This window comes from Phalacrocorax carbo, chromosome 2 (assembly GCF_963921805.1).
Source record: "Phalacrocorax carbo chromosome 2, bPhaCar2.1, whole genome shotgun sequence".
Lineage (NCBI taxonomy): Eukaryota > Metazoa > Chordata > Aves > Suliformes > Phalacrocoracidae > Phalacrocorax > Phalacrocorax carbo.
Window position 1 is genome coordinate 163,638,214 of NC_087514.1, and position 72,089 is coordinate 163,710,302.

The following is a 72,089-nucleotide window of genomic DNA, read 5'->3' on the forward strand; positions in this document are numbered from 1 at the left end:
CATATCTTAAAATAACTGAATATATCATGGTGACATTTTTAGGATGGAATTACTTACTCACAGTTGTCACCTCTCTCTGTCCAGTGGGTACACAGAAAAAAGCTTTTAGAAAACTAAAATCAAACAAGGTGAATGACACCTTTGGTAAGAGCCTTCGTCTTCTTGGTGTGGATCAAATGCAACCTGGGAGTGACTGTTTTCAGAGAACTTAGAGAAATCACTGATTTCTGACTCCTGCTGAGCTTTGGCAGGAGTGAGGGTGTGGATCTGTTTGGAACTTGGACTTCAGGCTCTGAGCGACCTATGCTCTGCGTAGACATTTAAGTGATTTAGGCACTTCAGATTTACATGTTCGAGTTCTGTTTCAAGCACTTTGGCTTGTCATATGAAGACTTTTCGCATTACTTTTCTAGCACTTTGCACTTCTATTGCATCTGACCTTTTGTCAAAACTTTCAGAATGGTTAATTATTATGCTAGGGTTTTCACTGTATGAACAATAACCTCTTTCTTTCCTTAAAAGACTGTTTGTCCAATTAGTCAGTTTTCTCCAATATTGTTAAGAAGCCTTGACTTTGGCTTCTTGATAAATAATAGCTGTTTCCTGAGCCCATTCAAACATTGAAATAATTGTTAAATTTTAATAATGGCCTCAGAAAAACTGTAGGGTTTCACCATTACATATTTATTCCAAATATAAATCAGTGTAAATGGTTTAAATGGTGCCTAATCCTATAAGCTTATCTTAGTAAAATCATTTGAATGATTTGCATTCATAAAGAAAATGGAATAACAATGGAAGAGCTGCAAGGTCTGCAGATTTAATTAATTGGCAATGTATAGGGTTTAGTGATAGCTGAGATTTGGAAAACAGTGGGATCACACACTCTCTTGTGGTAGGCACACTGTGCCAATCTAGATTCTCAGACTAGTGTATGACTTTTATGTGACTCAGTAAAAAGTGTGTTATGTGTAGGTGTATCAACTTTTGTGCACGCAGTCTTACATATGGAAAAGCATGTATGTGGGCCAGAGTTATATAAAATTACTAATGAGTCTGTGTGGAACCACTTTTCCAACTCCTGTTATCCCAGTGAAGATGTAACACAGTTCTTGGGTGAGTTTTGATGAAGATTCAGACTGCAGCTGATATTATTGATATTATATTCATAGGCCTGATTTGCACAGATCTGTTTTACTTTTTTGCTTTGGTTTTGGGATTTTAATTCCTGTGCTTTTACGGGGGAGGAAAACATTATCTTGTCATGCTGTATCCTGCAAATGTTTTGAAACAGATTGTTATTTTTAATAATTTTGAGATGCAGTGAAATCCTGTTATTCCAGAGATGTGTTTTGACTCACAAGCCAAGCCATTTAAATTTAGGTGTTGGCCAGGTAGGAGTCCACGTGTGAGATAATCCCTCAGTGCCCGTTAAAGTCACTGCAGGTCTACTGAATTCAGTTAGTGAAACATTCAGATGACAAAATTAGGGTTCGATGAATAACTGGAATGTTCCCTGGCAATATTGATGAGGTCCTGATCTACTTTATTCACGTCCTGTCTTCTTTGAATATGCTTTTACATATGTATGTGCCCTGGTTTTAGCTGCGATAGAGTTAATATTCTTCCTGGTAGCTGGTACAGTGCTGTGTTTTGGATGTAGTATGAGAATAATGTCGGTAACACACTAATGTTTTAGTTGTTGCTAGGTGGTGCTTATACTAAAACAAGGACTTTTCAGCTTCTCATGCTCTGCCAGCTGCACAAGAAGCTGGGAGGGAGTATAGCCAGGACTGCAGACCCAAACTGGACAAAGAGATATTACATACCATATGATGTCATGCTCAGTATATAATTGGGGGGGGGGGGAGTTGGCCAGGGGGCCATGATCGCTGCGTGGGGACTGTCTCTGTGTCTGTCGGTGGGTGGTGAGCTGTTGCATCACCTGTTCTTCCTGGGTTTCAGGTTTCAATGTAGTCTTGCAAGAAAGTCTGGTGAAACGGAAGGATTTTATATTCAAATGTGTCAACTGCCTCCCAAACACACGTAGATTTAGATAGAAATTATTTGCCTATAGTGTAATTGAAATCCAGAAGAACACTAACATTTTAGTACGTAGTTGTCTGATTAATCTGTCCCTTAGGCTAGTGGAAGCAGTTTGACTGTTCTATAAAGATTTTCAAGATCTCAGTCTTTCATGAGTCATGGGACAGGACAGCCAAAGCAAACTTGGGGCATTCCCTGGGAATGCCTGGAGCCAAAACCTGTTCTAATGGAGCTATAAGTAGGAAGGGCAGCCTACGGGTTGCTAAGCTAGAGGAGAAACCTTAAACTTGTGTATATAAAGTAATCTCTCTAACAGAAGGGCAAGTGAACTTTCTGAATAAACAACTTTCTCTGCCCATGTTTATAGTCTTCAACACCCACCTAAAGCCAAGAAATCTTTCTCTGAAGGTGACAAGAACATTCCATTTTTCCACATGTTCCTTACCCAAATTCAGCTGGTAGTTCGCTCAGTTGGCCTAACTGCTGCCTGGTAACTACCTATTGAACGTGAAGCCTCCCAGCCCCTCTTGAGTTGAGATTTCATAGGAATGGATCTCCCATTAAACATCCGCATTTGTGCAAGATCAGTCTTGCCTTCTTTTCTGCTGCATTTCAATCCCTTAGGATCGCAGGATGCTAAGAGGGGTCCTTGCTGCTTGGTGCAGTTTTGTATAGGGCATTCCCCAGAGGAGCGGTACCTAAAGAAAACTGTCTGCAACCTGGCATTTTAAAAATAGAAGCAGAGGGCTGGAACACTGCAACCAGCTGGGCTGCAGTTAACAAAAGCTCATGAAAGACTTTAAGGTCAGCCCTGCACTGTGGGAACAAACAGACCGTGGTGTGTTTGAACGGGAGACTGAAAAAATGAGCCACAGCAGGAACTCCTCTCTGATTCTTTTCAGACACTTTTAGAAAGGTTGTTCTTCTTTGTTCTCTTCAGCCCAGAAGACTGGAGATGGGACTGGGTTTGCCCCACTACAGAGAACATCCCTTGCCAAAATGCTGGATCCCTTATGCATCTATTATTTTTTCCCCACACCTCATAATATTTCCATCCTTTGTTATTTCAGATCTTCTTCATTAATATTTACCCCAGTATGATTTACCTCTCCTCTTCTTCATACTGGAATATGTCATTGGACCAGTCCCATTTTTGCTTAGTACCTGGCACCTGATGATGATGTATTTCACACCTTTGTCACTGCCTTGACAGGAATTTGTTCTCCCAGCTCTGCAGCATTTTTTTCTCATTAACTTTCATAGCAGATGAACTTTACCCATCAGCACCCCATACAAAGAGGAACTGGGCTCTTGTCTAGTACACTAGAACTTACTAGCTGCCTCACAGCTGGCCAAAAATCTGGATATTCTGTTTCATTTCTTGCTTTTATACAGCCATCTCATTAAAAATTGAAAAGCTTATTAAAATTAGACCGATAAAAAAATGGGGACATAACATAAGCTTAATTACCTGAAGACAAAGCTCACATCTTGTCCAGTGAGTGACAAACATTCAGTGAAATTGCAGCGGTGAAGGATACGCAAGTGATCCTTTTGACGATGGAGGCCCGTAGAAAATTTGTATTGAATAAGGCCAAAGAGAAAACAACTGATCTGTCAGGGCAGGACTCGAGGCCTGTGGGCCTTTTGCAGATTGTTACCAGTGCAATCTGTGAGCAGAAGAAAGGCACACCCTACAGTGGAGACATTACTCAGTCTGTTGCTTGCTGGCATTACGTCACTGGGGAGCATACCTCCTTGCCTCAGCTAAAAGAGGGGCAGGAAATCTAAACCCAGTATTTAGTCCAGCAAATGTAATCTCCAGAAATGTTCTCCTTGGATTAAGTCATTGCAAGGCCTTGTGGACCTGGTACAGCTTTGTCAGATAGGTTAAAAACAGCCTTTGTCTGAAATGGGGCCAAAAGAAATGACGACTGCTAGGCCAGGTTGCAGTTGTGACTGAAAGGTTGACAATGGTTGAGGTGGGAGAGGGAGGCTGGAAGAATGAGATCAACAGGGAAGTATTGTTGCCCATGCAGATAAGTCATTCGATGGAAAAGCTTTGCCAAGCAAAGGTTTACTGTAGTGGAAAGCGCATTGTATTCAGACTTCACAGCTGCTGTGTGTCAGAGCCCTGTGAGACAATCGCTCTCCTGCCTCATGGGGATTTATGACGTTTAGTTCCTTTGGGTGCTTCTTGCAAAGCATCCTTTTTACTGTCTGGGAAAGAGGGATGAACAAAACGTACTGTGATTCAACAGAGGAGAAATGCCCTTTGAAGACAATCAAAAAGCAGCCTGAAGATGCTGGGAAGGGATAAGATCACTAGGGCTTGCCAACATAAATTGCCATGATGTTGGCCTGTGTTAGACAGTGAGGTTTCTCTACCCCTTCCTGACTTTTACTAAGGGCAAAAGCTAATTCTTAATCTCCTAGAGTGACAGGGACAGTCTTGGGATGGAGATTTCCCTCCTCCCTCTCCCAAGGCTGGCTCCAACTAGATGCAGAGACCCTTTGACGACTTGACAAACAGCTTTCAGCGCCATCCAAGTGCATTTCTCCGTTAGGCCCTTCTCCCTCTGAGCAGGGAGGACAGCCAATCTACTTCTCTACAAAGTGGCTCTGTGTTGTCCCTTTGGCATCCGGAGACACAGCTTGTTACTAACCAGATTGAAGGGCTCTGTTCTTAAAAAAAAAAATCCTGCAAACAAGCAGAATAAGGAGACAGTGAGACCCAAGTGGCTCGCCAGGATATTCAGATGGGTGGGATACCCAATGTGTTTTATTCACCCCTACCCGCAAAGAGTTGGAAAGTGGGGCTGCCTGCCTTTATAAATACAGACAGCAAAGAAAGGAGCTGGGGAAGGAAGGGGTACTACCAGGATTGTGGTCAAATAAAAGGAAAAATAATAATTTTTTAAAATTTTATTTAAAGATTTGGAGCAACTTTCTTATGTGGACTCACTTAATGCTGGTCTCTGAAAGGCTTCAGTTGCCTCACAGCTACCAAGAGCAGGGACTAGTGTTTCAAATTGGATCAAGGCCTGTTTTACATCTCAAATAAATTTGCAGCTTCCATATGTCTTCCGGAGATTTTCTAGCGTCCTCTGTCACTGTATATCTTAGTGCTTGCAATTGTGTGTGGATGTGCGTGCGTGCATGTGTATATAGGAGTGTTTGCATGTGTACACATCTACAGATATAATTTCCTAGCCAAGGTCTAGGGTGCAGAGTGCCAGCTTGGTGTTGCGCCAATATTGTTGTGTTCTGGGAAAACATACAACAAGAACTTGTATTTGGGTTATGATAAGAGTTCAATTTAATCACAGGAGAAGCCAAGTCATCCCAAATTAGAGCTTAATGCAGACTGTGATAGCAATGACGTTGCAGCAGTTTTCAAAGAATATGAGCTAACGTCTAGAAAATGAAAGCAGAGGAAGGGCCCTGGATTTTGCTTCTGGCCCAGCCACCAATTCCATTTCTGGTCCTGGACAAATCATTTTAGGCAATATTTGCTTTCCTGAAAAAAAAAAAAAGAAGCAATGACCAAGTAAGAGCTGGTTAAAAAAAAAAAAAAAGGTGATGTTTGCAGAACTTCAGAGTACTTCAGTGTCAAACTATACCACGCACCTAAATATATATATAGAAGACCCAATATCCAAGTCTGATTTTTTCTTCCGCTGAGGTGAGATTTTCAAAGACATTGGTCTGAACTAGGAACTAAAATATCAACATTATTTTCTGGGGACTTCTGCTTCTAATTCACTCATATTTCTGAAAACCTTGCCTGTGATGTGTCATTGCCTCAGTTTCCCTCCCTCTGACTTGGACTGAACTTCTATGTTGAAGCAGAGAGGTGTGTGGAAGTTATTGCCTGTATTTATACAGCAAATACAACACTAGCAGCAAGTCTTTCTGAATATTTTAATATTAAAACTGAAAAAGCTACTTTTTATTACCTCACAAAGGTGCTGTGAAGTTTAATTACTTACTGACTTGCAAAACTCTGAGGTATAGTTTTCAGATCACGTTTATTGCCATTATTTTATTGACATAATTACACAAGATTAAATTATAGCTAATATTTCTAACTTAATATCAGTCCTTCTTCTTCCAAGAGTTTAAACATGGTCCTTGTTTCACTGTAGTTCTGAGGGTGGTTTTAATATTATGAAAGGGTATAGCAAAGATCAGGGCAATGCCTTAGCAAGATCTACATCCTATAACATAATGGGTAACTGATTAAGAGGATACTCTGGTGTCCCACTTGATCTGATATTTCTTCTTCCCTCTCCACATTGTGCAGAACTCTTTTTGTTTTAATTTCAGATAACCTTTCTATAATTTTTCTTTTTCGTTACTCAAAAAGTGTCTGTGTAGTGGATGTAGACAAAAGACCACAACATGTTACTTGCTGAATGTTGTGTCAACTCTTCTTCTGAGAGCTATTATCAAGGAAGAAAAATAAGAAACAATAAAACATTGCTTTGAAGAAGTATGTAGCTGAGTTACTCTAATTTCCTTATCTGAGCTGGAAGGGTAGAAAATAAATAAACAACAATAAAGATCATATATATGAGTATTTAAGATGCCTGACTTTCTCTGATAGGACTGTGATCAGGTACTTCTACCCTCTTTAAGCCTTTTGAAAATTTTTTTCAATAACTCTCACTTTCATAATATTACAAGTGCTTTCAGAGCAGATTAAGATACTACTTATATTGTTTTGTTCTTTTTAAATACAGTTTTCAACTCACTTAAGCCCTTTTACAACTAAGCTGGCACTGCTCTGATCTCATGGATGGTTTACAATATACCATGTTGTATAAAGAGCTCTTTCTCTTCCTTCACAGCTGTTCCTCTTCACCCTTTGAGAATTATTGCTCAAACTCTTCTCTTTGGTCACACATCTGCTTTTGTGCCTGAGTCAAGTGTAATGAACTTCTGACCTTTTCAAACGCCTTGAAGATAGCTTCAGTAGTAAGGGACTTACGCACAGACAGACACGTTCTTGTGAAACTGGCAGGGCTCCAAATTTGTCGCCTAACAACTAGAAATTGCCCATGTATGTGCTGTCAGTGTGAATAAGATGAATACATCAAGGAGTGAGTTACCTCGCGCTCATAGCTGGTGAGAACACACCTACTGGAGTGGATCTTGCACAAAAGTCAATGAGGGCAAGAACCTTTTACCCCATGGACTAGAGCTTGGTGTGACAACTGATGTTTGAGAACATTTTCTACTAGAAGACCATTGGACTCCACTTGATTAGTGAAGAATGCACAAAACACTGTGACTGGCGTATTCGGAGATAGTCTTACTCATAGAGTAAGAAATGCTTTATTAAAGAGTTGAGGATCAGTGATATGGCCTAAGAGTAAATTTCCACACTTTTCTATCAATGAAGTGGTGTTAGAGGTGTAGTTTATCAGAGCAGCAGCTGGAAGGTCAACCTTTGCTTTCTTTTTGGGCAAATGAGATTCCAAAAGAGAGAATAATAATAAAAAAAGAAGCTGGTTGTCCTCTAGTAAGTGGAAAATAGACTTGAAAAAAATCAATATTAGTCACATAGCCTTTGGAAAAGGGTTTATAAAAGTTTATGACCAATGCATACAAAGGTAATACCCAAGGAATAAAGGTATTTCCTTAAAAAAAAGAATTCAAACCCAAAATACCAACCAACCTTCCCCCTCAAGATAAAACTGACTATATGTTCATCTAGAGGGCTTTCAAAATGTTTTTCAACCCCTTCATCTAGAGGGTTTTCAAAATTTGTATTGCACATTTTGCCACCTGTAGACAACTGCTTTCTCTGCTGATACTCAGAATTTCAGTAACACCATGTGAATGTGTGTGATCAGAGGCAAGCAGCGATCTAATAACAGCGGTGAGATGCCTTCCGTCAGCACCAACGTCTACAGTTCTGGAGGCACTTGTTCTAGCTGAGATATTCAAGTATCCTGTGTCACACAAATCAAGTTGCTCCTGACACTTTGCCCTCTTATCCTCATCCGAACTTCAGGTCATGTAGTCACTTCGGTGTGAACACATAATTCTTGTGTAGGGACAAGGTGTCAAGAATGATTTCATTACTTGGAACGTCCCCGGAAATGAGATACGCACAGCGTCATTAACAGAAATGGTGAATCAATCTGGAAGGCAGATTTCTGCTTTTTCCCTACTGTTCACATAAGGGGGAAATGTGTGCTTCCTGGCACTCATCAGGGCAAAGTAACACATCTCACTGTAACTGCCAGCCATTCAAACTGCTATTTGTTGTTATTATACAACAAATGCTGAATCTTAAATTACTAGGTGTTCATGCTGATTACCGCCCCTCCTTGCTATGTGTCATGCAAGACACAGCTAAATAAGGATTTTTTTTGCCCTCTTTGCTCATCCTCCAAGAATGTGCCAAAGGAGAATCGCTGTTGCCACAAGTTCTGCCATCCCTATATCCTACACCACCAACTTCCCAGAAGTGGTCTAGGTTTATAAATGGTTTCCTGCTTCTAAAGAGATTTCTTCGATAAGTTTACAACTCTGCTTTGTTTGCAGTTTTTTTCTTCCTGTACAAGTCTCTGCCCCCACCCTGGTGTGGAATTGGTGTTTTGCTAACATGTGGGTATCCTGACATAGCGGGAGGGGAATGAGAGAGGGAAATTACTACACTTCCCCCTTTCTGGTCAGAAAACAAATGGGAAGTTTGATGACTTTTGCTATTTCAGAGGTCAGCTGGTCATACTGTCCACTCCCAGTACTATGGTTCAGTCATTCTCTAACCTCTCCTTTTGTCTTTATGAGGAACAAAGCTCGGAAAACCACAAAATCAACATAATGCCCGCAGTTTAACTCCTGCAGGCTTTTGATCAGATAGGAGAAAAGAATTGTAAAGTCACTTTCTTTACAACAAAAATGTCAAATCTTTCCAGACAACTCATTAATGTGGAAATCCCGTAGTTCTACAAAACCTGATCATTTGAGTGAGCAGGAGAGACTGGGGACCTGCAGAAAAGCTGCAGGATCAAATCAGCTGATGGCCATTATGTTACAGGTATGGCCAGCTGATCTGCAGATCTGTTGCCTTCAAACCCCAGATGTGTTAGGGAATCAAATGAGATAAATTCTTGTAGGTGGATAGAAGCTGGTTGTTTCTTCCCAGGCAGGGTCTCTTAATCCAGCCTTGCCTGGAGGAGTTAAACTACATCCCAAGTCCCTGCTGGCATAGCTACTGCAGAGAACATGACATTAAAAGAAATTAAAAAACCGAGGCTGTCTCTCACTCCCTCTCTTTTTTGAGCATTTGTTTTTGAAACACCTCAGCTCCTGCAGATACAAGTTCAGTGACTTTGCATGAACGAAGGCATTAATGTGCAGTGCACCTTGAATCCTTGCATGCACTGCTCTGTGTATGCTGGGCAGAGCTGCAGCTGCAGTTTGCATTCTGAAATAATTTGTAAATTCTCCAAGTTGTTTCTTACTCTCTCTAGCCCATCTTTGGATGAAGTATCACGGCCCTTTTGGTCACATTTAGGTCTTAATGAAAGAGAAGCCTTTGACATGGCATTGACTTTGACAAGGCATTCCAAAGGATTTTGAAAATTCTGTTTGTTTGTTTTTTTTTTTCTTTTCACAATATGCTTATAAACTCTGCAAGTTTGCTATTAAATAAGACAAAGGGACCAGAGGGAGCTCAGAGAAAGCTGCTACAATGAAGAAGCTGAGCGAGTAAAGTCTCAGAGAGAAAACTTAAAGAACTGGGTGTGTGCTTCCAGAGAGAAAAGGAGGTTGGTGATTAACTGAGGGTGGCTGAAAAAGATATTACATAAGAGGCAAGCATCAGTTATTCCTTCTCATCATTATGGGCAGAAGAAATGGGTTTACAAGACAGCAGGGAGGAATTAGAGTAAATATTAGGAAAAACTTCATAACTACAATAAAAACTAGGCTGTGGAGTTGGTTGCCAAGGGAGGATGTGAATCACTGTCAGTGCAGATCTTTGTAGTTAAGCCATCTGTCATAGCATTAAATTCTCATTGCTGTAGTCTTAGATTAGGGTTAAAATACTTAGTTGCCTCAGTTATTGTAGCTAGAGTGAGTCTTGCATAACTGGTATTTGTAGGTACAGATAATCCAAGAAAAACCTACATTTTGTTTTGTTTTGTTTGGGATTTTGGGATTTGTTTGTTTTTTGGTTTTTGGTTTGGTGGTTTGGGGTTTGGTTTTTTTTTCCCCCTCCTATTTATCCATCACTGAAAGCCATCAAAATATGGCAAATATAATGGGATAGGAGGAGAATATATCTTGTGGTAATTTCAGTAAACCTCCAAAACCTGTTTGTACCCCAGTAAGCTAAGTAAGCTGATTACTCCCTTGTAAGGAAAAGAGGTGCGGATATGCTTTGCTAGTCTAAATGACAGTGGAAAGAAATGTCACGGTGACATGTCCGTTCTCTGTTTGTCAGTGGTTACCATTCCATGCTGTCCAAACGGTCACAGTTTGGCACCATCTTAGGAGAGGAGATATATGTGTGAGATGCTAAAATAGTGAATATCTGTAAGGCTGATATAACAACGTGCCGAGAGATAATTGAAAGAGATCCATCAAGTGTGGGACAGCTTCTTTTTAAGGAGTCACTTAGATGTAACAGTTCAATTCTGTGGGAAAGACATAAGGCTCAAAACTTGTCCATGGGTAAATTTCTTGATCTAGTTTCACAAGTATCACTATTCTGACTATTTGATGTCTCTTTCTTTTTTCTCTCTTGAAAGTACTTTCTTACTACCTCTCCTTACTCAGAGCTATAGTCCAGGAAGATACATACTTCTGGAAGGTACCAGAATTTTTGTGGAGTAAGCAAAAAGAACAATATTGACAATTCTGATTTTTAAAGATAGTGCTAAAGAGCAAGTAAATAGAGAAAAAAGGTAGGAAAAAAGAATTTCTCACAAAGAAAACCCCGAGTCTCTGTGAAGTCCTGATTAAATGATGGAGCTAGTCAGAGGGCAGACACAGTATAACAATTTTCTGAAGAGGCTGGAATGGCTAAAACCGAGGTTTTGTTTATTGTGTTAATCTCATCTTTGGTCTTTCTACGGAGCCCTGAAGGCGGTTTCAGGATGCTAAATTCGTAGTGTTCAAAATTAAAATAAAACCCTGGCCTTTCTAGAAAGGCAGTTCAAAACTGTACATGAAAAGGCATTGAATCTGATGGTTAGTTGAAAATGCATCATAATCATCATAGTTTAGCCCATTCAGAGACTCATGCATACTTTCATATGAATGTATTTCCTCTTGTTTTTCTTCAAAAGTTATGATGCCAATACTTCCCTAAGATGGACAAATTGTCTCAGCTGAGTACTATTTCTATAGTACTTAAGTTTGTAAGGAGAGATTACTTCCATGTTATTATGTCGTTTCCTCAAATAAGGGTCTACATTGCAAGACAGAGTAGTTAATTATGGTTCCCTTTTCTCTTTAGTCATTCCTGAATTACCATGTTGTGTAATTACTCAGTTACTACTGTGTAATCAAAATAATAATAAGTTTCTTACTTTTCTCATTACTGCTGTAACCAATGCTACCAGAACCCCAACCTTTTGGCCCAGCATTTCACCATCTTAAACCACCTGCAGAGTAACCACAGGCATAGGCTTAGCTGTGGTCCATGGGCCACCAAGAGTGAACACTTAACTCACATTGTGCTGCTGCTAACACTGCATAGTCAACACCATGTCAACACCACTACTTGGGTGTCACTGACTTAACTATTTGACCATGCTCAGGCCTAGCTTTTCTTCCAGTTCAAGCTCCCATTCTGCTAAGCATTGTATAAATATGACTAATAATTTCTAAGTCTCTAGAGGTTAAGATCTCGGAGCAAAGAGAATAAGTCATTGAACTCACGCAAGGTTTGATCCTTCTTCTTCTGCAGGTGAATAGCTTTTTATTTATTCTAGAAGTAGCATATCATAAGTAGACTTTTAAGTCAGTGTGGTGGATTGACCCTGGCTGGATGCCAGGTGCCCACCCAGGCACTCTATCGCTCCCCCTCTGCAATTAGACAGGGGAAAGAAAATATAACAAAAGGTTCATGGGTCAACATAAGGACAGGGAGATCACTTGCCAATTGCCATCGCAGGCAAAGCAGACTCAACTTGGGGAAATTAGTTTAATTTATTAGCACCAATCAAATCAGAATAGGATAATGAGAAATAAAACCAAATCTTAAAAACACCTTCCCTCCACCTCTCCTTTCTTCTCAGGCTTAACTTTACTCCTGATTTTCTCTATCATCTCCTCCCCCCAGTGGTGAAGAGGGATGGGGAATGGGGGTTGTGGTCAGTTCATCACAGGTTGTCTCTGCCACTCCTTCTTCCTCAGGGCGAGGACTCCTCACTCTCTTCCCCTGCTCCAGCGTGGGGTCCCTCGCATGGAGGAGAATCCTCCATTAATTTCTCCAACAGGAGTCCTTCCCACAGGTTACAGTTCTTCCTGAACTGCTCCAGCGTGGGTCCCTTCCATGGGGTGCAGTCCTTCAGGAACAGACTGCTCCACTGTGGATCCCCCACGGGGTCACAAGTCCTGCCAGCAAACCTGCTCCACCGTGGGCTCCTCTGTCCATGGGCCGCAGGGGGACAGCCTGCCTCACCATGGTCTTCACCATGGGCTGCAAGGGAATCTCTGCTTTGTCACTTGGAGCATCTTCTCACAGAAGCCACCCCTGTAGCTCCCCACTACCAACACCTTGCCATGCAAACCTGACACATTCCACCCCTCACTTCTGTGAATCACATATTTAAGAATTATCATTAAAATCCACACTCATCCCACAATCTTCACAAACTTCATTCACATCAGCAAAAAGGAATTCCCCACACCAACAACAAAATAACATAATCACAACACCTAATGAAGCGGGCAATTTACACACAATCCACCCTGCATCCCTTCACCACAATTACAATAGAAATTCACGATCATTCTACTTTTCACTCTCTAGCTGTGTTCAGCCAATGTTTTGCCCATTAATTCTCCCAGTTACCGTCCTTATCCTGAATTCCTCATGCCCCATGTTGGGCACCGAAAAGGACTGTGGTAGTTTGGATGGATGCCAGATATCCACCAAGCTGGTCTATCATTCTCCCTCTCAGCAGGACAGGAAGGGGAGAAAAGATGGAAAAAGATCATGGGTCAAGATAAAGCCAGTTTAATAAGTCCCCCTCTACTCTGCCCTAGTGAGACCACATCTGTAGTGCTGTGTCCAGTTTTGGGCCCTCCCATTCAGTTAGGATGTGGAACTGCTGGAGCAAGTCCAGCAGAGAGCTAAGAAGATAATCAGGGTCCTGAAGCATCTCCCTCATGAGGAAAAGCTGAGAAACTTGGGTTTATTCAGCCTGGAGAAGAGAAGACTGAGGGGGGATCTCATCAATGCCTATAAATATCTGAAGGGCGGGTGTCAGGAGGATGGGACTAGGCTCTTTTCAGCGGTGCCCAACGCCAGGCCAAGGGGCAACGGGCACAAGCTGGAACACGGGAAGTTCCACCTGAACATGAGGACAAACCCCTTCCCTGTGCGGGTGCCAGAGCAGGGGCACAGGCTGCCCAGAGAGGCTGTGGGGTCCCTTCCCTGGAGACATTCACCCCCCGCCTGGACGCGGCCCTGTGCCCCTGCTCTGGGGGTGCCTGCTCCAGCAGGGGGTGGGACGGGGTGAGCTCCAGAGGGCCCTTCCAACCCCTGCCAGTCTGTGATTTTGTGATTCTGTAATAAAACAAAAGCAAAGCCTGCATGCAGAAGCAATGGAAAACAAAATTTATTCTCTACTTCCCATCAGCAGGTGATGTCCCGTCACTTCCTGGGAAGTAGATCTTCAGTATGTGTAGCAGTTGCTCTGGAAGACAAATATCGTAATAAAAAATGCCCCCCCCCCCCGTTCTCTTAGCTTTTATTGCTGAGCAGACGTCATATGGTATAGAATAACCCTCTGATCAAAGCTGAACAAGAGGCAACAATGTGAACTCGCAGATCCATCAAAAGCAGCATGACAAGCAGGTCAAGGGAGGTGATTCTGCCTCTGTGCTCTGCTCAGACCCCACCTGGAGTACTGCAACCAGCTCTGGGCTCCTCAGCACAGGAAAGACATGGACTTGTTGGAGCAGGTCCAGAGGAGGCCACATAAATGACCATACTGCTGGAGCCCCTCTGCTATTAGGATAGGCTGAGAGAGTTGGGGTTGTTCAGCCTGGAGAAGAGAAGCCTTCAGGGATACCTTATTGCAGCCTTTCAGTATGTACAGGGGGCTTATGATAAAGATGGGGACAAACTTTTTAGTGGTTCTTGTAGCAATAGGACAAGGGGTAATGGTTTTAACCTAAAAAAGAGTAGATTTAGATTAGATGTAAGTAAAAAATGTTTTACGAGGGTGGTGAAGCACTGGCTCAGGTTCCCCAGAGAGGTGGTCGATGCCCCATCCCTGGAAACATTCAAGGTCAGTCTGGACAGGACTCTGAGCAACCTGATCTAGCTGAAGATGTCCCTGCTCACTGCAGGGAGGTTGGACTAGATGGCCTCTAAAGGTCCCTTCCAACCCAAACTATTCTGTGATTCTATGAATCTGCGTCTGAACTCACATCAAAGTCCACGGAGACCTTTTCAATGTGTCAGGAGGCAATCTTCCATTAGGAAGGAAAAAAAAAACAGTCACTGCCAAAAGAAAGATATTCAGCCATCCCTAATAGGCAGGAGTCCAATCACACTGCTGCTCGCTCCAAATCATGAGACAGCAGTGCTCTGTATGCTCACAATAAAAAGAATATTTCTTACCGGGCAGCATAGAGAGTAAAGCAGAACCACAGCGTCCTGCCTTTCTCATCAGCTATGGTTAACTAAATCCCTTTTGTGTGCATAGTACTCAGGTTCTGCCATTTGTCAGGGAAAAAAATAAAGAAGACAAAAAAATAGAGCCTCCCAGGTGTTGGTCATTGGTGCACTTTTACTCAACTTCTCCCATGATTAGAATGATCAGGGATTTATTTATTATCTTAACCTTTGGCCAACGATACAATCAAAAGAAGAGCCAGTGACCTTCCCATGGTAAAAATAGGCTGTGCAAAGGCTCGAAAGGAATAAATGTAATTTTGTAAAAGAATGGGTTATACTTTGGGTTACACTTTTCAATGTAGCTTTAATTGCCAAAACCTCTTCCTGAACAAGAGTAATAACAATCTTTAATAGTGATTAGAGCCTGGTAATGAAATAATTATCCACCTGCTTAATTCAATGCAAATGTTCTTTCACCAGTGATTTTTGCTTAGTGCCTGGTCAAGATAGCAGCAGTTTATTAGAGCATAGTGAGGAAAACAACACCTCACTAGTAGCCTATTCAATGAAAATAAAAAGGTAACTGATAACTGGGTCTGTGGGGCTTTTTACTTTATTATTAACATCCTAGCGCTATACCTGATGCTCTGTACTGTATATGACTGTACTAGTAATTGTGCTATTCTTTATTAGGCTAAAGCCTAGGACATCTTTTGTTGCATGCTCTTCTGCCATTATTTGGTATTAACATTAGTCCAAAAGCCTAATGTAATTACATTTTTCCTAAATCTCTCTTAAATCCATGGAAGATTGTCTTATTATTTTCCACATTTTCTATTAATAATGTATGCAATCAATAAGCCACTTACATTAACATTTCTTCATCATAATTTCTTCATCATAATCTAACATCATATTTCCTCTACACTTTTAATGTTCACTGATATTCTCACCGTTAAAAGGGACAACAGAGGCTATATTTGTGATAGCTGCCTGAGTCTACTCTGTAAGGGTTTAGAAGCAAGCTCAGTCAGTATGTGGATCTGAGCTTCCACGAGATCTCTTAGAATGCAGAAAGGTCACATTATCATGGCCAACAAGCAGAATTCCCCCAAGAGCAGCACTATCCTCTGTGTCCATCAGCAATATTATCCCATTGAACCTTTCCAGCCAAGGTCCCCTTATACACGTTCACTACACCAAAGAGATTGGATGAATCCATATGAGAGGAGAGCAACTCTGGCAGAGGGAACAGCTAAGAACAGGATGCTGCTCTTCAGATTATTGTGTATCGAGTACATGTGGGTTTGCTCCTTACTAAGAGCATAACTGGCATTCTTGTAACCCCTGACTAGCACTTTTTTTTTTTTTTGCCAGGAACTCTTCCATTAATTTAGAAGAGTGTTATCACGCTTATACCTTATCCTTATTCCTCTCTTCAGTGAAAGCATTTTCTGATTTTACAGGGTTTGTAACATTTGCACAATGGAGTTCATACTGAAGTTCATCTCAGAGTCATGGGAGGTAGTGGCAGCTTTTAATCTGTTTTCTAGGAAGAAAATGGAAGGCATTTTGTTCTTTTCTCCTATTAGCTTCTGATTTTTTTAAAAAAAGAAAAAAAAGAAAAAAGTAGAAGAATTCAATTCATTGTTCTTGCCAGTTTGACCAGGAAATGAATTGCTGGTATGGAACTGAAAATATTACACTTTTATAAACAGTCTGGTTTCTCCCCTCAAATTCTCATTTATTTCAAAAGCCTTTTACTTTGCCCACCCCTGAAGACAACCCTGTTGGCAGTGCACTTCAAGGATCAATCTCCTATGACTGCTGGAAGTCCTTCAAAGTACAGAGGAACAAGACTTGAAGTGACTTCGACATCAACCAATCTGCTGTCCAGCCCCAAGGCGATCTCAGTCATCGCTCCCGTGGATGTTTGTCTGATCTTTTTCAAAAACCCTTCACATTTTCTTCATTTGATTTATCAAAGACTTTACCAATTTTACTGCCAGAAAGATTTTTCCTGACATCCCATCCACAATTTTCCTCTAGCAGCTTTAGCCAGTGTCTTTTTGTCCTATCTGACAATAGCAAAATTATTCCTGTCTCTTTTCCAAAGGCCTTTTTATAATAGAAGTCATGTCATGTATCCCCTTCATCTTCTCCTCTGGCAAAACCGTTGCTTTCCTTCTGACCTTTACCTTTACAGTGCAGTTTCCTGGCCTCTCCTCAAACCCTCTCCTTGCCTCTAGAGTATTTCCAGCAGATCCAAAGCCTTCTTGAAAAACACTTCAAAAAGAGTTCTCATCATAGACTGCTAACCATCATGAAATATTGCTTCATGTAGGAAATATGAAATTTATGCCCCCAATAATTTCACCTTTCTGCAGCACTATAACATCAGAGACATCATTTACTCACCCTGTTAACTACCTTGACCCTCAGATGCTTCCCTGGAGACCTGCTCTGTAAACAGCAACTTCATAGATGGTGTATTTGTGCCTGATTTTTTTCAGCCCAATGTGGATTTTGAAGCTGTTTCTGTTATACTATATCCTGAAATTATTAATGTAGAAAGCAGATTACTTCCCTCCTCTGACATAAGGCACTGGTGGAATATGACCAGCAGATAACGATGAATGATGAGTGTAAGGACCATTTTTAGATCTTGCAAGGCCTTAAGGAGCAACTGATTAAATGAGAACCAAAAGAGACAGCCATTTTGCACCACGCAGTAGTCATGTGTGTATGGCTGGGAAAAGTAATCAATATATTTTGTGTTAGAAACAAATGCTCTGTTTAGTTGAGACAACATTTAGCTTAAATAGGAAATAAAATTTCCTCAGCTGAAAAATTTCTGAGCCTTTTATACTGATTCCAAATGACAACTAGCTTTGGAACTGAGTGTTTATTGCATTCAACTACTGGTGTCAAGCCCAAATAACAGAAATCAAGAGAAACCAGTAAACAATTCAAGATATCTCAGAGACTATACTAGAAACTCAAAAATTATCTTCTGTAGAAGTCATAAGATACATGGAGACACTTCAAAGAACTTTTTTATTGACCTTTTTATTAAAAATTAAATTTTGTTAAAATTTAAGTGAAACTTTTTTAGTAATTTTTATGGTATGATGGACAACCAATGGTGAGCATAAGACAATAGTTAATCAGTGGACCAGTAAATCAAAGGATGGTTCAAAACTCTTTCAGAATTCTGTTCCTACATCAAAATCCAAAATAAGCCTATTAAAACTGAACAACGTGTTATTTTTTCTCACTTATCCTTACAAGAAAACCTGAAGTTTTGTTTTATGTTTATGTTCAGGGACATTTTATTTTTTAAAGAGTATTTTCATTTTATGTTCAGCTTGGTTTTGTTTCTCTTGTGGTTTGGTCTGGAGTATTTTGGTGGCTTTTGTTTGAAGTTCTTTTTTCCTTTCTTTCCATTTTGCTTTTTCTCTGAAATAGAAAACCACCATGCTCCAAAATTTCTGTTGTCCCTATTAAAAAATACCAGAAACTTTGTCCAAGTTTGGGTGATTATAGAAATGTCTGATATATAAATTTTATGAAGTGTGCTTGTACCGATAAGGACTTTTGTAGACTACCTGGCAGAATAAAAAAGGTCTTGTTACATTACTCTATGTATAGTAACAGCCCTACCATTGAATTTCAACCTCAACTTTTCTAACAAGCAGACGGAAGGAAAATATTTTTACCTGTAAATAAGGAAATCAAGTAAAATATCACTGATTAAAACTTTGGCCATGCCAAAGAGGAAGGTAATAACTGTGCATGAGAATCCAGTTCAATCTATAGTTTTTCAGTAACAGGCTGCCATTAAAAAAAAGCTAAGCAGCTTAATTTGATCATTCATACAAATCATGTGCATGAGTTTATGTTTTCCTATTTCTGCATGCAGAAACATTCGGGTTTTTTTCCCCTTAAGAAAATTTTCAAACACACACTCGAATGGCAAGATGTGTGTCTCAGAACGTCATCTGATATTCCTTAGGTAGCTGCAAGGCATGGTTTCAGGTTTGTTTCAGCAGCGCCTGCCGCCTTCTAAAACTGGCCCCGGCTGCTCTGCCAGGGGCTCCTTCTCCATTACACTGACAGCATTTATGAGACACGGTGAGGTTGACTGGGGAACTGATTCTCCTGGGGGAAAAATATATTTATTTCTGGCCTGGATCAGCTCCCTGCTCCAGTTCCCCACTACGCCCACAAATAGCTCTGGCAAGGAGTAAGCAGCCCAAAGAAGGTTGAAAGGAGAAAGGAAAGAAGTGCTGAAGCTAGCACTGTGGTCAAGTAACTGTGCCATAGCCTTACTGACAAGCTAGAAAATTTACCTCAGTGGAAACAAAATCAATCAAGCACACTGCTGCAAACCCTTGTATACAGGCACTTAAACAGATTTAACTTTATTGTGATCAAGAGTTAATGCTCTACATTTTGTGCTATGTTTAAACAGATTTCACTAAAATTCATCTGCTCATTTCATACATGGTGCAAGCAAATTTCATACTGTGTTGCAACAAAAATTAATTCCACTGCATAATTATGACTGCATATTTTTTATTTTCAGTATTTAAATGATAATTCAAGGCCCCATTTATAAAGCCTTTTGAATCTCTGGATTGTCTAAAGTTGCTCTGTTTCAAACATTCCCTTTATCCTCAGAAACTAAACATTTATCTGTCATGTCTGCAGAAGAAAATTACCTATTCTTGGAGTGGTGGTTAAATGACTTAGACCCAGCCTTCCTCCCCCCTTTCCTCCCACACCTTTCCTCTAAAATATCAATAATTTTAAAGCATTGTCATGGCAATAAGAGGTTCTGGGAGACAACAGTAAAGACTTTATTCCACAATAGATTTACCTTCTGTATTGCAAACTTCTTCATGACAGTGTGTGCCCGTGGGTCTGACCTTGGCAGACCACAGAGGCAGTCTTGATTCCATTTTCACTTTTGACCCTGCTGATTGGGTTAACAAGTTCTAGACAAAATGCTAACTGTAGCCCTTTACTCAGTGCTAAATTCTAATACCTTTTTCTGGGCATGATCCTTGGGAAATATGAAGCTGTAGCAATGTCATCTCAGAAGCTTTGCCTATTTAACTCGAATTATTTACTTTTGACTTTGGAAGCTCCTCGGTTTTTTAAGTCAATAAACTAAGTTGTTACAGTCTTTTTTAGGTAAGTGCTAAGATTATGAAATGTTTGCTTAGAGTATTAGGGTTTCCTCCAGCTTTCCATCATCATAAGACAACTAGATATTATTTATTGCTGTGGAAATGTCCTTCATAAATTTTGGCCTCTATTGTGCTGGTTAATGTTTCATACCATGGGTAAAATTTAGCCCGGCCACCACCACCCCGCACCTTGTGCTGTAGGAGTCAGTGTCCAGCTGTGCGCGTTGGTGGAAGAGATAACTTACTCTCATCTGTTCACATGTAACTGCAGTAGCATGGTGGTTAAGGTGAAAGGAGATATGAAACTGAGTCTTGCTTAAGGCAAACCAGGTGTATATAAGCACTGAGCTCTCAAGGCTATGAAGAGAGGGCAAGGGTAGTCTAAAATAATGACACCCTTGCTTTTGTTGCTTGGGGAAATCCAACTGCTCTGTTCAATGAGGCCATCTAGCTTTGGCAGTTTACTTTTTGTACTTATTCATTATACCATAAACTCCAGCCACCCGGTCAGATTAGCCGGGTCCAAACAATGCAGATTTTCATAAACATTTTCAGAAATGGTTTAAATAAAATAAATAGCCAAATTTCAACTCTATAAGATTAATCTCTGTGTAAACATCCTGGTAGCTACAATGGAGGGGATCTTGCAAAGAGAGAAAAAGTGGCAAGAAAAAAGCCAGGAGTTTTAGATAAGTTTGGGGACGGTGTTCTGTGTGTAGGGACAAGAGTGCAGAAACAGGTGGCAGGGCTGGGAGACCATAAGCTGTTGTAAAATCAGCCAGTATCTTACAAACTACGGGAGTTGGTATCACAAGCTAAAACCAGTCTGCAAATAGCAGCATGAGAATCCTTGAGAGAGCTGTGAAAATGCCAGACTTTCACCTTCGGTGAGCCCATGGGGAGAAGCACATTTCCTCTGCTTCATATTCAATGTCTCCTCTGCAGCTCTGTAGTCCTAAAGGCAAGCTGCCACCACTAGAAACACTTGGCAGAGGAGCTGCTTTCAACAGGGAATGCATTGATCATAGAGGTGATGAGTGGAGAGAAGATGTAGTAATTACTGATCCATCAAATGCTTGCCTCTGCTCAGGAGAAGTGTGGAAGCGGACTTTCAGGGGTGGTGGTATTCAAGACTGAAAAACTTGGATAGAAATGGTAGGAAGGGATAGCTTTGTGCCTGCGGAATACTGGTCCTTCAGATGTGTTTTTATGGTGAAACTAAGAAGCTCAAAATTCTGTAAGTTACTGAGGAAAATTTTTTGTTTAAATGACAAAAATAGTCTCTTTTAAGGGAAAAAAAAAGAGACCCATAAACGCATTACTTTCTTTTAGACATGTCCTTCTCCTTAACCACAAACAGCTGGAAATTTGCACAGAGCAGCGACAGTAGGAAGGAACTCATTTTAATGGAATGTCTGTGCTGCAGATTGGCAGAATAAGGCTGAAAATACAGAAAAGCCAGCTTTTCCAAAAATGACCCATGGTCATCAGAGTTCTTATGTGGGGTATTTCAGCATGAGACCCCTCTATACCAATGCTCACTCTCCTGAAAAATGAAAGCCTTTTCAAATATCTTACATAGGGCTTTCTATGTGTTCTGGTACATTGAAAAGTGGTAAGCAATGCCTTCTGTGGTTTTTATAGGCATGACTTCAACGGCACTGAATAAACACATATAATGGTTCAGATGTGGTAGCTGAAATGGAAAATTCTAATAGGTACACCAAAAGCTTACTCACAGGCAGCACATTTTTCTAACACATGGACCAAAAAAAGTGCATCCCCATGAAATGTGAGGTGTTACTCATTTGAAACGGGACTGTTTATGATTATTTTTCAAACATTAGTTGAAATGGCTGTAGGGTGCATGATTTGTAGACAATTTGCGGGATAGCCTAAAGACTATTAACCTCAATAGCACTGATACATTACAGCATCTGATGGATGCTCAGCCAAAGATTTTTTTTAAACTGGAATCTCTTTGGGAAGGAAAGAAGAGGGAATATGTCTGAGTGCTGTAACACAACCTCTGCCGGCATGAGCTTGTGATGACACCACCAGTCACTATGACTTTATAAGATTTTCGAGGAATATAACAATATTAAATATTTGTAAGAGAGTTCAAACTCCCTGTAGTAGTCTTACTACTGAAAGCACTTTGATTAGTGTAAATATTCAGGTTGTCTACCTCCTCAAATGGTAATATGAGGTAATCAGCAAAACACTGGTAAGAATTGAATACTGTTGCCAGGCATTATTTTGAAGGCATGTGTCATGGTGAATTAAGACTCTGTAGGTTTAAGTTATCCTACTTGCTTTTTCCATAAATTTACTGGCTGAAAAAGTAAATTTAACAATGGGTTGAAATTTTTACATGCTATACCTCTGCAGGAGAATCTTTCTTGAGATTCTGTAGTTCCTGAAATGAGGTTAGGAAAAATATGGTATGTTTCCTATAATAAATACACTAAGTGTATCATTTACAAGGTCTAGAGCTTCATCCACTGGAACTAGATGATGACAACTGGCAGGAACACAGCTCTAATTTTGTTTTAGACAGCCCTGCGAAAGCTTTTCTTGATTTAGGCAAGGTATAAGGCTCTGGGGGAAAAAAAGAAATAAATCCTTATGCACACACTGAAAGGAAAGCTTGCCAGCTTCAGCTCTCCAATGACACCTTCTTGCATTGCACATACTCAGTTCCCTCGCAGATCCAATCTACGATCAAGCCCTGCAAGTTTCATCCCCACAGATGTTTCCAAATGTAGTCGAGCCCTGCATAAGTACAACTTCAGTTCCTCATAGGAACCATGGAGGTTCCTTTCCAAGGAGTTCCTGGGGACTCCAAGGGATTAGTTCCACACAGGAACTGGGAAGCCCCTTTCCAAGGACTTGGCATTTCCCTACCCAACCTGTGTACATAAGCAGTAAGAGGTCATTTGATATAAGTGCAGAAAGATGAGTTGGGAAGGTGGACAAAAAAAAGCACTGTCAGAGGTGAAAATAGGGTAATAGGGTGGACCATTTGGGAAGGTGGGAACTGGGATTAACGTCGGGTTTTGCGGAATGGCATGATGTGGGAATAGAAGAGTGGAGAACAATATTTTAAAGCTATTTCATACCTGTGTCTCTGATTTTGCAGTGTTAACATTTGCTTAATGTTGATATGGAATTTGAAGACCTTCAGGATAGTATAAATGGACAGACAAGCTTTCATACATACACAGCATGGCTGGAGTACAGCTGACCTTAAAAAGTCTAGGCATTAGGCATTTAGCTCTGAGCGAGACTGACTATTTCTGGAGTAGTATTCATCTGGCCTGTCTTAAAGCTTAGGACAAGATGAATGAGTGTACATATTTCTAGATTTGACTAGTGAAGTTGACTGGTTCAGATTTAGACACTGAACTTTCAGAAGTGTGAAGCAAAGTGAGAAGAACCTCTTGTGAATTTTGCCTTCAAATCAATGCCCAAAAGGTACCCAGCAGAATTTGTGTTCACATGCCTGTGAGTAGTTTTTGATCCAGTATTTTAAATACAGTACCATGATCGTTATACTCTATACCAACAAAGCACACACAGATACACTGAAGCCACACTGTGAAATGTGTTTTATTAGAATAAATTGACATTAATATCAGCTGTTAGGAGAGGGTTTCTCTTATTCCGTCCATGTTGTTTTGATACAAGATTAGCAACATTTAGAGCTGTCCCTGCCCCCTAAAATAATTTTATGTTACAGAGAAAGAAACAACAAGGGTTTTGCCAGGAGGTACAGGATTCCTGTAATCTTGGGATCAGTCACTCAATTCATTCAGTCCAGTTTTTGAGCATGCAGTAAAGTAAAAAAGGTGGAAAACAGGTTAAATACAGCATGGGGAGTTGTTAATATTTATTTCCCTCTTCACTGTACTGTTACGTCACTTCTGTGCAAAAAAGATAAATGCTTCAAATCAGCAACTGACAGGAGAAAGGGAAGTCAAAAAGCAGGTGAAAGATGCTAAGAAAGGCTAAAGACGTGAAGTCTGACTCTTGCTTTGGAGCATGAATTCTAGTACTTTATACCACTGTGCTCTGTACACCCTGTGTCTGGCAGTGCTTGTAAGTAATTGCATGGAAAAAAGGTTTTACTTCACTGTTTTGCAGCGTTTGTAAGTAATTGCATGAAAAAAAGTTTTTACTTCATTGTTTCTCAATAATTGTTCATTTTCTTCTCAGAGCAGATGGTCAGATACAGCTTTAATTTTTGCATGAGACTCTTCTCTCTTTATTTGCTTTGGATTCCAGTTAAACAAGGCAAGATGCTATGAAAAGTGTGAATAGTGGCAGAAGGGACACTCGTTGTAGGATCTATGTCTATATCAATACATTTCACTGCTTTCTTACCACACACTCACTAAGGAGAAACAACATAATTGGCAGAACCCCCCATTTTTTGTGTGTAGGCTTTAAAAGGCAGTGGCAAGAAGAAACTGGAGGAGAGGTGTTACATCAGAGCAGCTGAGTTTTGATAGAGTTTTCTTAAATTTTATTTTGTGCAGTCTTATTAGGTACAATTTCATCTGCCTTGTTGGTAGCATTAATGTTATTTAATATGTGAACAGCTGAGATGCTACAGGTAACAAATAAGTCGAACCGACAGGGATGCTTGTGACAGAATTAGAAATATCCAAATGCATTAAAAAGCCTAGAGGTCTTGCTGATGTTTTGCTTTGGACAATGATTAGTTAACACAGATGTCAGGGAAGGTCTGTGAAAAGCGGGGGAAGGATATTTTCTTTGCTTTTGAGAGAAACTGCATTTTCAGCATCTTCCTTTTGTGATCCTTCTGCTATATCCTTTCCTCTTCCCTGGGAATCTCTTCTATGAAGGAGCATTTCATGAAGGGTGGCACAGCAGCTTCGTCTCTGTAGGTCAAGAGGAGTAAAATGACGTGAAATGACTGAAGAGACTTTTTTACTGGTGTGAAGCTAAGGTTTCCTTTGTATCATCTGTGTGGCAAACTCTGCTTCCCTGTAGTGGGAGCAGATAAGTATGATTGCTCATAAGTAGAATATCAGGATCCAGTGCTAACAGTTAAAAATATCATTGAAGGTCTTTGTAAGAGCCTGTCCCATTTCCCCAAGAGAAATAGCACTTTCTTCTATAAAGTTAGACTGGTTATAATACAGTTATGCACTGATCAAAACCAAGCTTATCTGTAAGTATATAATAAAAATTTCCTAGTGTATGTTGCATATTTTATTATAACAAAGGTAGTAAAAAAACTCTTATAGTAGAATATGGTGGAAAAACAGCCATCGGGTTTCATTGCTGGTATAACTTGATAGTGTGCTTTCCCTGAAAGAGCTGAATTTAACTTTTGGAGAGGTTTTAAATGTTTAGGAGGCTGAGTCTCATCTTCTATAAACTGAGATTTTTTTCTGTCATTGCATGTATGGTGCCTACTGTAATGGGAAAAGAATGCAAATATTGATCCATTTTGATGTATATAAGAGAAAACACAGGAAAAGCATCAACCAAGCAGCAAATTTTGCCTGATGCTGTGAAACCACCAAGAATAAGTTTAAAAAGAGAAGTTTACTTTCTTACGTGTCGTTTCATGTCCCTCTTTAGAGCCTGATCTGGAAGATGGTTTTCTTTTTTTCCTGGGTGTTTTATTTTTATCATATTAATAAGAGTTCCAGTGGGGCCCCTCTGACAAGTGTGAAGATTTATCTGATTTTTGGTGGTTGTGTTAATACACAACCACAACTACATTTAATACAAAAACTGATAGATATAGCAACTGTAAATTCATGTTCTATTTGGAACATACCAGTGTTTATTTCATTTCTAGTTTAGTTTTCCTCATCAGCAAGAAGATTTTTGTATAACTTTATTCAGGAGGACAACCTGAAATATTAGTTATGGTGATCTCAAAAAGATTTTCTGTTTTCGCTCCTGTTGCACAATTCCTATCATTTTTGCCCTTCTAAAAAGAATGTTGGGGAAATACCTGTTTCCTTATATTAACTCCAAATGGGGTGCAAATATGACCACAAGAAAGGCACTTATACTTTTTCTAAGCTATATGTATTCTCTAAGTGTTAAACTGATTGGCAGGGTAGGACCTTGCCAGTCAAAGCCACTCCAGCGAAGGTTCAGGGCAGACTGGGGGGCATATTAGTCTGTCAGGATCAGGGTCAGGATCAGGCCTGGTGAGGGGACTCAGGGTCAGACATAGCCCAGGTTGACTGGACAGGGCCGTGGGGACAAGGACGGGCTGAGGCCAGGTTGAGTCATTGGTGGTGCCCATGGCTCTGCAGGGCTGTGATGGAGCCTGCAACCACCATCCCACAGCATTGTTGGGGCAGAGACTGAGCAAAAATGGTGTTCTGGACCCATGGGCAGAGTAGGGGGAGGCTGAGGAGAGCCACTAAAGCCCTTCAGGACCCTGACAGCAACTCAGTTTGGAGTTGCAAACTCAGAAATTCATTATTCATTTATTTTGTGTCATGGTAGTGGAAGCATCATGAAGGTGTAGCTTTAAAGGTATCTAGTAGCCAGTGAGTTTGCTGTCCAATTTTCTCTGCCTTAGTGAATTGTTATGGGTGTTCCGGGAATGTAAAGCTGTTGGAAAATCAGGGCCCACTAAGAGGCCCTGTGTTGGCCCGTTGGTAACACCAAAGAGTACTTACCATGGAATCAGTTAAAACGATGATCCAAAACTGATATCTTCGGATTGGCACGGACTTGGGAAGATGCATTCAAAAATTCCCATCCATCTGTTCTTTTCTTTATTTCCTCTTCTTTCAAGTTCTGCTAACAGTTACCAAAATTCATCAGGCACATCCCATTTTTTTATTTGAAAGTTGCATAGGCAGATGCAAAATGGTTTCATACTGTGTGATTAGGAGCTTTCTCCCTAAAAGAGCCTTATTGGGATGCTGGTTCCCTTGAAAAATAGGAAGCAAAGACTTGAAACTTCTCAGGTTTAGCAGGGAATTGAATCTAGGTTTGTTGCACTGTACATGAGCATCTTAACCAGTAGACTCTTAAAAATGTGAGCAATTCAACTGGTGAGAGCACAATTTTAAAAGGAAACGGGTATGTTCTGCTCAGCTTTGTGAAAAGTTTATAGCTACTCAGCACAATCTACGGCATAAGAATGCCTGCAGATCTCACCTGCTATATGTTAAGTGTCTCTCAGCAAAGTGGTATTTTACATCTGTCCATCTTCATGGATGCAAAAGACCATGAAAAGTGCTAGAACCTCTGCTTCATATTTCCTCTACTAATTACCAGCATTTAGAAAAAGAAACAAGCTGAGTTTGGATTCCCGTTCTGCCTCATCTACCCAAAACAAAAGGCTGCCTGTAGTGGAAGAGCCCTCATTCATCCACAATAATAATAAACATTTTGTTGAAGACACTAAAGTAAGATTGCAGTTATCCAGGACTTTCCTTCTAGTCCATTGAGACAGGCATCTCTCCCGAGGACAGCTCCACTCCTAGGCAATCTGAGTGGTCTGGCAGTGGTATGCAATGAACAGACAAGAGGCAATGGGTACAAACTGAAATACAGGAAATTCCATTTAAACACAAGAAACCACTTTTTACAGTGAGGGTAGCCCAGCAATGGAAGAAGCTGCCCAGAGAGGCTGTGGAGTCCCCGTCCTTTTTGACATCCAAAACCTGACTGGATGCAGTCCTGAGCAACCTGCTCTACTTGACCTTGCGTTGAGCAGGGAGGTTGCTTTAGGTGATCCCCAGAGATACACACTAGACTCAACCATTCTGTGATTCTGTGATCTGTGAGCTACAGGGCGAGTTTCTGTAGGGAGACAGACAACTGAATTACCAAAGTGGCAAACTAAAAGATTTTATGGAGCTTCATTTCTTTAGGGATCTTACAAAATAGAAAAACTTGTCTTATTATCAGCTGAGCTACCAGGAAAAAGAGCTCTGCTGTAATGACCTGTGCACAAGCCTGCTTAACATCAGCAGCTATAGTAAGTGGTATTCATCTAACTCAGTGCTGAAGCCCAGATTTAGAAAATAACCATGGATTTAACAGTCAGGGGAATTGAGTCTAAACCATAGCTCATTCTGTCCGAAAGGAACCTAAGAAGACTAGGTCAGATTATGATGTCTCTGTAGATGTAGACACCAAAGGGAGCTGAATCTTGTAGCAACATTTATTCTTGTCTTAAAGAATGGCTCAAACCTCTATCCCATTATTTGATGCTTCTAGAAGTGGGTAGAAAGGAAGGAGGTAGAAAATGAGATTAAACAAGTCTATAGATGTTTTCAGAGTAGTTTGGAACCTGATTCTACATCTTGTTTGGGAATAGTATTCAGAGCTGTTCAGAAAGTGTAAGGGTCTGTTAGATGGTGTCAAATGCTCTAGGGGGATGAATATATCTAGAACACAGCCTAGGACTGGAATAAATAATTTTAGTTTATTTTACCTCAGTTTCTGTAATAGCAGATCTCACACTCAGTTTTTATTCAAGCAGTGGTTAGCATTGACTCAAATACAAATTATGAGAGCATCTCTTAAGGTCAGGTCTTCTTGAAGGAAGAGGTAATAATTTAAATTCCTGGCACTTGATCAACCTCACCTTTTTATTTGAGATGTATGTGGTAAAATGTTCTCATAGGTCTGGAGACTTAGAAAGAAAAAGGAAAAAAAAAAAGGTTTCCTGGACCTGTGAATAAGCTAAACAAGCCTTGTTCTTGCCATAAACATTTAAACGAGCAAAGAGAGTTTTCGCAGGCAAAGTCTAGACATTTTTTTGCCAGGAGAAATAATTTAGGACTGTGCAAATGGGTACATTTCCTGCCTACTGAGGTTTTTCTGGGCACAGTTCACCAAACCAAAAGAATGTTGTAAAATAGTTTTTCAGGAAATGGGTTGACTGTTTTTCTACTGATTAATAAAGCTACTTTTTGCAATAGCTGCTGTACATGATGGGTAGTGAGCTTTTCAGCATAGATGAGTCTCATTGTCCAGGGAGAGTGTAATGGGGGAAGAATATATGTTGGCATGAGAAGAGATATCAAGTGAGCAAAGATGTTCAAGGCAGATGTCAATTTTCTGTCATCCTGCCTACAATTGCATGTCTTAGTGAAGTAGAGTTGTGGGGCTCCCTAGACTACCTCTTTTTATTGATCAGGGCTGACATTGGCACAGGCTGCCCAGAGAGGGGGTGGAGTCGCCACCCCTGGAGGTATTTAAAAGATGTATAGACATGGCACTCTGGGACATGATTTAGGAGACATGGTAGTATTGTGCTGATGGTTGGACTTGATGATGCTAGAGGTCTTTTCCAACCTTAATGATTCTATGATCACTGAGGCATCCTACACATAGATCTCCAGCTCCTGGCGCTAAGGCAATAGCTGGCCTCTGCTCCATTCATTCATAGTTACCTCCCTCTCATTCAGCCTTGAGTATGGGGCCCTCCTTTTCATTGCTGCCTTAAACTGATCCATGGCACTGCTGTCTTCTAGTTAGGCAGGAAAACCACATCCTCCTAAAAGTGCAGTATATGGGAAGCAGATTATCTCCTTTAAGGACATACATGTGGATACATATCATTTTCAACTGCCAGAGACCAGACCCCAGAAGAGCAAAGGCTGTGCAATTAATCCAGTATTCTCCAGCAGCCTGAGAGCCTCAAGTTATTACCCAATATGAAGTTCAAATGCTCTGTAGACCAACATGAGATATGGACATTTACACAGAGGGGAAATACCAGCTTAATAGAAAGGATACGATCTGCCCTCTCAATGAACTGAAAGCCAGCTCTTTATTTTCCAAATTCCCTGAATATTAATATTCCCTGGGTGGAACAAAACTGAGCCATATGCCAGCCACCTGTTCACCATGCCAGTCTCATCCTGAGTTTATTTTCTGCTGTGTGTATCTGTGTCTCTCTATCTATATTCACACATATGGAGCACACTGGCACCAGTGGCCAAGATGTAGAGCTAAGATAAGAGTGTCTCTGATGACAACTGGCCTTCTGGGACTGGGGAGAATGGGTATGGTTGGACAAGGCACATATTGCTTTCTTCATGAAAAATAGATGTGTTTACTTCTGCACAGTGGGTACACTCACAGCAAGCGTGGTATGTAACAGCCTACTGCAGACTGTGTCCTTTGGTGGCCAAGGAACTCTGGACCTCTTCTAATTCTCTTGTGGTGCCCATTTAAGCACAAGTCTAAATAAGGGCTAAAGCAAGTAAAAGGTTCCTACTGTTAAAACACTGGGTGCCAATTTTTTCTTTACACCAGCATACCAAAATGACAAATGCTTTGGTGCAGTTTTTTTCCAAAGAACGGATTTTTGCCTCCCACCCTGTGCAAAGAGAGGCAGGCGGCAGAAGGGAGAGAACAGACTCATTCCTATTGCAGTGAAGAGCTCATTCAGAAGGCAATTTTGCAGTAATTGTATGTGGTTTCAGGATGTTGTTTCTTTGGGTGTTGGCAGGGGCATGACTATGCTGAGGAGCAGGTGGGCTCTGCAGCATGCCCTGCAGTGCTGGGCCCTTCGCTGCTAAGAAAATGAACACATTCAAGTGCGCTCTTTCCCTCTGGGCCCAGATTTAGCAGGGGCTAAAGTCAGGGTGCAAATGAGTCCTGCACTCAAACCTGGGCCCTAGCAGAGAGGTCTTTCATTATGAACATAGCCAGAGGAATCTTATAAACTTCCTAGTACAGAGCTGGAGCTATCATCCTCCAACAGCTATACACCCTAAGGATTTGCTCTGATCCTTAGCACAGATCATCTGTCTTTGCAGAGCTCATCTGCCAAAAACATTGCAATTTGTGCAGAGAAATTGGCACCTTTTGACTGCTAAATCCTAAGCTAGTGCTCTGTGTCCTTTACACAGCCTTGTTAGTTGAAAAAGTGGGTCTGGACTTAATGGTTCATGAGATCCTACCTAACCCCTTCTTACTAACCAGCTGAAACTCCTTTCCCTATAGGTTGTTGGCAATGTCCACCCAGAATGTGATTTTATGACAGAGCTGAAGAAAAAGGAGGCTGAATGTCTGGAGGACTCAGAGGAGCGTGGGAATGCAACACCACCAGGTATCCTTGTGTGAGGGCTGGAAAGAGTGGCAGAGGAGCAATGCCCTACCAGAGTCAGGACACGTGATGCCAATGTGCATGTTTGAGTGTTTTACTTATTGTCCCACATCCCTGTTCTCTGGTCAGCTCTTCTTCCATCTACTCCAATTCCTTTCAATTCTTTTTTTCAACATTTTTTTTCACATTCAAATATGGATAGTCCATCTATCTGAGTGAATCCTTGTGTCCTTGTCCTATTCCTTCCCCAACTGGATGTGATCATGGCATCATGCTTGCTGTGTGAGGGTGTGTTGATTTTTAAAAACAGGGTAACCCCTTAATAACTACTGTAACCTGGTCTTTCTGTATCACTCTCTCCCATTTCCACAATACATTTTCATTTATTTTATTATGTCTGAAAACCCACCCCTGTCTAACACAGGAGGTCTAACTAAAGCAGATTCAATAGTCCTCTGGAGGTGTTTGTTTCTTACTGTAGAATAAAAATTTTGTCTGAACTACTTTTAAAAGATATGTAAAGAGGGGGAGATCAAAGTTTAAGAAGGTTTTATTTTATTATTTTTTAGTTGCTCAAACATAATTATACTTAAATATATATTTCATTTTCTGTCTAAGGTTGCAGGAGAACTTGGGACAAATTACTGTGCTGGCCAGAGGCAGATGCTGGAGAGATGCTTGCCTTACCATGCCCAAACATCCTCTTTCAGTTCATGAAGGAGACAGGTGATGTGCTGTCATGGTTGTGCTCCTGTTGTTGTGTTGCATGCCTGGCAAGAGCGTTTCTAAAAATGGGGGGTGAAGACAGAACACTGCAAGTTCCTGCTCTCTAGTTGGATCAGAGCATTATTGCAAAGATTTCTGTAGGATCTGAGGGAGTTTCGCAGTTGTTCTCATATTTTAAGCATTATCCATAACTGGGTATTATCCCATAGTCTGTGATGAGGCCCTGAGCCGAAGAACACTGAAATCAATACAGTGATTTTCATTTGTTTCCATAGGCTTTGCAATCATCTTTTAGCATGAGTTTTCTAGAGCTCATATGGGGGTTGTCTAGGTCAGAATTTAAGCATGGGGCTCCATGAGATTTATGATCTGATTAGTGTGGGATGAAATGAAAGGCAGAGGAATGAATAGTGTGGCTGTTATTTAAGACCAAGGTTGGAGATACAAAGCAGAATTTTGTCATTGAAGTAGCATAAGTATTGGGTCAAATGCAAGACTGTGCAAGTTAGTGCCTTTGTGGCTGCTCACTCTCTGGGTGAATATGGCTAGGAACAAAATGCAAGCCCATAAGCAGGAAACGATTTTCCAGGAAAGACCTAGATTTGGCAGTTCCACAAGAAAAAGAAACTGCAAGGCCCAACCTCTGCCTCACTCAACACATGCTAGTTGTAAATAAGGGATAAGGAAAACCCCTTTCACTGTGCAGATTAATTTCCTGCCCTGGGATTCTCTTATTTATCCTTCATCTGACTCATAAATCTTTTTATGGAAACCTGCTATGCTCATAGAACAAGCTGCTTATTCCAACCTCTGATCTGCAAAGAAAGAATAAGCCCCAAGGAAGGTTGGAGTGAGAAAGAATGCATTAGAGGGGTGAGTGCTGACAGAGGTAGAAGTCTGATGGAGTAGTCCTTCCCAGACTTCTTCAGTTGACTTCCTTGACCCTGATATGATTTCTTCCTTAGTCCTTCCTGCCTCTACCTCTGTCACCTTGGTTCTCTCACTTCTTCCCATTGTTTGTCTCCAGATAAAGTGTAAAGTTCTGTATCTGACTGCCTGAACGTACACATATGAAGTGTCCTATCAACTCTGTGAGATGATCCTCTCTTCCTGGTATAATCTTTGTACCAGCAAGAGATCTTCTCCTGGTTTTTATTTTCTGTGTCATGTGGCTCTTCACTGGAAAAAGTAAGTGCTTCTCTTTCAGCTGGGATAGTAAAAAGGAACTGCACAAAGAAAGGCTGGTCTGACCCATTCCCTCCCTACCATATTGCTTGTCCAGTAGAAGATGAGATGCCGCTTGAAGAAGTAAGTTTAATTAAATAAATATTTGTGAGTGGTGTGCTGACGTTATAGGATTCCTTTCTATTCCTGAAGACTGCTGGGGAGGGAAGCTCAGCTGAAGCTGGAATTTTTACCAAGTATGGAATGCAATTCAAATTTTACTCTAGTCACTTATTTTGGAGAATTACTAAGGGTGTTTTATTATTCAGGTATAAAAAGTGTAATAAAAATAAAGCCAGCTGCAAATTCCATACAATCATGCAGTTGCTATGCTTGCTCGCAAATATAGCAGCTAGAGATACATCACAAAATGTTCATAAAGTATGAATTAAGACAATTCAATAATGTCAGTCAGCAAGATGATTTTGTGGCATCACAGCATGAGTACAGCAAATGTGCTGTCATAACACCACTTTTCCAAAGTCAACCATATTTAAGCACAGGAGAATTTTCTGGTTTCTCATCCTGCCTGGCATAAAATGTCTAATTCAACAAGGAAATAAAAAAAGGTTTCAAAATCTACGTCTTTGTAATGCAGATCAGAATTTGACATACTGCTTCAGTTAGATTTGAAAAATTGGTTATATTTAGAGCTTATCTGTACAGGGAAAAACACTGCTTCCATATGTGATAGTTGAAGTCAGCTTATCCTCACTCAGAGATCATGTCTGATAGAAGAGCCATTTAAATTAAAGTGCTTGATCTCTAACTAATAAAGATACAAACATACTGTAGAGATGTAAATCCTCTTTCAGAGAAAAGAAGCAAGCCAAAATACTATGCCGTATTTCAATGAAAAATATCACAATCCTGAAAATTATTATGGTTACAAAAAGCCTCTTTTGCGATCAGGTTTTGTTGCCTTATTAGCTACTGTGGAGAAAATGAGGAGTAACGCGGTGGAAAGAATCTGAAGAAATCTTCACTAAGTTAAAACCGATAGAAAGGATGTTGAAATCACTTTAAATGATTAAAAATTAGTTGTCTAGTCTAACTTTAGATCTCTACCCTTCTTCTGTACAGGCTAAACACCACACTTTTGTCTTTATTTGTAAGTTAGGTGAATACTATCCTTTTTGGTCCACTATAGAGAGAATTAAATGAATATTTATACTGTACCTGATGAATTCCATTCAACTTGCTGGAGAAAATTTAGTTTATATCATCATGGGGAGATTTGTCTTCCCTTCCCACTGTTTTTTGTACTGACTACTACTGTGCTGTTTAACTCAAACTTTCCAGTCTCTAAGCTACAGTACCTGCTGCTCTCTGTAAATAAACACACTGAAATGCAACTCTTCTCTTTCTTTCCTTCTTTTATTGCTTACTTACCTTTCTGGTGTAAAAACAATCTTAAATCACAGAATCACAGAATCACAGACTGGTGGGGGCTGGAAGGGCCCTCTGGAGCTCACCCCGTCCCACCCCTGCTGGAGCAGGCACCCCCAGAGCAGGGGCACAGGGCCGCGTCCAGGCGGGGGGTGAATGTCTCCAGGGAAGGGACCCCACAGCCTCTCTGGGCAGCCTGTGCCCCTGCTCTGGCACCCGCACAGGGAAGGGGTTTGTCCTCATGTTCAGGGGGAACTTCCCGTGTTCCAGCTTGTGCCCGTTGCCCCTTGGCCTGGCGTTGGGCACCGCTGGAAAGAGCCCGGCCCCATCCCCCTGACACCCACCCTTCAGATATTTATAAGCACTGATGAGATCCCCCCTCAGCCTTCTCTTCTCCAGGCTGAACAAGCCCAGGTCTCTCAGCCTTTCCTCCCCAGGGAGATGCTCCAGCCCCTGATCCCCTTGGCAGCTCTGCGCTGGCCTTACTCCAGCAGCTCCCTGTCCTTCTTGAACTGGGGGCCCAGAACTGGCCGCAGCCCTGCAGGTGTGGCCTCACTGGGGCAGAGCAGAGGGGGAGGAGAACCTCCCTCGCCCTGCTGGCCACGCTCCTTTCCATGCACCCCGGGACACCGCTGGCCCCCTTGGCCCCAAGGGCCCGGTGCTGGCTCAGGGTCACCTCGCTGCCCCCCAGCACCCTCAGGGCCTCTCAGCAGAGCCGCTCTCCAGCAGGGCCCCCCCAGCCTGTGCTGGTGCGGGGGGTTGTTCCTCCCCAGGGCAGGACCCCGCACTGGCTCTGGTTGAACTCCACGAGGCTCCCCTGGGCCCAGCTCTCCAGCCTGCCCAGCCCTTGCTGGATGGCAGCACAGCCTTCTGGTGCATCAGCCGCTGCTCCCAGCTTGGTGTCATCAGCGAACTGGCTGAGGGGACGCTCTGTACCATCATCCAGGTCATTGATGAACATGTTGAACAGGGCTGGACTCAGCACAGGCCCCTGAGGAACACCACTAGTGACAGGCCTCCATCCAGACTCTGCCCCGTTGATCACGACCCTCTGAGCTCTGTTGCTGAGCCAGTTCTCAATGCACCTCACTGTCCTCTCATCCAGCCCACACTTCCTTAGCTTGTCTATGAGGATGCTAAGGGAGACAGCATCGAACGCCTTACTGAAGTCAGGATAGACAACGTCGACTGCTCTCCCTTCAGTGACCCTCTAGATTTTTTTTTTTAGTATTAACCTACATTTTACCTCAAGGTAAACTCCTCAGTTGCAGGTTTATCCACTTAAAGATTTGATTATTTTATGTGGTTTTCATCTCTGATTTGTAAGTGGAGGTTGACAACTAAGGCTAGCCTAACACAGCATTGATATGTTTCTTGTGGACTGGTGCCTTCCAGACTTACTGGCTAGCTTTGTAACTCTAAGGGACTTCTCCGAGCTCTGGCTGGAACTGTGCATAGTCAGGTACCTGGGTAATCACAGTTCACCCACCAGACAGAAAAGGCCATAGTTTCCACATCATTTAACTTCATCAATCTTGAAAAAAATTACTGTGTAAGTCTAAGCTAATCACTACACAGTGATTAGCTTTTTTTTTTCCACAGTGTGAGCTTTTCAAGGAAATATATTTGTTATCCCCACTTACTGCATTTACACTGAGGGGTGCTCTCAGAAGCGATGATCTGGCTTCCTATGGATGAAACTAACCTGGAAGACAAATGCAGGGTGCATGTAGTGTCCTCTGACCAATAACAAAATTCAGCCCATAGAATTAGACTATGGCTAGTCAGAAATGCACCCAATGTCAGCACAGATGTAACATCCTCAGCACCCTGCGCTTGTTAAGGCAGCTGTAGTGGTAGATCCTTTTTCCTGCTGACAGAAAGTGATAACGTCTCATCTTAAAATGAGTTGCGTTGACTTCTGGGGGTGCTTGTTTCCCTTCATTAACTAGAAAAGAAGCAGAATAAGAAGCAGGATTGTGTCAACATGTAAACAGTTCAGTCCTGTGGCCATGCTCTCACACTGCTCATTTTACTATAGACTCAGCTGCTCATACTTAGGCAACTAATTTTTAAGCACCTACATTAAATGAAATAAATCCTACCCAATGTCAGCCCTATAATGCCTTAAGTGATACTTAAGGCTCAAAACAAGTATCTGTCCTTCCCCAGAGTGAACTGTAGCAATGCATTGCATAGCTGCATAGATTTTAGGATATAAAAACATCAAATTGGGACCCAAGAGAGACCATGTTAGACTGAAGGGAAAGATTTACAGCCTAGAGCTTATTCATTCTATTTTCTGCTTCCATATGTGATAGCTGAAGTCAGCTTATCCTCACTCAGAGATCATGTCTGATAGAAGTGCTATTTAAATTGAAATGGATTTTGATTGACATTCTGACTGAGTAACAATTGAGTTTGGAGGCAAGAAGAAAGAGGAAAAAAAATAACCCCAGGAAAACACCCACCAGCACAATAGAAGTGGAAAAGAAGAATAGACAGCAGAATTGTAAGCAAGGAAGCAGAGTGAAGGAAAGTGGAGAACCATAAGGAAAGGCTGACAGAGGTCAGTGTTCATCATGCAGCCAGCTGCCACCAGGATTGTCCTACTCTTGCAGTGGAGAAAACACGATATAAGCATGCATAAGAGTTTTTACAATGCCTTTGTTGAAGACTGGCTTAGTTTTTTATGGGTTTATGAATAAGCTGGAAACCACCCTGATCAATCCCTGTTTCTTTATCAGACTGGGCTGTATCCACATAGCTACGGAATGGGTCTTCACATAATGAGTGATTTCAGTTGCACTTTGCGGTGGCATTAAAAGGGGAAAAAAAGGCAGTCAAGGATGTGAACAGATTGGAAGCACCAAACAAAGCAAAACTGCCAGAATCAGTAAAACAGCTGTCATTTGGCAGCAAGTTATGTGACAAATAATTCTCTTCTTTTATAGCAATCCTACTTTTCTACTATAAAGATCATCTACACCGTAGGATACAGTGTGTCTATCACCTCACTCATTATTGCCGTGACAGTTCTTATTGCATTCAGGTATGTAAAGTTATCCTCTCACCTCAATTCTTTTAATAGTTCTTAGTATCTTAGTTTGTATGAGACAACATTAGAGATAACAAAGTAATGTAGACAGAAATCCAGAAGAATAAAAATAAAAATTTCTGGCCATGTTGTTTTAAAAATATTAAATTGAGGCTAGAAATGAAAAGTGATCAGAGCGAGCCAGACATAAGAAGAATCAAAACTGGGAAATAAATGCCAACTTTCTATCAGAGAAAGTTAGCAACTCACTTTGATCCTAAATAACTAATAAATAAATTTGCCTGCTTTCACCGGAATGAAGACAATTTTTTATTAACTGTGTGCATTTGCCTTTTATGGCCTCAGCAAATTTTATATTAATAAGAAGAATATATACAAAGAACTCAGTTCTGAATCAAGGTTTCTGTGGCACTGCATATATTACTATTGAAGCATTTACAACTAAAGGCATGTTTTGAAAGTTAGGCTCTGAATTTGGCTACCATCGGTAAGATTTCTTTCCTACAGAACTACCCAGATATTAGGCATTTTCAGGTATAATTTAGAGTATCTAGAATAAAAGTGACTGTTTATTTTCTCATTTAATGTAGATTTGATGTTTTCTGCCATGTAGGATTTATTTTATTAATCTTTGTTTATTTCTGGTATTTGTGCAGGACAAGGAAGAGATTTATTATTATGCTGTGAGAATCAGGTTTCTCAGGGGAAAGTTTCTTGACCTCTGCTGGTTCCTAGCTCATGTCTGGAAGTCAACAGATATGTTTATTGACATCCACTCTGACCTCAGGAAAACAAACCAGCCCAAATACGGGAAAAGAAAGAAACAATGGACATAAAGAGACTTAGCAATAGGGAGGAAAAAGTTATAGTTAACAATGGACTTGGCGTTTGAGTTCAGTAATAAAATTCTGCATGCTCTAAGTGAGTTTTGAGATTAGGTGACCCTGAGATTACTGGGTCTGGATGGAATTCAGCTTTTAATGGGGCTCTTTGCTAATTAGGTAAAGTCTTCAGCCTCAAATGAAAACATAAAGCTGAAGCTGTATAACTGCTCCAAAAACCTGCATTTAATAACAGTCAAAAAAAATTAATCTGAATTAACTGAACATCAGCATTTAAAGTAGATGTGCCAAATTGTTTTAAAGCAATTCTCTGCATTCAGTTAAGTCATAAGAGTAACTTTGGTAAATTAAGGAACTATTCTTTAATTCTGGATAAGGCTGTCTGCACAGGGGTTTAACACAATTTCACTCCCTCACAGCATTTTGCTGTATAGAAAACGTTTCTTAGTAATCATTACCCTGTTCATTGAGAAAACTGTCTAGTTAATTCAGGATTCGTCTGCATGCTCGTTCTTGGGAGTGGTTTAGGCACAGTCGATATCACTATGACACAGTTGCACCAGTAAAGATCATTCCTCAAATGCAGGCTTCTCTTGGCCCAAAAATAATGCCGACCAAAAGGCTGGCTCAGGTATACTGAACACAAAGTGAGATTCCTGGAATTTGGCAGACTAGAAACACCACCAGGGTACCACCTAACAAGGAAGGAGATTAAGATGTAGACTGTGGGTGAACTGCTTTAGATGAGGAAGGGTTCTGTCTCTGACTGCCTGCAGAGAGAGCTGAGTGGATGAAAGTGTTCTTTCTATGCATGCCTGGAAGTACCTGAGTTGAAACAAGGACTTACTGCATATTTGAATTACTGCCAGTACAAGTCAGTTAATTACCTCAAAAGGACATTTCTGCTTTTCTTCCAGGAGGCTTCGCTGTCCCAGGAATTATATCCATGTACAGCTCTTTTTTACTTTTATCTTAAAAGCTATTGCCATTTTCATTAAGGATGCCGTCCTTTTCCAAGAGGAAGACATCGATCATTGCAGCTTCTCTACAGTAAGCACATGAAAAGCAGGATACTGTGGTACTTGATGTTTTTGCATGCCATCTATAAATGGTTTCACTTTTCATTGCTTTTTTTTTTTTTACTAGGGTTTTTTTTCTTCTAACCTTGTAGTGAAAATTATATAATTATTTTATTCAGTATGTTTTACCGCCATAAGTGTGCACCTCAGAACTTCTGCATTCTGAATGCATCAACCTGTGATCCAGTAGTACTCTAAATCAGATATACTCTTTGCCATAGAAAAAAAGTAGTATCATTACACTGTTGCACTTCTATAATCTGAATTAAATATAACCTGAATCTAAAATTAAAGATTTCTGAGTACTTCATAACGCAACTTTTAAAAGATGTTTCTTCTGGAAATGTTGGGCTTCATGTTCTGACTGGAAGCTCTGAGTTGTAAACCACAAAACACACAAGGTACTAGACAATCAACTTAGCTTTGGTCTAGCCACATGCATTGGCAACATGGCAATGGTTTTCAAACAGACGTTTATGGGATGACTTTCCTGCATTGCCATATTACATTTGAAGCTTTCCCTTAAACATGCATGTAATTGTAAGATCATTGTAGAACTCAGCCAGAATGCCACATGCCTGTAACCTCTGCAAATCAAACACATGTGCCGAAGTATTGCCAAAACTGTGACTTTCCTGTTCCCTAGACTGAATGCAAGATCTCTGTTGTTTTCTGTCACTACTTCATGATGACAAACTTCATGTGGCTGCTGGTAGAGGCTCTTTACCTAAACTGTCTACTACTCTCATCTCTTTCTCATGGAAGAAGATATTTTTGGTGGCTTGTTCTCTTTGGCTGGGGTAAGAAAGGCTTTTACATGAAACTAATAAAAGGGAAGATGTTACAACAGGCCTTATCCATCCCATTAAAATACTGGATCTGGAATCTATCTGCCTAATTGAAGTGCCCAACCTGGGAATTGCTTTGATTTTATTTTTACTTGCATATTAGTGAGGAACAAATAATTTTTTTAAATACGGCATTCAAGTCCCTATGAAAGAAGTGGAAAATTAAGTACATTTGCAAACCCACAGAGATCCAGTCCACTCAAGCTTCTTCTCCCAACTAAGAACACAGATTCCTCTAAGGAGCTAGCCAATCACCTAAATTAAGTGTAGCTTGCTTCAGTTCATGCAAGAATATAGTTCCACAGTCTTCTCCTGAGAATGGGTCCATCTGGAGGCATAGCAGGCGTTTTTGTAGTCCTGATATTTCTACAGCCCATCTTTTGCATTGGGCAACTGTGCAAATAAAGGAGCTCTGGCCACTAAATAAGAGTGCAGGCATGAGACAGCAACATCTCCACTCCTTTTTCTTTTAGCCTGCAATAAATCTAATTGTTCAGACCTTTGTGGTGATTTAAAAATCAGAAACTAAGTGGTTTCCCACATAAAGCTGCTGTGTAAAGGAAAAAGCAGAAAACTCCTGCTTTGTCAAGCAGAAAACTCCTGCTTTCCTCTCTCTCAAGGGGAATTTTTGGTCATTGAGGAAGGCAATCCATGCATGTTGCCACTAAAGATTAAGGTAGGCCTGGCAACTAAGCAGACCGAACAAATTTTTGTGTTTTAGGGAGACTTCAAGTGCCTTTTTAGGAACGTGTAAGGGAGGCTGCATCACATTCTGTGTTTGTAAAGTGTCAGTATTACTATTGTTTTAAGATTTGGTAAATTCTATTACTTAATATTTTGTCATGCAAAAAGCACACTTAAATAAAACTGGGTTTTAATGTGCTATTTGGATGCAGGTGTTAACTTCAGGTGAGATCACACATGTGAACTGTCTTCATGTTAGTAAGAGGGTGCAAGTTCTGTCCTCTGTGGCAGAACTGTATCATGTGCAAAGTGTCACCCTTTATATCTTCACAGTGATCCATGGCCACCAGTCAGTGCCTTAACTTGTTTCATTCCATCATGGGTGTTAGGAGACTTCTTTGTAGGTTTATACCATGAGTGTAAAGCAATTCCTGTAACGTGAACAGGCCACAAAGGGTAATTCCAGTTCAGAAAATGAGTGATCTGTATCATCACAGCAGAGTTTCAGTGCACGAGATTTGGATTAACTGATGAAATTAGACAACTACAGTTTTTGTTTAACTGTCTAACAGGTTTTCCAACACTTTTCACCCTTATATGGATATTAGCAAAATTCTACTTTGAAGACACAGCGTAAGTCATTGTTTCCTATATTATTCTAGATTCCTGGGTTATATTTTCAATGTAATGACAGTGATGAAGGCTTATGTAATTTCAGTTACATGGGAAAATAACACCAGTATATTACCCACCCTTCCCTATACCACCAAGTAGATTAGTGCCTGCCGTGGATTTCTGCATTTCCATTCCACTATGGACATAGAGAATGGGGATTACCGTCTCCATTAGAGTATATTAAGGCAATGATATTGTAATTGTGCAGGGGATGCTTCCCAGGAACCCCAAATATATATTTGTGCTGCAAGTAAAAAAGAGAGATTCTAATCAGATAACCAAAGTAAGGAAGCAAAATTTTAGGAGTTTCTCACACAAAACACATTTTGATATTTCTGAAGCCTGGAGCGCTCACTATTTTACACAGAGAAAATCTTTCATGTCTTAAATAAGTGTCTTTGAAGGAAAAAGCTATATCTTTGTATTAGTCATGGCATCATCTGTTTAAGTTTTTTTGTCTGAGTTGTTGCATCCATGGCTGTCACTTAACACATCAGGATCACTATCTCTGTTTAAAAAGAGTAGGATAACCTGTAAAAAGTATGTCCTGTTCAAAGCAGAGTTTAAATATTTGGATACTTGTGCTACACCTGTACTTCCACAGAAATATATTTCTCTTCAGATTTTCACTGACACTGCTAGGTGGTGTCTTACTTGCAGTGATTACATACATGTCTTTTCTAAACTTACTGTTATTTCTCAGATGCTGGGATATTAATCAAGGCTCTCCATACTGGTGGCTAATCAAAGGACCTATTATACTTTCTGTTGGGGTAGGTAATTCTAAGTTTGCCAACATTAATTCAAAGAAAAAAGATTTTTCAGTTAAAATCTCATTACTATTTGCTGAAATGTTGTTTGAACTAAGGAAAAGGAATGGTAGAAATTCCACAGTAAACTTGCCTATGTCCAAAGAAGCAGGGAACTGTCCCTCTCTCCCCAAGCAAACATCCTTCATAGAAGGCAAAGATTTCATAGAATTGTCAGTTTGGTTGAAATTAATGGCAGGTGAGACGTTAAGCCATCCTTACAATATTTGAAAACCCAAGTTTAAGCCTAAGAGCCCAGAATCATCCATAAATTTTAATACAAACTTTTAAGGGCAATAAGCTTCTCTTCACAGGTGATAACAATGATAATAGCTCTTGAGCCTGACATTTATTGAATAAACTGATGGACTTTAAATGATTATCGTGTATGATTACTCCCACATGTCATTAAACCCAAGCAATGTTTGAGGAAGCAGCTAATCGATGACCTTAAGGCCCTCTATTAAAAGCTTAATTTAACTGGAGGACAGATACATACAAAAAAACCATATACAGGCAAACAATGTGAATGAAGAATCTCAAGTCAAATTCTGGTCATAGTTTGCCATGTTTCAATAAAACATTACATTTTCTTCTACCTCCATTATTATTTCCCCTACTAGTGCTCATCTGACATCCACATTTGAAGTCAAGAGATTTGGGGAAATACAGTGATGATTTTTCTGCTGCAATGTACTTAAGACATCACTGATGAATAAAATGAGATTGGACTTTTTGGTAAAATGTCAACATTTTTAGGCAAAATTAAGCATTCAGCCTCACCTTAAAAAGAGCTGGTGTATACAGACACCCAAAAATGCATAGGAAGAAACTCACTGAGTGTGGAAAACTGCACAGCTTCACAGACTTTGGTAAACTTGTGCCAAATTGCAATTGTAGAAAATTTGGTTTGCAAGTTAGGATTGACCCTATCTAGCTTTGGAGCTGGGCTAATGCTTCTCAGTTCCCATCAGAGTCAACAAAGAGAAATACGCAATTTTGGTATGTGATTCATCCGACTTATAATTGGTGACTACATTTGGAGGATATGATCTGTACCCAACTCCACCTAAGGCTCTATTGGCTGTACGGTCTGGCTCTCCACTGACTACAAAGGGAGAACAGGGTGATCACCTCAGATACAGACATGTCATTGTAGATACTATATTTAGTCAGATGAGTTCTACTAATAATGTCTAAAGATATTAGCCAGAATTTAATGCAATAGCAGTCTCAAAAGAGAATAAAAATTATATGAGCTACAAAAAATAAAAAGAATCATTCAAGCTATTGATAAAAATAGTTTACTTAACAAAGTCAAAGTCTCCAGTTTTTATCTTCAGCTATTTCTTTAAGAAGGAATGCAACCTATTGAGATGTTTAAATGCTGCCAACAGGAATGACATTAATAATCTTACATTGGTCTCATTGAAACTGAACAAATCACATAACAACTGAAGTAAAAAACCAGATTTTCATTGCAAAGTTTTACATGTAAAAGTAACCTTTACTTTCCCCCCCACCCCAAATATTGTGAACAGGTCAATTTTGTCCTATTTATCAACATCATCAGAATCCTGTTGAAAAAGCTAGACCCTAGACAAATCAACTTCAACAATTCTTCTCAGTACAGGTAGTGTACGGAATTTAAAAAATTATCAATTATTTTAATCAAAAAAACTTGTATCATCGTTTCTGAAATGAGAAGCATGTGTCCTGTGTCACAGACAGGCTCAGTTTGGCTGGCATAAAGTATTAGAAACTCCCAACTTTATGCCATTCCCAAGGAAACTACTGCAAGGATGAGACTCATCTCACCTAATAGTGACCATCTAAACATGATGTATTCATATCGGTTCAGATGTCTACCTTCCAATGACAACCAATAGAGAGACTTGGAAACCGTTAATTGAATACACATTATGTATCTGATTTAGGGTAGGATAAATCACTCTCTACAGATATCTTTTCCATACCAGAACTATAACGGGAACCTACATATTACATCCTCTGTATTTATTTACAAATAAAGTCAAATTTTTCATGGCTCCGATGGGGCAGAAGATATTCTACTCCCTCATGTTTTCCTGAACTGGAACTCATTCATAAAGACACAATGTCAAAATACCTTAAGAAAAGCCATGAACGTGGTATTTCCATGAACATGGTATTGCCAATAGGGCAATAAGCATAAGAAATCTATTTTCAGCTAGTTTCTCATTGTGCTTGCTGTTCAGCACTGTAGTCCCACAAGATATGAATTTCACAAGTAGATATTTAGATCCTCTTTTTAATTTCTGTTAATTACCATTGCATGCTGCAAGCATTAATCTTTACTCAGGAAAATAATATTATCTCATGTCCTGTGCTAGACGTCTTTCAAGGTCAACTCTGCTTCTAATTCCCTTATTTGGAACCCATTATATTGTCTTCAACTTTCTTCCGGAATATACCAGCCTGGGGGTTCGGCTTTACTTAGAGCTCTGCATTGGATCTTTTCAGGTAAAGTGACTGCAGAGGCTTCAGTTCCTTCCTGGTAGATTTTCTAGTTTAATCTAGTGTACACATAACAACTAGTATTGCACAAAATATCATTGGATCCTGGTGCTAGTGTCTCCTCACAGGGTTCATGGTTCTTTGCTGAGTTACGGTATCTGAAGACATGACCTACATCTTGTCTGGCTGTAGGCTAGACTATATTTTTGCAGCTTTTGCAAATACGAGGCCAAGTTTTTCAGATGCATGTGTAAATTGGATGGTGGGACAAAGTCAAGCATGGAAACCTTCTTTGCTACCAGTAGTAATCTGCATACCTTCCCTGACATCACTGACAAGATCAAGCTGATTTGGGCTGTTGATAAATTATCCAGGGTCAACCAAAGCTGCAGGTCCAGCTCCCTTCCAAATTCTTTGGCAAAGAATAGATTGATAGGCAAGCATATAAACAGAGACTAGTGACTGATGCACTTATCAGTCCAGTACAGACTACTGCCCTGAGGAATTCTACATGCTTTTCCCTCCTGGGTAGGCAAAATGTTTGGTGTACTTTGGGTGCCCCCAACTGCTCTCAGTTGACACACAGGATATGGACAGCTTGAGGAGCTTGGTGCCAACCAGAACAGCTACTGGGGCTGCTCTGACATACCCTCCAGGTGGCTTTGCTACCTGGGTTATGAGCAAGGCAGCACTCAGCTGCCCTTTGCTTTCCTCTGTTTCCCTGTGTTACATCTCAGAATCCACAAGAGCAGCTGTGGGCAATCCTACCAGTCTTTACAAGGGAGCATGTCTCCCTCTGAATGGGTGCATGGCATCATTTGTCAGTGAACATCGCTGAAAATCCAGCAGTTGGGCTGGTTTAGTCCTCTTGAGGGGTTAATCCATTGTGTTGATCCTGTCTAATATATCCTGCACACCTTAATCCTGACCCTTGTGCGTGGAGCTGGCCTTCATTGAGTTAATTAACAATGTAAGGAATAAGTAAACTGAATAAAAGGGTGAGGTGTTTAGCTGGTATCTAATCACATGGGTCCACTGACCTCCTGGGATTTTCCTGGGTTTATCTCAGTTCAGAATTTTAACAAAGGTATTCAATAGGCCAGAATTTTATCTCATCTGATATACTGCAAAGACACAGAAGTTGACTGGAAAGCTGTATGAGCTCCAAACATGGATCTCCTTATGAAGTTTATGTTTCCTTGCTGATTTGCACTCTGTAAAGAATTAGCTCATAGTGTGTCGGCCTGTAGAATGGACCATACTTTTGAAAGCATAATGTGGGAGAACTTCAGTTGCTATAGCGTCTGTTCCTGTGAATTCATATCACCTTACTGAACTTACTTTGGTGAGCTAGTTGATTATCTGGCTGATCAGTTTTATTGGCGATACATAAGGAATTTTCCAATTTATAACAACACTCCAACTTATAATGATACTCATTAATTCACTTACACAGTGCCATCATGAAATCAGATAGTGCAAGTGGCTTTTTCAAACTGCTAACACTCAACTTTGTTTTTACTTTTTTTTTTTCCAGGGTTTTATTGTAGCAGTTCTCTACTGCTTCCTGAACCAAGAGGTAAGGGACCTATGTCCTCTACAGTATTACTTTCACTAGCAGATATATAAAGTTAATAAACAGTTTCATACAAGCAGATAGTAAAATATTTTAGTTCCTTATGGTTGCCAGTTAACACGGGAATCAATGAAGTTGAATTTCATTCCAATTATCTTCATGGGAATGAAGCCATCTAGTGGAGAAACGAACTTTTGCTACTTTGCTATTCCATCAAGCTTTTTTTTATCCTTTCTGCTTATTTTGTACTATAGCACGGCTTGGGAAACCCATGCTAGGTTCAGAGCTGAAAGCACAAGCTACTGCAGTGATGCATAGAGATCTTCAGTTACTAAAAGTCTGTGATTAAACTGGACAGAATTTAAATTTATGCTGATTGTCCCATACCAAAATATTATTCTCTTCTTCCATTTAGAATATGTAAATCAGAGATTTACTGTCGGTGGGACAGGAATCATTCCACTTAGCTTAGTAGCCATACCCCTTCTTATAGCCTAGACGTTGTATTAAGGATGCATCTTAAATGAATAATTATGAATTATTATTATGGATTCGCTTTCAAACTACACTGAATATACTGGTTTCTACCTGCAGCTCCTGAAAAGGGAGAGCCTCCTTACTCGTGTATGCCACCCCACAGGGCATCCCCTAGGGAGTCAAAGGTGTCTTTAGAGGGTGAATCCTGCCCCTAATCATCACAGTCAGTGAAACTTAGAGAGGTATTGAAATGAAAAAGTCCAGTAGTCTGTGTGAGAGGCAGCTGACCCGCTATAGACACCCTGGGATGTATTGACTAAATTGCCATTTCCCAAGTTTAAAATCTAGGGCTTATTAAGTTTGCAAAGAGTATGTAAGTGTCTACATGTGCCATGGTCCACACTTTCTTCATAATTTTGTTAGAAATTTCTGAAATATTAAATCGAGTATCTTCAAATGTGTTAAAATTTCTTAGCCTTTCTGTTGAGTTTACTGCTGTGAATTGTTGACTGCTCTAACGATGCCTGTGCTTAGCTAACACTCCCCTTCACTAGTCTATTAACAGTCCTAATCTCTTTTGATAGTAGACCATAACTTTCCGTCCAGCTTGACATCCCAGACCTACAACATACAACACTTCAATTTAGAAATTTCCTTCCCATTAAACATCTGGGAAAGTACATTTCTAATGAGAATCAGATGGGAAATCAGGCTTTAGTGGCTGGTCTGGACCCACTGTATCTTTCTGTGAAGCTGCCAATGCATGATATACATAGTTGTCAACAACAGAAAGCAAATGTCTCCTGATGGTTGATGGCCTTCACCTCACAGTAATATAAGTAGCAAAGTAGTACTACTCCTCAGCCACAAATTGGTGGACGTCAATTAAGAACTTGCTACAGATTATACTTTTCTAGAAAGAGATGGAAACAAGACAACATGCCTTAACAACTAAGGAAAAGCAAGAAATGTGGAGAGAATGTGTTTAATTGTGTAGGCAACATTGGTGAGACCATTACTGGAATAAATTTTCAAAGGGATATTTAAAATGAAAAAGGGAAAGATATTAAAAAAAAAAAAGCTGAGAAAATACTTTAGTGGTGGAGAAAATGTTTTACAGTGCTAGACTGAGAGACCTCAAGCTCTTTTTTATCTCAGAAGACTGAGGTAACTTGACTACCCATAAAGATATCAAAGTATAAATACTTTGAAGGGGGAAAGTTACTTAGTGTTGACAGACATTTCAGTTCAGCAAAGGACGGTGGACGGAGGATCACCAGGTGGAACTGGAAACCAGAGAAGTTAAAAATGGAAGTAGGACTTTTTTCATTTATTTAACTGTGTGACAGCTCTAATACTAAACTTTGATTGTTGGGCCCACAGTCCTTAAATAGGGACACAGGACTGGGCAGACTCACATGAAGTGTCTTTACTTCTTGAAAGGAAGAGTGGGGTCCATTTACTCTTTTCAACCTTGGAGGCCAACTCTGAGATAGCCACACTAGACATTTTCATCAGTGCAGAGGGATAAGCATGCTGAAACAGGCTAGATGGAACGATCTCTGGAGGACCCTATTTTTCTCTGTCAGCTAGAAAGGGAGCCCGGAGGAACTGACTTGGACTGAGACCCATCCCTAGAAACATTCAAGGCCAGGTTGGACAGAGCTCTGAGCAACCTGATCTAGCTGAAGATGTCCCTGCTCACTGCAGAGGGGTTGGACTGGATGGCCTCTAAAGGTCCCTTCCAACCTAAACTCTTCTATGATTCTGTGAGATACCTAAATTTTCCCCTTCTCTAGCCGCTATTTCTGTCTTTCCTCTTTCCCACCGGTCTACTCCCAGGCAGTATGTGACCGCAAAACAGCATTCTCCTTTCCTTTTGAGGTACAAACGGAAATTGTCCGGAGGTGGCACGGTAAGAGATATGGACTTATGCCAGTGTGGAGGAGGACAAGATGGACTGTGCCGTCTAGTTCTGGAGTAAAAATGACCACATCTGTGTGCTAAAGATGCCCTTAGGATCTGGAGTAATCATATATAAAAGCTCAGTCAGGAAAAAAACCACAACTAAACAAACCAAAAGACCCACCAAACATAACGCAGTTTATACTGAGCAAGCTGGAGGAGGATCCACTTCTGCAGCAGTTCTGCCTGTTGGAATTCTTTTGCAGGACAAGCATTGCAGTGACATATTAAACACCGACTGGCTGGTCAGAACAGCCCTCTCATTGATATACTTTGCACCACAGCAAACACAAAAATCACTGATTGGTTAATTTCCTGTGCACTTTCACTGATGAACCATATAGCACAGTATGTCTAGGGAGTGGACACCAGTAGTACCGTTCAGTGACACCATAGATGACCAGCTCTGGAAACTGGTATTCCATCCCTACATAATGGGAAATGGAGTCTATCCAGCTTGTTCAAGCTTTGCTCCTTGTCTTGGTTCAGCAGACATGCAAATAAGAAGCCAAATGTCTTTCTAAACTGCAACATAGTGACTAAAAAGTCAATTTTTTAGTATTTTCTCTTTAGAAGCAAAAAAACTTCAAAGCTCAAAATAAAAACCAGTACACTAATGTTCTGGCGTTATTCCAGTAGCTACATGTTAGAAAATTTCTGATAGCCAAGTAGCAGGAAGTGGAGGTGTTGGGAAGGATGAGGCATTATAAGATAATCATTAAGGAATTGCTCTTTGCAAGTAAGTTCGAAAGAAAAGCAAACTTTTGCACAGAAAGAGAGTGAGTCCCACAGGAGATGGACTAGGAGACTGCTAGGAATACTGCTAAGTATTATGTTGACTGTTTTTACTCTCCAGTGTTGTAAAATATTCAGAAACTTGAAAATAAACTTGCATTCCCCGTGTTTGTACTTAAAGGGTTTTGTTTGTTTGTTTGTTTGGGTTTGGGGGGCGTGGCGTGCTTGGGTTTTTGTTGTTTGTTTTTTGAACATTTGGGCTTGGAAAGGAGTGAAGAAAGGTAACCTGTACTAAGCGGTGAGGACTATGAGACTGGCACATTTTCACCCCACTCTTCTGGACATTCCAGTGAGCTGCCAAGTCTGATTAAACAACAGAAAAGATAATAGAGAAAAGCAGACTTGCCTTCCTTCTTCCTTTGTTGTACCCAGGTAATTACATCTAACTTGAAAAAGCAGAATGTTATGCCATCTTGTTTTTGTGTGAAAGCTGACTTCCCAAGGAGGTGTCTTCCTCTTTCCATTAAAAATTTGGTTTTATCCTTGTTTTTACTTCCACCTGTGAAAAGTACAGCACCAGCTGAATTCAGATCTGAGGGTGGGAGAAGAGTCTGAGGGAGCACTAGGAGGAAGGTGTTTATTTCCACTTCTGCAGTGACTCTTTGGAACATATATTAGACTGTGGGGTCCCATGATATTGTTTATATTGGTTTCCTTCCCTTATTCAGGAGGATTCAAGGTGAGCTGGATGGAAGCATGTCCCAATTGGTTGGTGATCTGCTGAAAGTAAGAGGCTAACACAGAGACGAGTTTGCATGGCTTTCAGTGTTTTATAGCATCCAGCTAATGTGAAAAAGTGGCATAACCTGTAAGCATGAGTGTTGAAGTAGTTGAATGAGTATTCTTTCCTGGAGATGGTTTCCTGGATGGTTTTCAGCCTCAGAAAGATCATGGTCTCTTTTAGCTAGAAAGGAGTGCAGACTAATAGATCAACTAAGAAGTCAAATTTTACCCATCTCAACCCATACATCCTTAGGTAGAAAATTTCCTACAGCTGCTGCATTTCTGTTGTTGTATAATTAACTGTGAAGTGGTAAACTTACTCTGAAGACCATCATGCCCCGTAACTGGAGGATAAAAGAAGAGGTAATAAAAACCAAATAAAATTCTCAACCAATTTCTGAATGTGTGATGGCATTTTCTTACCTCCATGTCTCAACCAGTGATATAATGTGTCATATTAAGACTTGTAGGTCCTGACTATATCAACTGGAATTTCTGGCTTGTAATTAAGTCCTGCAATACTGGAATGGTGTTACCATGACACATTAGTAACAGATATGAAGGCACATGAACATGTGGACTTCTCAGGGCTCTTGTTCTCTGCTTTTACAGAAGCTTGCATTAAGGGTTTGGCCCCAAATCCTCCTGAATCAAGAATACCGGCAGCCTGTCCAAATAATTTCCATCAGCTTTGTGTCATATATAATATGGACAATTATTTGGCTGCATTCAAGTATCTGTGTCATCCATTCACACCTAAATAAGGCTATCAAAAACTAGGTCTTTGTCCTTTTCTAGTCATCTCAGCTTTTTCTAACATGAAGAGAGGCAGGAATCTTCAGAGAGCATTTTATTCCTTCCTGAAATAAGTAGGCACTATAGGAAGAATACTTTTCTGTGGGATAGCTGAAACTGGAAACAGTGGCTAAAATCAGAAGACATGACTCCAACTGTTTAATTAAAATATTAATATCAGTTATGACTAAGTAAGGCATCAATATCAAGGTTACATTACAATCTAGCAAATTCAGTCTTGATTATAAAATATTAAGCAGAATTTAAAAATTTAAGAAATTTTCAGTTTTTCAGGAAGGGAATTGCATTGAATTTAGATAATTTTTACTGAGTTTAGCATTAGCTTAGGAGCATGGGCACTCTTATTGCATAAGATTATGTTTCTGCAAGTTCCTGTCTGTCACATGCAAAGATCGATAAAACAGGTATGAGAAGTGTGAGTAACAGAAACTCCTTAACCTTTAAAGAATAAATTATGCTAAGTATGATTTACTTTCACTTGGAGTAGGGCCAGAGCAATGGAAAACTGACCTGAAGATAGAGAATCATTCCAGGTTGTGCAAGTTGCTACAGGGTTTACACTGCAATGAGTAAAGACCGAAGTAAAAAAGAGCTTCCAGGCACGATGGCTGTGCTGATCCCACTGCAGGCCGCAGCAGAAAGAGGTCAGCTGTTTTAGGTGCATCTGCCAGGTTTCTGCCAGCTGAGGTACAACTCAAGTGTCATTTGGACTTGGCTTTATATTACATCACAATCAGTTGTATGGCACTGATTAACATTTCTCCTTCTACCCTCAAAGAGACCTGCCAGAGTCCTAAAAATAAGTAATATTTTTGCCAGCATGGCATCACTAATGGTTCTATCTTCCATTTATTTTTTTGAATGGAAATATCTCACTGTAGAGTATTTGATTAGTTTCTTCTACATTATACATTCAGGTAGCATTTTCTGTTAGGCTCTTGTCTATTGGTTTTGTCCTAAATTTTGTGTCTTTTCTGAGTCAGGCAATCACCCTTTTACACTGTTTTTTTTTTTTTTCTTTCTAGATTAATGCCTTACATTACTTCCCCACACAGTGTAACTGTCAAAAACTTCAATGGCAATCAATAGCAAAGGCAAAGTGTCTCCTACTAACAGTATGTATTTTATATTTTAGAATAACAAAATTAAATGGTGCATCATATAATGGCTAACAGTGGCCACTTGCGATTCTTCTGTCTTTAACATCAAGGCAAGGTTACTATTATAGTTTTCACATCATGGCCTAGTTTCAGATTTGAGTGAAGAAAGGGCTGCTTTTCAGTGGTTTGCTTTAGCTGAATTATGAGTCAACCTGTAATACAGTAAACTCTTGGCACCTCTACCAAGGGGTGTCCTACAGGGATAAGGACATCGGCCTTATTGTAGGATGCTGTAGAGGAGAGAAAACATAAAAATATTAGAAGTGGCCCAAAGTGTTCAGTGAGCTTTAGATTGATTATTCCAATAAAAACTCTAGTAGCAAAATTTGTTATCTAAACCAATTTGTACCTGAAACCCTTCCATGCATTAAGATCCAAGATCTTCTGTGTTGTCTGTGTGTATCCGCAGGAAAAGGAAGATGTCCCTGTCTACCTATAATAGTCTGGGAACAAGCAAGAAACATCTTTTAATTATAATGTTATGGTTCCCTGATGATTTGGGAGAGATCTGGAAACCGAAACCAAGATCAGACACACGTAATCCACATCAGCTTTGAAGGCAGGAGAGAGTTACATCTACACAATCACTGTCTAGCTTGAACTGTGCTCTCATATCATCAAATTAAGATATTAACATAGTATCCCCAAGGTGAATGTCTTGCAATTATCCATAGAAAAGAAAGCTTTTAATCAGATCTTGGCTACTGCAAAATATGTCCAAAGAGAACAATGGTGACTTACTGGTTTGTAAGAATGATTTTATAACATACTATGAAAATCTTATAATCAAAGAACTTAAAAAGAGAATTGCAGTTTGTATGAATATTTCATTATTTTGGTGCTTGGAGAACGTAAACATTGTTTAGTCACAAATAAAAATGCATCATGTTTACATTTCACATCATAATATTAAATGACTGGAAATGTTTATTTCTACTATATTTTGGTTCAAATGCTATCAATTTTTAATATATATTAATATTTTACAATGCGAGAAAAGAAAGTGAAAAAGTTATTTGTCATTTCATGTAGCAAAAGGATTTTCCTGTTATTCTGTATATGACTGAACAAAACTGCTGTCTCAAAGTGGACAATAAATACCTTTCTTAAAGAGCCAGGAACACATACAGTAAATCCTTAATATTGCAGTGTACACACAAATGTCTGTAATAAATCTGTGTTTCTTTATTTCCCCTGTTACGTTCACTTAGTTTGCCATTTTGTCTGTACCATCATCAGTCAAGTGCAAAGCTGTCTCGATGATGATGACGTTTCTTGCTCCAAGCTTAGCTTACATAGTCCTTTGTTTTGGTCAATCCACTTCCAAATTGGAGGGCTTTATGTATCAATTTCTTTTTCCAAAATTCAACTTGGATCAGGATGATCTCTCACCATTTATTACATGTTTAATATATTAGCAAGATTATTCCTTTCTCATAGGAGCTTCCTGTTATGCCACAGATGGAAAATATTCACTGAGCCGAATTTCACTTGAAATTTGGTAAAGCTTTGTTAGGGATGCGGGAAGAAGCAACCTGAAGTCGACCTTTTCCCTTTCTCCAGTAACAATGGATGAAGCAGATATGACTAAGCTGGATTCCCCATGATCAGGACAAACAACTACAGCCACACCATCAAATTAGGAATGGGACTCACCCCTAGCTGTTGTAGCTAAGCCAAGGTTAAGAAATGATGAGAGGGTCAGGCAGTGCTTCCCCTGCTCTGCCCAAGCACAAGCTTTATTTTAATAACTCAGACTGATTTCGAACCAGGTCAGTTCCTTGAACCAATTGACTGTGTCTGCATAAGTGCTGATACCAGCACGCAGAAAATTGTAGAAACATCTTTTTTTTTTTTTTTTTTTTTGTAATAGCATTAATTTCTGGTGTTTTGAAGTGATTTTAGAAGCTAGAGAAATATCCACATCAAATCCACACTGAGTACATTAACAGGTTAAGGGTTTTCTCCGTCTTTTTATTGAACAGGTTATAACAATGTGTAAAACAGAACATTGGGTAAAAATCAGCTTGACAGGAGAAAAAACATAGTATTTTGTTTATATTGGATTAACTGTGCTTTTCTATCCAGTAGAGTCTACAGAAACAAGGTAAAATTTCATAAGAGAACAAGAAAGCATGTTAAAGGAAAATGAGCAGTGTCAGCATGGAGGTGAGAGGTTTTTTGCCTTTAAAAGTTCCCTCACCCCCCTGCACAACAATGTTTTGCAAACCCTTGCCAGACGTGCAAAGTTTGCGTGGGTTTAAGACAAGATTGGATAAATAAGTGGAAAATTTGGAAAATGCCGGAGACACAAGTGGGAGGTTTCTCAGGGAAGCAGTGCATATGCCTGCCTACACTTGCACTCTTCCCTAGGTGTTTTGGCCACCATCAGTGACAAGGTACAGGCTAGACCTGATGTATGTTCTGATCTAGATTTAAATTGGATATTAAGAAAAATGTCTTCACTGCAAGAGTGGTCAGGCACTGGCACAGGCTGCCCAGAGAGGTGGGGAGGCACCATCCCTGGGGGCATTTAAAAGACGTGTAGACCTGGCACTTCAGGGCATGGTTCAGGAGACATGGTAGTGTTGGGCTGATGGTTGGACTTGATGATCCTAGAGGTCTTTTCCAACCTTAATGATTCTATGATTCTATGATCTGATAGAAGGATGACCAGTGCTGGTCAGAAAGTTCCAAAGTGAACTTCCAATGAAAATATCTGCCACCTTTCCTAGCAAAGAAAAAAGTACAGTTGTTTTGCAAAGTGCACATGCTAGAAAATTACCTGGAATGGGGGGAGTTAAAACACCATATGATTCCTCTGAAGACATCCCAACTTTTCTTTAGCTGGGAATGAAAACCCTTTTGGTTTTTTTTTCCATAGAGGTGAGAGGGAGGACACAACCTGTTTCAGAAACAGCAGGCAAGACAACCTCAGGGTTCTTTATCCCTTGTATCCTCTGATTACAATGTGATTCTGTCCTCAGTTTCATTGGTGTCTAACCTACTTTATTTTTTTATTACTTCTTCTCAAGCAATGAGGCTATTTAATCTACAAATTACAATTTAGTTCTCTGTTATTCGAATATATACTACTTATGTATTTATTTTAGTCTAAAGACACATCACGACTCCACTAGATGGCAGCCGGGACCTTCACAATCTCGTCCCACTGAAATCAGATTATACTTTTAACAGATTCCCTTGACACAGACCAATTAAGATGTTCCGTTCAATGGATGAATTATTTCACTGTGTTTCCAGTGAGACTCTCAGCATTCAGTACAGCACCAGTGGACTCCACTATTCATCCTACAGCCAGAACATTAGATATTTCCTTCCCTTTCTGCTTACCTGGGATTGCCAAAATAATAATAAAGGCACCTTGAGGACCCTCTGCAGCATAGTGCCATGTGTTTACACTGGATGTGCCTTAGTAGACCAAGCCCAAGGCACCCTTGAGGCCAGCCTGTCAAGCCTTGTACAGGTTGTGAGACTGCGAGTTTGGATTCAGGTATGGCTGAAGCTCATACTCATCCCTGAGCATGTCCTCAGGCTCCTGGTCCACCAAAAATTACTGGAGAGCAGCGTGCAAGCTGTTTGCAAGGCCACTGTTGACTGACAGCTAAGTGGCATATGTATCACTTCACTTTTACAGACACACTGGAGACCACTCAGGGCCATGATGACTTTCTGTGGCAGCCAGTAGTCATCTCCAAGCATGAAGGGAACACATTGCAGTCCCACTGGGGACTGCCAAGACTCCCTGGACTGCTGGTGAGAGTGTCTGGGGAGAGAGGGATTTCGGTGGGGCTATCCCCTCCCAATTGGACAGATGACAGAGAAGCAGACAGATGGCAAAGTTGACAAAGCAAAGGCTGAATCATTTGGATGTATTACTCAGTGCCTTAGAGCTGGTGTCTGAGTGAAAACAACTCCGCCAGAAGCAGGGCTGTCTTAGACAATGCCCCATCAAGCAGCAAACATGGATTGGGTGCAAAAGCCTGCACTTCAGGTACGACAGCAGTTTTGCTGTGGTTCTACAAAGCTCAATTCAAGCTTTAAAATCCACCTGAGATGCCAAGAAAAAAAAATTAGTTAACAGCTGAGCTGGTCTTGGTGCCACAGCTGCTTGGCTGTTCACAGTTGTACGAAACCCATTCAAGGGTGTCCCCATGGTGGTTTGGTCACTTGGTCACAACAGTAGTGGATGCATTTGTGACATCGGAGCTAAAAATCACATAGTGATAGAAAAAGCCAGTTTTTCTAGTATTGTGACAAAACCTCAGTAGTTCCCTGTCTCTGGTGGGGATTTTTTTTGTTGTTGTTGTTGGGGGTTTTTGGGTTAGCTTTTTTTTTTAAGTGCATTTATGATTTTTTAATAGTTTTTAATGGATTTTAGAGAGAAAACTTTGTAGGCTTGTAGTTACCTCTGTGAGGATCAGTTTTGATAGAAGATCTAGACCTGAAATGCAGATTGATTCTGATTCTGGTAGGTGGTTGTGTAGCTGTAAATTTCATTTTATAAAAAAAAAAAAAGAAAAGAAAAATAATTTTGAGTGTTTGTGGATAGGTAAAAGAGAATTAATAAAAAGAACATTTTATGGCTAGATGAATGTTAATAGAATCATTTTCCACATACCACCATCACAGATTACAGAGCTGTCACATTTCATGCAGAGGATTAAAAAAATACCATTCTGGTTCTGACTGAAAATAGCTTTTTCACTTTCCTTCTGATAAAGAAAAGGCTGCAGCAATGAAGGTATTGGCAACGTTAACTATCCATTTCATAACCAGGGCTAGATGGAATATTTTGGAAACATCAATTTTTATTGAAAAATAAAATTTTTTCTACCAATTTTAGAGACTCTGTAACATTTCTGAAGAGCTGTTGCATCCTTGGAAAATAGTCCACACCAGCTGTGGAAACCAAGTCAACCTACTCACATGGTTAATGCTGCACACATACTTAAGTCTTTTCCTGGAACAGGGGCTATGTTAACCCGAAGCGTGTTTTTGTTTTTCTGTATCTGTGTTAATGTAAAATTTGCTGTGGTATCTCTGGGCAGGAAATGCAGACAACTACCGCCATTAGAAATCAAAATACCCTACTTATCAACCTAAGAAATGTAACATGGCGTTCCCTTTTGTTGACCTTTTTTTTTTTTTTCCTGCTGAAGGTTTTTCTGCCATAGAAGCTGCTTGTCTTAGGGTCTTCATAAGGGGACACCATTATAAAGAAAGAAAGCTTTTACTGTGTAGAGATGCAGTCCCAGTGGGATCGTCTAGTCAGGCATGAAAAGGTGGGATTCATCTGACATTATTTTGTTGTCTAAAAGGTAGGTGCCTAAATTCAGGCCAGGCAACCCAGGCTCTTTTTGTGGTCAAAAGAGAGGAATAGATAATTTTCAGATGTGATTTACCCGATCTGTTTTAAATACTCTTTTGTGATGAGATGAATTGCACTGCAGGCGCCCCTCACTAGCTCTGCATAGTTTATAAAGGAAGCCCACCTTGATCAGCTGTCAATGTACTGACATTTAGCCAGATGATCCCTCCCAGCATGCTCTTCTACCTGCAGACATATGGCAGAAAGTTGTGAGCATTGCCTGCACTCACTGTGCCGACACTGTACAAAATTACAGTGTACAAGACCTCCCTGGAGAATCCTCAAAGCCGGTTCTCATCAAGCATGACCCGTTCTACTATTTTCTTACCAGTCAGCTGTTTTGTTTGGCATCCACAGGGTACCTCATGCATTCACAAGCCCTTTTGTTGTCCTGCACTAGGATGGGTCAGGACCTCGCAGGATGCTTGAGGGCTCACATCCAAGAGACTCCCAGAGACCTGCAGCATATGCAGATCCCTGGACACACACTAATTTACCTGCCCTGGTGCAGTTCCTCTGGCTTTTCTAACAGATATGCCTGCATGTGCTGGATCCATTGCTGCTCAAGCATCATTGCTTGTAGCAGCCAATTTTGTCACAGCTCAGCAAAGCGATAGCCCAGCTCTCTCTGTGGTCTGCTCCTGGTGTTAGAGCTCAGCCTTGGTCCCCAGTGTAATTGTAGGCTTATTAGCAGAGTAAATATACCCAGTGCCTTTTAATATCCTCTTTTGTCTCACCGAACTACCCAGAAAATCCTGAAATTTTCTTCAGTACTTAAGTTAAGCAGATATTTACCTAATTTGCTGGCATGTGGCATTTGCTTTGCTGTTTCTGGCATTTGCATGGGCATAGGACAAAATACACTGAAGCAACCAGGTGCAAGTGCTGTCTATCCTCATCCCTCAGCTTTTAATGCATCTTTTTTCCTGAGTGCCATTTCAGAAGCTCAGTAACAAAAGGAAAGTAGCTTTTAACAGCTGGTTAGATTTTAATCATGTTCTGTCTCTGCTTTAAAAGCTTTGGAAAAAATAGAGTGGCTTTTAATAAAGCAGCAACTCTTGGAACACCAGAAATATTCTTTCCTCCCAGAGACACAGTGGAAAATATAATTTAATTTGATTAATTCACAGCTCGCATTTAAAATGGTGGGTTCTTTTTGTTTCTTTGGGTTTTTTCCCCCCCCTTTGTCTTTTTCCCCCACTTTCCTTTTGGCGCTTGCGTTTGGAATGGGCATTTGCTTGGTATTGCTCTTGCTTGTGACATAATGAAAATTCACAAAGACAGGCTATTCTTAAACTATAGAAGCTATTTGAAAACGTTGATCTACAGCATAATATTAGGGAGAAGACTTTGGGAGAAATGTTAATTTCCTTTTCCTCAAAGGAAAAAATTGGGCTTTTCTGGTTTTTTTAGCAGTATGTAAAAATATTCCAGAATACACACGTACACAGACACACTTTTTCCAGAATTGCCTTGTTCAGTACCTATGCTGTTTTTCCCTATGTAGAGGTGGGTTTTTTTCCTGTATATTCATACAGCCCCACCTCTTCCAAATTACTGTTCCCTTGCATGTCTCTTTACCTGAGCACTTATAAAATAGCTCCAGGAAGTGAAACCACTGATACATGTCAGTAAAGAGATTGTAACTCAAGTCTGTGCCAGTGTGTGGCATCAGAAAGAGGGGATACAGGCAACACTGGAGTATAGTCTGATAAAAGATTCTCATAAAAGATGTGTCCCCTCTAACAGGCTTTTGGGATTTGGAGTGCTGAGAAGCTTTTTTGATGAGAAAAACAAGGCTTTTAGCAGCAAAATTGGACAAACACCAAGTAGCTGATTTCACATTGGGTAAACATGTGCGGAGGAAAAGGCAGCAGGTGAGTACATGGTCTTTGTGGTGGTCTGTATTTACCCTGTAAGTGACGGAGTTGCAGGAATTGACATGTGCCGGGCGAAAACAAAATGTGACAGCTTATTGCTAGGGCTGTGTGCAATAGGGCAGCCCAAATAACCAAACATGGTGAGAAGTCATGAACTGCTTTCCTGTAAATACTCAGCTGGAGAGCAGGTATCGGGCTCTTGCAGCAGTGGAGCAAGAGGGATTTTGGCAGGGAAGGCAGGAGGCCTAGACTCAGCCAGAAGGAAATCATTAGTGCTTGTGAGGAGCTCCCTTCTGCAAGGGGTGCTTATATCAAGTTAATTCTGTCTGAGATCTAAGTCACCAAAACCTCTGGGAAAAAAGTCCAAGTCTGAAGAAAACTGCCTTCACATTTTCAGTACAGATGCATCAGAAATCACATGAGTTAAGTGCTAAGGTTCAGGTTTGAGCTTTGAGCCCATGTATGAAATATAAATGAGATCAAGCCTAAGAAACAGAACAAAGCCCCCATAATCCAAGGAGAAATGATTAGTGATCTGCTACACCACTCAGACCCACACAGATCTATGGTGCTGGATAGGATGCACGCAGGGGGTTCCCAGCTGACTGGAGATTAGCAAATGTGACACCCACCTACAAGAAGGGATAGAAGGAGGATCCAGGGAAGGACAGGCCTGTCAGTCTGACCTTGGAGCTGGCAAAGGTTATAGAGCATATCATATTAAGTGCCACCACATAGCACGTACAGGGTAACCAAGTGATCAGGCCCAGTCAGCATGGGTTTGGGAAAGACAGCTCCTGCTTAACTAACCCAATCTCCTGCTATGACAAGGTGATCCACTTAGCGAATGAGGGAAAGGCTGTGGATGTTATCTACCTAGACTCTAGTAAAGTCTTTGACACTGTCTCCCACACCATTTTACTGGAGAAACTGGCTGCTCATGGCTCAGATGGTTGTACTCTTCGCTGGGTAAATAACTGGCTGGGTGGCTGCGCCCAAAGAGTTGGGGTGAATGGAGTTCAACCCAGTTGGCAGCTGGTCACAAGTGGGGTTTCCCAGAGCTCACTGTTGGGCCAGTTCTGTTTAAAATCTCTATCAGCAGTCTGGACAAGTGGATTGAGTGCACCCTCAGTAAGTTTGAAAATGACACCAAGTTGGGCAGGAATGTTGATCTGCTCAAGGCTAGGAAGGGTCTACAGAGGGACCTGGACAGGCTGGATCGATGGGCTGAGGCCAGCTGTATAAGGTTCAACAAGGCCAAGCGCAGGGTCCTGCCCTTGGGTCACACCAACCCCAGGCAACGCTCCAGGCCTGGGGCAGAGGGGCTGGGAAGTGCCCGGCGGAGAAGGCCCTGGGGGTGCTGGCTGACAGCCGGCTGGGCATGAGCCAGCAGTGCCTGGGTGGCCAAGGAGGCCACCAGCCCCCGGGCTTGTGTCAGCACTGGTGTGGCCAGCAGGAGCCGGGCAGGGATGGGGCCCCTGTGCTTGGCACTGGGGAGGCCCCACCTCGAATGCTGGGCTCAGGTTTGGGCCCCTCGGGACATGAAGGCCCTGGAGGGGCTGGAGCGTGTCCAGAGAAGGGCAGCGGGGCTGGGGCAGGGTCTGGAGCACAAGTGTGCTGGGGGGGCGGCTGAGGGAGCTGGTGGGGTTTAGCCTGGAGAAGAGGAGGCTGAGGGGAGACCTTCTCACTCTCTGCAGCTACCTGTAACGAGGCTGTAGTGAGGTAGGTCTTGGTCTCTCTTCTGAAGTAACAAGCAATGGGACAAGAAGAAGTGTCTTCAGGGTGTGCCAGGGAGGTTTAGATTGGATATTAGGAAAAATTTGTTTACTGAAAGGCTTGTCAAGCATTGGAACAGGCTGCCCAGAGAGGTGGGGGAGTCACCATCCCTGGGGGTATTTAAAAGATGTGCAAATGTGGTGCTTAGAGACATTGTTTAGTGGTGGACTTGGCAGTGTCAGATTTATGATTGGACTTGAGATTCTTTGAGATCTTTTCCAACCTAAACAATTCTATGATTCTAAGAAGAGTGCCACTTGACCTCTTCCTGGTAAAGGTCAGCTTGATAAGGTAGCTGAAAAATACATTGTATTCTTCTTTGTGTAGGGTTGTAAAGTTTAAAAGCTATCACCTGAGGCCTCCTGACTCATGTGTTCCTTTTTCTGATTTTCTTGTCAATATTTTGCCAAAAGTGTACTAAAATGGCAAACTTTGATAACTTTAGTAATAATTGTTTAAAAAAATTGTCTTGGATCAGAAATACTATTCCATATGGCTGGGTTTCATCGGATCCAAACCAAGGTGTGTGTCACAGGCTTCCTATGCATTCAACAGGCCATACAGGCACTTCCAAAGGGTGGTAATTTTTTCCTAAGCAAAACATGTAAGACAGTGAACTGAACTGCACTGCAGATGTGATATCACTCACCAGTGGCTTTAAAAGTGTTCTATTTCTAATTTAGAAGTTAAATTTTTAGGTATCTACCTTTAAGGGTCTAAATTACAGCATATGAATCGCAATTTAGGAATCAAAGTTGAATTCTGTCTCTACTGCATGTATTTGTATGCATGTATTTTTAATAATTTCAGCTGAAAGTTTGCTGAACCATTTTCAATATCACATTGATTTCTAAAGAAACGAGGCATGTAGGATACCAAGAGTGAGAGGGAAAGTTAAAGGAGAAACAGAATGAAGAGCGGAAGTTCTCTGTGAGACATTCCAGATACAGAAGGTGAAAAGAGGTAGTAAGTGGAGCTGCCCACAAAAGAAACCAGAAAGGAAAGATCCTACATATTATACAGAAAATTGGGGCAATTGCTCTGTAGCAGGTGAAACAAAGTGAACTTGCTGAAAAGTGTAAAAGCCTGTTCAATTGCCTCTCTTTTTTGCTTTGCTGCTTACTTCACAGTCATCTGCAGGAGACTCAGGAGACACCCCTGGACACTTTCAACAGGTAAAATGTTTAATTTATTTGTCTCATTTCTCAGATGTTAGGGCTTTTTAGAGAAGAACCCAGCTGCTGCATGTTCTAATTTTTACCACAGACCAAACTAAAAATATCAAACAGATCTGTAATATGGTCCTTAGAACTGAGTTCTCCTATCTACTTTGCTGTACAACTCTGCTTGGTCAGTGCTCATGAAATGAAGTTTTACATAAAAAACAAGCAAACTCACAACCAAACAAAACTTTATCATTTGCTTTATTATTTCTTCAGGAGTTCAGTTTCAAAATAAGACATGAGAAAGTGTCAGATTTGCAGCTGTACTCTACGCAGGACTTGCCTTAGGCTAAGCTCTTTTCATACTAGTTTTCCTATATATTTGAAGTACAAACTGTATTGACCCAGAGTCAAGTAATTTCCATATGCAATTCAAATACTTTGGGTAAGGCTTAGCTTAACACAAGAGTTCTAAATCTCCACTAGTCAAGTAAGGCTCCCTGGATATGTGATGGTGAGAAGCCTTCTGAACCATCTGCTAGAGGCCTAGTGGAGTAAGAATTTGATGGAAGATGAAGGACTAATGCAAAAGTTTCTTGACCGGCCAACTTGTCTGCTAACTTATTCTGTGGATCATACTGACTTCAGCTTGAAGCTTAGGTATAATTATCATTATTGTTCACTAATTTAGGTGTCAGGTTTTACTTGGCGTCCTGGTTATTTTTGAAAACTGTTCCCTAAGAGAGACTGGGATTACTGCCTGGGACTACTGACCCTTGCTGTATGACAAAGTAGATGTTTTTGACTTCCTACCATGCTATATGATAAGGCAAGGCTCTCCCAACCAAGTTGAACGGGGTCTGTGAAGACTGATCATAGCACTTATCCAGTGACATTGTTGCTCCCATGACAACAGGTTCTTGGTGTTGCAGTTGGGAAAAAAAAAAAATTTTTAAAAGTAGAGGTTAGAAGCCACAGACGAGGCTTCATTCCAGTCTCTCACTGTAGTGTCTTCTCAAGAGAATGGAAATGAAACTGTGAAGACTTCAAGCATTTCAGAGTCTCAGGAAAAACAAAGACTGAAAGAATGAGAACACCAGATATTGAAGAAGCATCTTCTTTTATGAAGTATTTATTTTAAAAATTATGCAAATAAAATGTAGCTTTGTAAAAGGAACTGAAAATAATCCCAAACATTAATGGCAGTGCTCAGACAATGAAGGCAAGTTGTTTAATTAGGTATGCAGATTACAGAAGAATCAAAAATTCATGGCTCCATATAGCATCACTGTAGTGTTTAGTCTTCTTAGATCATAGAAGCCCTGAAAGAAGAAGACAGTTTTTGTGTATATTACTGAATAGGTGGAGGGAGAGATTTTTCAAAGGTGCTTAACAGATTTTGATGCATAAATCTGACTACTTGGCAATTAAACCTACATGGCTAATTGCTGTGGGCAAGCTCAAAATGCTCGATTTAGATTGCACTGTAAATTCTAGCCATTGCCTCAGGGAGGCTGTGGGAAATGGGGGCAGGAGGAGCACATGCAGGAAGCCTTCTTAGAGATAAGAAGACTTAGTGAGTGACAAAAATAAATTAGTCCAAACAAAACAAGTAAGCAGGTGAAGTTCTTTTACCTTCCATTAGCTATACAGAAGTTAGAAATCAAATTAAGCTGGTTATGTAGCCCATCTCTGTAGTCAATAAAATTAAATCCTATGAAATGAAATCCAGAATTTCCCGCTCCTAATTCATCTAACCTCTGTTAGTCACATCATAAGGGAGACTGAATTGACATTTGGAAGTGTCTGTGTGTCTCTGTTGACAGCCCACAAATTTGGAATCATAGAATCATAGAATGGTGTGAGTTGGAAGGGACCTTTTGAGGCCATCTAGTCCCAACCCCCTGCGGTGAGCAGGGACATCTTTAACTAGATCAGGTTGCTCAGACCTCCCTCCAGCCAGACCTTGGGTGTGTCCAGGGATGGGGCATTGACCACCTCTCTGGGCAACCTGGGCCAGGGTTTCACCACCCTCACTGTAAAAAAAATTTTCTTTTTATCCAGTCTAAATCTACCCTCCTTTAGTTCTCCCTTGTCCCGTCACAACAGGCCTTGCTAAAGAGGTTGCCCCCACCTTTGCTATAGTCCCCCTTTAAGCACTGCAAGGCCACAACAAGGTCTCCCCAGAGCCTTCTCTTCTCCAGGCTGAACAACCCCAGCTCTCTCAGCCTGTCCTCGTAGCAGAGGTGATCCAGCCCTCGGGGCATTTTTTTGGCCTCCTCTGGACCCGCTCCAACAGGTCCATGTCCTCCCTGTGCTGACGGCTCCAGAGCTGGATGCAGCACTGCAACGGGGTCTCACCAAAGCAGAGCAAAGGGGCAGAATCCCCTCTCTCACCCTGCTGCCCACGCTGCTGGGGATGCAGCCCAGGGTATGGTTGGCCTTCTGGGCTGCAAGCGCACATTGTTGGCTCATGTCCAGCTTTTCATCCACCAGTCCTCCCAAGTCCTTCTCCACAGGGCTGCTCTCAATCCTTTCATCCCCCACCCTGTATTGATACTGGGGGTTGCCCCAACCCAGGTGCAGGACCCTGCACTTGGCCTTCTTGAACCTCATGAGGTTCTCACAGGCCCACCTTCCAGCTTGTCTAGGTATCTTTGGATGGCATCCCATCCTTCTGCCCTGTCAGCCGCACCACTCAGCTTGGTGGCACCTGCAAACTTGCTGAGGGTGCGCTTGATCCCACTGTCTATGTCATTGATGAAGATATTAAACAGCACTGGTCATAGTACAGACCCCTGAGGGACACCACTCATCATCGGTCTCCATCTGGACATCAAGCCATTGACCACTACCCTCTGGATGTGACAATCCAGCCAGTTCCTTATCCTTAGTTCCTTATCCTTATCCAAGTTCCTTAGCTTGAAAAACAGGATAGGATAGAATAGAATAGAATAGAATAGAATAGAATAGAATAGAATAGAATAGAATAGAATAGAATAGAATAGAATAGAATAGAATAGAATATTTTCTGTTGGAAGGGGCCTACAATGGTCATCTAGTCCAACTGTCTGACCACTTTGCTTTTAGATAGGATGAATCCAGCTTCATCTGTCTGCCCCAAACAAGAAGGTGTTTTTTCCAGAAACTATTGTTTGTCCATATGTGCAGTTTGTAGTGCATGAGAGTGGAACACACAGAGAATCTGATTCCTTCCACATAGCAGACAGTATGAATTTAGACATGAACAGACAATTTCAAGTTTATGAACTGCATTCACCTTCAGTTGATTGACATTTTACTTCTGAGCTTTCACAGACCTTAAATTTCTATTTCTCTTAATACAGATACCCCTACTCTGTATCTAGATTGAGAGTGCTTTAGAAGCCGGGAAATTCTGCCTGCAAAGGACAACCAAAGGAAGATGTATACATAATTTATTTTCCCCTGGGTAAGGGTATGAAACAGATTAATTACTTTTCATGAGCAACCGCTGGCAGATTGACCCCAGCTATTATTATAACCATTAAGTATCTAGAAGGAAGATAATCAATCAGTCAGTCTGATAGACTTGAAATCTTGGCATCTGAAACAATCAAGGAGCAGCAGATCTCTCCATCTGCCTGCCTGTCTATGTTTCTACCTATTCATATCTTTTAGATAGCAATATCTATCTATCTATCTATCTGTCTATCTATCTGTCTATCTACTGTCTAATAGTCACTACTTTGTAAGCCACATTCTCAGCTGGTAGCAATATAGAACTGTTCAAACCAGTTGAGCATCAGCAGTTTCCTTTCCCTGATGAGTCAGCCCAGTATTATTTCCTCTCTGTAGAGTGAAAGTTGGATGAAAATGAAAGCAATTAGCATTCAGATGAGCTGAATCAGGGACAGCTGAATCAAAGAAACACAACATAAACCCAGCATAGGAGAGGTACTGTCCTTTTTCTTTCTTTTCTACCTCCAGAAGATTTTACATATTAAAATTAAGCACTGCATCTTTCATTGTGATCAGGACTTAATTACAGATGCAGTCGCTAATAAATATTATTGCTAGCAGCTGTTTCTGTTAATTTATTGCATAAATCATCTCTCTACCCACTAATCAATTGGATGGAATTCTGCTCAGAAGGGACCCTTTCTACCACCTTTCTTCTGCCACTCTTGTTAGACCTATCGTCTTCAAGAACGCCTTTTGTGGAATAGGACAGTCCTCAGTGTCAGGGACTGACAAAGAGCGGAAAGAAAAAAGTCAATGATTGTTCACACTCTGGAATGTCAGAAAAGCTTTTCCCTGTGCTATTAATTCATGAGAGAAAGGAGCCATCTACATGCCTTTTTATCTATAGCACGTATTCCTTCTGTAAATCAAGCATTTCTCTCTCAAGCATCTTCCAAGTAGTCTAAAAAGAGCCAATTTATTTGTTCAGTGCTGTTAAGTAATTGAAGAGACTAACGGAGGAATAATAACATCAGTTTGGTAGTTCATATAAACATGAAATTTCAAGCTGTAATGATCCTCCAAAATTATTATTGTGCATTTGGAGTCATGTGTCAATAACAAGTAATTCAGCTGGCTCTGTTTTGAAGCTCTCTGTGCAGCCTGTGTCCTGATTTTCTTCAATTTTCTCTCAATGAAAATCATGTCCTGATAGACACGCTCTCTAGTTTTTTATTGCAGCTGAGCACAAAACCAAAAGATCATTGAAAATACAGCTGGAAAGGCCTCAAGAGGTTGCATAGCCTATATTCTTTCTCCAAGGGAGACCCTGCTTACATAAAGAATTATTTTAGATATTTATACAGTCTGCCTCTAATGAAATCCAGAAATGAGAATATTGCAGTCTGTCTGGAGATACTTCTTGCTAGAATGCTTTATAACTAATGCCATTTGTAATTATCTTGCTGAGATTTAAGGGTGTTTTTTTTTTTTCTTTGCTTGTTTTAGCCACAGTAGATGCAAACATGGATGTACAGCTCTCCTTTTGACAGACACATTTTATATATTTAAAAGTCTGGTATGTGGGGATTGTAATTGCAAGGAAGTATTCTTTCCTTCATTTTATACAGGCTTCCTATTCAGAATGTAACAGATAGATTTGGAAAATCCTACAGATTAAGGTACAAAATGCCCAAGAGAGAAACACAGCTAAGACACACTGTCGTGGTTTAGCCCCAGTCAGCAACCAAGCGCCACGCAGCCGCTCGCTCACTCCCCCCTGGTGGGATGGGGGAGAGAATCGGAAAAGTATAAGTGAGAAAACTCATGGTTTGAGATAAAGACAGTTTAATAGGGAAAGCAAAAGCTGTGCACAGAAGCAAAACAAAACAAGGAATTCAATCGCTCCTTCCCACGGGCAGGCAGGTGCTCAGCCATCTCCAGGAAAGCAGGGCTCCATCACACATAGCAGTTACTTGGGAAGACAAACGCCATCACTCCCAATGTCCCCCCTTCCTTCTTCTTCCCCAGCTTTATATACTGGGCATGACGTCATATGGTATGGAATATCCCTTGGGTCAGTTGGGGTCAGCTGTCCTGCTGTGTCCCCTCCCAGCTTCTTGTGCACCCGGCAGAGCACGGGGAGCTGAAAAAGTCCTTGACCAGTGTAAGCGCTACTTAGCAACAACTAAAACATCTCCACATTATTGCCACTGTTTCCAGCAAAACTCCAAAACATAGTCCCATACTAGCTACTATGAAGAAATTTAACTCTATCCCAGCTGAAACCAGGACACACACACACACACACACACAAAAAGTGCCAAATAGAAGTACTTCTGGGTTATGCTGTTCTTTTTTAATTGACTGCAAAAATGATGGAAAATAAAGTTGACAAAACCCAAGAGTTTCTGATTTGTATTTTTTCTGTTTCTTCTCAGTTTTGCTGCTAAATACAAACCACAATTTATTATGCTTCCTCAGGTCTTGCAGAATGATTTAGGTTGATATGTTAATTGATCACAATTAATTTTATCATAAGAGCGCTCCATTCAGGCCACTTAAATAAACAACATAAAGTATTTTTGCCTGAGGTCCTACTTATAAAACATGCACTTCAGATCACCTAATTATAAATATTTAAAAGTTAAATATCTCAGTTTATGCTGGTCTCCCTTTTTTTATCATCACTGGAGAGAAATAGGCACCTGAGGAGGTAATTTTTATCTTAGAATTAGATAAATTGTCTTATTGCAGTTTTTATTTCTCTCCAGTGAATATAAAGATGACTGACTAGTCCAGGTTTTGAACAGGTAACCTGCCTATCTTACATAAATAAATCTCACCTAAGAGTAGAAAGATAAATATGGAGACAAATCAAATTTAATGAGTCTTTTCAACCAACAAAGATGGAATCAAAAGGGGATTTACCCAAAAATATGCCACAGTTCACTGCCAGAGGCAAAAATCAAACCCAGTTCTCCCGAGAGTCATCCTGTTGTAATAGAGAGACATAATGAATTGTAAACTCTTGGCAGTATGATTAGTTGTTTCTCCAAAGTAAGAAAGTGAGGCAGGATGAAGTGAGATGAGAATTAGATGCTAGTGCTAAGTATAAGATTTTAGGAGCAGCTGCCAAAAAGAAAACCACCAAAACCAGAAAGTGAAAACAGAAAGTGCCTGGGAGAGTAGGACAAATGTTCTCCAAGGATCTTATTTGTCTCAATTATTTTTTCATCTATTACATCGCCTTCCTTCCTTCACTGCTCATTAGAAAAGAGAAATCTTGTAGCCCTCATTGTAAGAGATTCTCAGAATAATGTACCATCTGAAAGTTATGGTCTGGAATACACAAAGCAAGACCTTCAATGCTCACATCCTATTCTTGTAGATAACAGTAGCCATTATCTCAAAATCAGAGTGACCTTTTCTTTGTGTTCTGCTGGAGAAGGAAATTGTTCATTTCAACTCCAGAGAGGTTAATGGTCTGCAAATATTTTTCCAGCTGAAAGCAGACAGGCTGTATTTCTGGACTCTCTCTATATAAACAGCATCTTGTCTACTTGTGTACGCTGTGTCCTGGCGCCCATTACGGTCAGTGGAGAGCTTGAGTCAGTTGTGATAACATGGATGTCACATGATGCTGGAGATGCCCTAGGATGTCTGAGTCATCATGCTGTGACTCACTGGTAGCCCCAAGGGACCAACAGAAAACCAAACCCAACCTGCTGTGGTAGGTGCTACAAGGTACATGCTAATATGCTGCCTCCATCTGGTGATTGGAACAGCTCTCTAGGGTCCACAGTATTGATCAGACCTTCATTGACCATAATGAACACTTAGATACTTTGCACACATGTAAATATCTATATTTAGACAATTAAATTGGTGTGTTTTAATCTACAAAATAAGGTCCATCTCTAAGGAGGAATAACTCCACTCATAAGTAAAAAGAAAGAGGGTAGGGTGCCTAGCATGCAGAGGATGAACAAACATACATGTTTGTAGCAAGAACCTTCCCAACTGCTTGAAAGAAAGAGACAGATCTCTACTTGCCCAAGGAAAGTCTTTTAAACCAAAGCTTACTGTATGTACCATTCACATACTCTCTTGGCAGTTGGATTGCAGTCAATCACTGACCAGATTATTTAACCGCCACTCAGACTCAGATCATTCCTCTGTGAAGTGTTTTATCAAATATCGAAGAGGTTGCTGAGATAATCCACGCTGATTTTCCACCAACAGTTCTTCACTTCAGTAGAAGGGATATAAGGAAAGGCACACATAAATTTTACTTCTTAAAATTTCTTTCCTGCTCCTTCTGGCAATGGATCAATTTGCTTTTTGTCTGTTTCTATGCCAGGATTTAGTATTTTATTCTGTAAAAGAGCAGGTATCTCTTGAAATTATTTGGGGATTTAACCCTGTGGATAGAGAGATTTCTGGCAAGTTTCCTCCCACTAGTTAATGATTCTTTGGGAGCTGGAGTTCTTAAGGTAAATAGAGGTAACTATAAGTAACTTAGACTTGGCTCACAGGCAGCTTTTATTTTAAATTAGTCAAGGCTCACTCTGATTTCTATTAACATGTTTTAATTTCTGCATACACACCACATGCAGGGAAATATGATCAGGAAGTTACTTAAAATGATTGGTGATGACATCACTTACTGTATCATTTCATATATAAGTTGATGAATGACTGTCCATATGCATCAAACTAGAACCTCAGCAAGAGTTTCAGATTTTTGACTATCACGATGATACCGTAGTCCTGGAGGAGCAAGGATAACAAGGAGCTCTCATTTGTGGGATGGCTCTTTGGATGGGATCATTATACCCAAAGGCATCACTGCAACATGTATTTCTGCCATATCAAACCCTAAAAAGTTGACTTTTCTTTTTTTAATTTTTTTTTATATTCACTTTGGCAAATTTCTTTCTGCCTTTCTATAGGTAAAGACCCATAGACTATAATTATTATTAGCGTGAGGCTGCATAGAGGAAACTGAGAGCCTGCCTGCTGTTCTTCTTAAAATAGATGCCTAATCACTGTCATTGGCATCCCTTTTGTTTGTGCAATAGCTACAGGGCTGTAATATTCTCTTCGTGTTGGCAGTTCTTGAGCAGTACATAAAAGCAGAAGATCCCAGCTTAAACAGAGAATAGCACAAACATCTGCTGACGATCTGATAGATAGAGAGGCAATAATGGAGACAAAGGCAGGATTTAGCTTGCTTTAAAAACGGCAAAGACTGATTTCATTTTCTGAAGAATTAGGACACATTAGGAATTCAACTACTGCCTTTTGCATATTGAGTAAGGAAGAGAGGGCAGGTCAATTAACTCCTTCAAATTTATTCCGAGGCTGGTTTTTTTTAATTCTAAAATAAATGCTTTTACTTTCTTGCAGATATTTCTGTTGAGTCAGGTTTGCATTGGTGTTTAGATTTGTTGAGATGGATATTGCACCTATTAGGATTTATGAAAGTGACTATGTGTGGTCCTAAAGAGGTATTAGTGCAGGAAAGCCTAGCCTTGGCCAGCAGTAGGAAGACAAAGATAAGTCCAGATAAAGTTAAGTTTTAATAGTGAAGGCAAATTATCTGTGAGTTAACTATTCTCTTCCCTCACCCCTGCTTTCTGGAACATGGCAGTGTTTTCTCCAGGTTTTGAAAAGAGACTTTTCAAAGCAGAGCCCATTCCAAGACACAAAAAGCCCTCCGCCCCCTTGGAAAAGTGATTAAATTAAACTATGGGGCTAAGTGGAAGTAGGCAAACGAGACCAACATATGATCTTTCCTATCCTTAAGCCTTTGGAAACCATGTTTTTGGATTTAGGTGTAAACAGACTCTGCTTCTGTAAGTCTTTCATTTTTCATTGGCAGCAGCACGACTGAGTTGATTTTCCATTGGCTTTCTGTAAATACCAGCTTGAGTCTCTGCCCAGAAATC

General features: G+C 40.6%; 1 protein-coding gene across 1 annotated transcript; it reads left to right on the forward strand.

Moving 5' to 3' along the window:
• Positions 1–24,105: 24,105 nt before the first annotated feature.
• On the forward strand, positions 24,106–49,008 carry GHRHR (growth hormone releasing hormone receptor). The gene is made up of 13 exons (XM_064441767.1): positions 24,106–24,162; positions 31,039–31,144; positions 31,760–31,867; positions 33,075–33,175; positions 37,435–37,532; positions 39,298–39,430; positions 40,106–40,259; positions 41,564–41,624; positions 42,370–42,439; positions 44,017–44,108; positions 44,848–44,977; positions 46,509–46,551; positions 48,857–49,008. The coding sequence occupies exons 1-13, from the start codon at positions 24,106–24,108 to the stop codon at positions 49,006–49,008; spliced, it is 1,305 nt and encodes a 434-aa protein (XP_064297837.1).
• Positions 49,009–72,089: the final 23,081 nt, after the last annotated feature.

Coding starts and splice junctions, on each gene's coding strand:
- GHRHR (XM_064441767.1), top strand. CDS start 24,106: ATGAATTCTAGTACTTTATACCACTGTGCTCTGTACACCCTGTGTCTG. Junction 37,533..39,297: donor ACAGTTCTTATTGCATTCAG/GTATGTAAAGTT, acceptor CTTTTCTTCCAG/GAGGCTTCGCTGTCCCAGGA. Junction 42,440..44,016: donor CTATTATACTTTCTGTTGGG/GTAGGTAATTCT, acceptor TATTGTGAACAG/GTCAATTTTGTCCTATTTAT.